Raw genomic sequence first — 50,904 nt, 5'->3', positions numbered from 1 at the left:
ACACCTCCCACTGGCTCAGGCTGCCCAAGGCCCATCCAACCTGGCCTTGAACCCCTCCAGGGATGGGGCAGCCACAGATTCCCTGGGCAGCCTGGGCCAGGGCCTCACCACCCTCAGAGTGAAGAAATTCTTCCTTATGTCCAGTCTAACTCTGCCCCTCTCCAGTTTATACCCATTGCCCCTGTCCCATCCCCACAAGCCTTTGTGAACAGCCCCTCTCCAGCTTTCCTGTAGCCCCTTCAGGCACTGGAAGGTCGCTCTAAGGTCTCCTCAGAGTCTTCTCTTCTCCAGGCTGAACAACCCCAACTCTCTCAGCCTGTCCTCCTATGGGAGGTGCTCCAGCCCTCCGATTATCTTTGTAGCCTCCTCTGGACCTTTTCCAACAGCTCCATCTCCTTCTTATGTTGAGGATTCCAGAACTGGATACAATACTCCAGATGAGGTCTCCTAAGAGAGGAATAGAGGGGCAGAATCCCCTCCCTCGCCCTGCTGGCCACACTTTTGATGCAGCCCAGGGTATGGTTGGATGCAGCATTCCAGGTGGGGTCTCACTAGAACAGAGGGGCAAAATTGCCCTCTCAAACTGCAGCCAAGATCTAATTGAGCATCTGGGCTGCAAGCACACATATTCCTTCAGTCTTATAACAACTATAGGGTTAACATCACCCATGAACGTTCATGAAGCAAAACAGAGAGGGAAAATAGGCTTGCAAGGTTGATGTCCACTGATACCAGTAGCTACTGTTACAAAAAGTGGAATATTTTTTATTTAAGCTAGACTTTCATCTAAGTAATTGTAACTTTTGAAAGTTAGACAGAATGTCCCTCTGATCACATTTTCTTTCAAGCAGTGTTTTTTCCACTATTCATTCTTTGAAGATAACATCTTGTGTTCAGTGTGATCTGTGCTGAACAGATGTGGTTTTTTTCTGTAATCACCTCTGTTTGCAGTCTTTCTCTAACATGCAAGGTCAAGCAGAGAGCTGGAGCCAACTCCAAATTAGCAAGAGTTCTGACTGCTGCAAAGTTCATAACAATATTAAAAGTAGACCTTGGAAAGTAATGGAATATATAGAAGATTTCTGGGAAAATATGCATGGGAATGCACTTTCTGGGAAAATGTGCAGAATCTATTCTGTAACCAGCTTTTGTCTCGTTGCACACAACTGATGGAAATCGCTCTCTCGTGCTGCCCAGGCCTGAGAAGGGTGCTCGCTTTCTAAACCTCCAAAATGAGTCTTCTTAGAGTTATTTGCCAGCGTTTTTGACATCACCACAACCATGGATCCAGTGAGCTGACCCTGCTGCTACCCTATACAGCTGCTCAACAAACCCACTTTCAATCCAGCAGTCTCAAGAACTCAGCAAGCAGTCCTGAGCCGAGCCACAACAATAACCCTTCTGTCTGCTGTTCAGACATCCTCTGTCTCGAGACTTTTCTAAATCAACTGCCATCCTTACTGGCCAAACTTCCAGCAACTGTGCTTGCAAAGCGCCTGTTTAGACTTCAGTCACGCCTTTTTAAAATAGCCTTTTCAATATATAATAGTCTTGTAAGCGAAGGAAGCTGCTGGAATCATCATAGCATAGACTCACCATAGACTGCTGGCCTTTCTTCCTGCCCAAACAAGATCTCTCGAATGCTCGGCTGTACTTCCCAGTGACCCTTCTCCTGCCTTCCTCTCACCTTGGCTTTTGTAAAGCCCATCCACTGCCTCCATCTGTCCCGTTGTTCCTAGCTTTAAATAAAAGCCCATTAGCCTGGAGAAGAGGAGGCTGAGGGGAGACCTTATTGCTCTCTACAACTACCTGAAAGGAGGTTGTGGAGAGGAGGGAGCTGGGCTCTTCTCCCAAGTGACAGGGGACAGGACAAGAGGGAATGGCCTGAAGCTCCGTCAGGGGAGGTTCAGGTTGGATATCAGAAAAAAATTCTTCACAGTAAGAGTCATCGGGCACTGGAACAGCTGCCCAGGGAGGTGGTCGAGTCACCTTCCCTGGAGGTGTTTAAGGAACGGGTGGATGAAGTGCTGAGGGACATGGTTTAGGGAGTGTTAGGAATGGTTGGACTCGATGATCCAATGGGTCCTTTCCAACCTTGTGATTCTGTGATTCTGTGAAGGAAAGAATTTCTTCCCTTGCCCTGTCCAAACAAGCTTCTGTGTTAAAATCAAAATATGAAATAAGTTCCTCCCAAGATCTGCAGGTTTGTATGTCTTTTTAGATTTACCCAAGTCCTGAAATAGCTTCCCCGAGTCTCAGATTCTGGTCTCTCTCTGAGACTGATTCACCCCTACTGCAAGACTAACACTGTCCTGCTGAGCTACACGCTGGAGCACATCTACAAGGACAACCTGACTTTCAGGGAACCTGATCTATCAAACACCCACCCTAGCCTCATTCTTTCTGGAATGAAAGGCGCGTGGTACGTGTTCGTGTGTGTGTTTATACAAAGGCATAAACACAAGCCAGGGACACGGCTATTCAGTGCTGTTCCCCTCTCAGTTGTCTGTACAACTGCGTTCCCAACAGAACTGAAGTGATTATGATGCAACAAGTCGTTACCATTACAAAAAGTGGAATATCTTGATTTAAGCTAGAGTTAAGTTTCATCTAAGTAATGGTGTTCTCTGGAAGTTAGACAGAAAGTCCCTCTGACTGTATTTCAGACTGTTTTTTTCCCAGACACTGTTCATTCTTTGAAGATGATAACATCTTGTGGGAAGTATAATATGTGCTGAACAGATGTCTCTTCTGGAATCACCTCAGTATGTAGCCTTTCCCTATCTCTAAGGCAAGGTCAAGCAGAGACCTGGAGGCAGTTCCAAATTAGTGAGAGACTGTTGTGAAATTCGTAACATTAAAACTAGTCCTTGGAAATTAATAGAATATGCATAAGATTTATGGGAAAATTTATTTATCTGCATGTAAGTAGGAAATTATTCTGTCCCAGCTCTTGTCTCGCTGCACGTGATCGATGGAGATCGCTCCCTTGCGTTGCCCAGGCCTGATGAAGGATGCTTGCTTTCTAAAGCTCCAAAATGAGTCTTGGGAGAGTTTATTTGCCGGCATTTTCGGTATCAATAAGAACTGAAATGGTGACACAGTTACCAACGGCATTTCTCGCTCGGAGGCCCAGATCAGAAGCAATCAAAACAAACCCGTGAAGCGGAACCGGGCAGCCCTGACTTTCTTATTCCAGTTCCGTGGCGGTTACGTGAGGTCAGAGGCGAAGACGGGCCTTGAAACGCCGGGGACGCCGCACAGAAGCCGCCCTTTCCTCCACGGTGGGGCGGGCGCGGGGGAGGCCTGGGCTGAGGCCGGGGCTCCCTCAGGGTCTCTTCTCCGGCGCCCCCTCGGGGGGCGGCGGCGGCGGCTGAAAGAGCGGCCGGTAGATGTAGACGCCGCTGGCCACGCCGAGCGCCACGGCGAGCGCCACGTGCGGCAGCCGCAGCCGCCCGGGCATGGCGGCAGGGGAGCTGTCCGGGGCTGAGGGAGGCTCGGCAGAGCACCAGCCGGAAGCGGCCGCTGCGCCGGACGCGGCCGGAAGGAAGCCCGGCGGCGGGGCCCCTCTAACGGCGGGCGCCCCCTTCCGGTCGGTCCTTCTTCCGGTCGGCGCCCCCTTCCGGTGGGCGTCCGCTATGCTGTCGCGGCGGCGGCGGGCGGCGCCTGAGGGAGCCCCCGTGGCGGGGGGCGGCGGGCAGCGGCGCGCCGGGGGCAGGCGCCGCCCCGAGGGGCGCAGGGCTTCTCCGCTGCTCGGGCCCAGTGTGGCGCTGCGGGCGCTCAACTGCCTGCTCGTGCGCACCAGCTTCGTGCCGGACGAGTACTGGCAGGCGCTGGAGGTGGCGCATTCCATGGCCTTCGGATATCCTTGGAGCGGCCCGGGGGGAGCTGGGCAGGGCCGGGTGAGGGGCTCTTCGCCCAAGTGACAGGACAAGGGGAACGGCCTCAGGCTGCGCCAGGGGAAGGTCAGACTGGACGTCAGGAAAAACTTCACCAAAAGGGGTTTCAAGCACTGGAACAGGTGCGCAGGGAGAGGAGGGAGTGACCACCCCGGGAGGGGTTTAAAAGACTGGTAGGTGAGGTACTCGAGGACATGGTTTAGTAGCAGACAGGAATGGTTGGACTCAGTGATCTCGGAGATCTTTTCCAGCGTGGTGATTCTGTGATTCCCAACATTCCCCAGGCTGGGACGGGGACCCAGCGGCTCCTGGGCACGGCTGTTCCAATCCTAGAATGGCTTCTGTTGGAAAACAGAAAGCCTCAAAGCCCATCCAGTTCCACTCCCTGCTATGGGCAGGGACACCTCGCACTGGATCAGGTTCCTCAAAGCCCCATCCAACCTGGCCTTGAACACCTCCAGCTAAGCTGTGGCTGCCCCATCCCTGGAGGTGTTCCAGGCCAGGTTGGAGGGGCCTTAGGCAGCCTGAGACAGTGGGAGGTGTCCCTGCCCATGGCAGGGGGTGGGACTGGATGATCTTTAAGGTCGCTTCCAACCCAAACTATTCTATGATCCTGTGGGGCAGCCACAATTTCCCTGGGCAGCCTGGGCCAGTGTCTCGCCACCGTCATAGTGAGAGACTGTCCTTAACATCAGCAACTATGGGTTCCTGACATGGGAGTGGGTGCAGGGTTTACGGGGCTATTCCTACCCGCTGCTCTTCGCCAGTATCTACAAAGCGCTGCAGCTGCTGGGCAAGGATGACGTGCAGCTGCTGGTGAGTATCAGCCAAAACCCTCATCCAGTACTAAAACTCGGTTTAAAAGTACAGCATTTCAATTCAGTGTGGTTTTACCATTGTCCAGGGAGAATGCAAAGCCTTGAATCTGGCAGTTGGAGAGGTACAAGCACAGAGCCCTGACGAAAGGGTCTCGAAAGGGTCTCGCGTGGGTGTAGAACTCATCGTCCACGTGATGCCTGGGACTGTGGAGGTGTGTTCTTGGCCCCCATCAGTCTCTTTCCATTTCAGACCAACAGTGTTTGCCACTACATTGTAATTGCTCAGCGGTTCAGTCTCCCAAACTGTTTCATACTATATATTTGAACTAAATTCAGGAACAACAGCCCCTTTTGACTCCTACTGCAGACAAATGGCAAGGAATTCTGCTTTCAGTTTCTGAACACTTTCAATTGAATGTTAGACTTTGTTTTGGCAGAAAGTCTTGCCAAAGGACCTATTTTTTTCAGTCATAAAAAGACATAGAGAACATTCACTATTTTCATGTCTGATCCACTAATTCAATAGTCCTCTCCCCGAATTTGGAATTCCAGGTTTGTTGCAAGTAAAATGTTCCCTCTTCTTACAGATCTGGGTCCCTAGATTTGCGCAGGCGGTGCTGGCAGCATTTGCTGATGTGAAGCTTTACTCATTAGTGCTACACCTTGAAAACGCAGAAACGGCAAAATGTGTGGTGAGTCTCAGCCTTTTAATGCATGTGAATAAGCACTATCTTGCAGTGCAAACAGCAAAAAAAAAAAAACAACTGTCACAGCTTCAACAAACAGCACTTTCATTTAAAACTACAGGATTTGTTTTAACATTTGTCCCTGTGCATCTGGTTGTTTATTTTCAGTATTTCTGTCAGCTGTGTTCCTGGTTTACGTGGTATTCCTGTACCAGAACTCTAACGAACACCATGGAAACCATCCTTACCATTTTTGCTCTTTCCTACTACCCAATAAAAGGTTCCAAGTTGGGGAGCAGGTAAGAAACTTTCTATTGACAGTACTGATATTTTTGGGTTGGAATAATCCGCTACGGCTACTGTTTAAAACGCTTTTATCTTAAAGATAAAGGCAACCAAAAACACATTGTTTGTGTAGCAGAAGCTCTTGGAAGGAACAGTATTGTCGTATTTCTTCTAAAACCTCTTTTTGAAGCTGTGATGTCACTGCTATGTAAAGTTACTCCTTTCCAGTTCCTGTACACACAGCATAACTTTATGGGACATTTTAAATGTAACTTTACAAGACTGGAATTTGTGGTAACTTGGGAGAAGATAACAAACATTTGCTTAGGTTCAGACGTACACAAATTTGTGGTCACAACTATCTTTACTAGCTCTCTATTTTAAAGCAAGTATGTACTTCTAGTTAGCAACTCCATTGCTGATAAAGCAATCGCATAGTTGTCAGCCTTCCAAGCAAAACAGTTCTCTCCACTGAGAGAACCAAAGTTTCTCTGCAGTATGAAAAACTTCTGGTCAGAGACATGACAGTATTTCAATTCTTGGAGCATTACTGTCTGCAAAAGAACTGAACCAACCTTTCGATAAACATTTTTCCTTATGTTCCTCATTCTAGTTGCAGATATTTAGCTCTGATAGCACTTGCAATTGTTATTCGTCCCACTGCCATCATCCCATGGATACCTTTGGTCTTGAGTCATTTTTTGCAAGAACAGAGGAAAGCAGACCTTATCCTACATAAGTGCATTCCAATTGGGTAAGTTCTTTCTGAATTTACACTAGGACAGTGCACAGCTGTAGCTTAAGATGGATTTTACCATCGCAAAGGCAGACAACCCAAAAAAGCTGATTTCATATAAAAAAAACCAAGGAAAAATAGATTCCTTTTGCAAAAGATTTAAAAAGGGGCATGCTTCCTTTAAATTAATGTATAACCTGCAAAAAAGCACTAGGAGAGATTTCATTGGAATGAGACATGAACAGCATTCCAGCTTCATCTGGGACTGCATCAAAGATACCAAGTGATGGCAAGTGGCCACTGTCAAACGGGCATCAGAATGATCACACACACACAGAATCACAAGGTTGGAAAGGACCCATTGGATCATCGAGTCCAACCATTCCTAACACTCCCTAAACCATGTCCCTAAGCACTTCATCCACCCGTTCCTTAAACACCTCCAGGGAAGGTGACTCGACCCCCTCCCTGGGCAGCTGTTCCAGTACCCAATGACTCTTACTGTGAAGAATTTTTTTCTGATATCCAACCTGAACCTCCCCTGACGGAGCTTCAGGCCATTCCCTCTTGTCCTGTCCTCTGTCACTTGGGAGAAGAGGCCAGCTCCCTCCTCTCTACAACCTCCTTTCAGGTAGTTGTAGAGAGTAATAAGGTCTCCCCTCACCAAAAAGGTTAGGAATCAGAGTTTTGACAGCTGTCTGAAGAAGAGCAGAATGATACGAAAGCAATTCAGGCAATATCAGTGCAACCAATTTTCCATTTTTGCAGATTGGTCACAATAGGAACCTCTTTAATAGTTGACCGTGTGTTTTTTGGTGAGGTAAGTTGTTTTAAACTTGACACATAAGAAAAAGGTTGGGTTTTATCATTTTAACATGGATGGATGTTTCAGACTTCTGTAAGGTCTGTTATTTCTCTGACTCTGTCTCACCTATGGTTTCATAAATACATCCTAAGCCATAAATCCTTAAATGCTGACTTCTCGGTTATTTGAAATGACGGACTGTTACTTAACATCAGTATGCTGAGCTCTCATGAGATAAGTAAATCACCAAACTGCAAAACACTCACGTGTTGAATTGCTAAATATAGCAAGTCCACAAGTACAAATGAATGTGCTCTATCGTTTAAGGTGAGCCATGACTGTGTAATTCAGTTTAGTAGCTGTTGGTTCTCACTTTGGATTTGTATTTAACTCCCATCTCTCCCTCAAATTTCCCAGTGGGTACTGGTTCAGCTGAACTTCTTGAAATTCAACGTGCTGCAGAATTTGGGAACGTTTTATGGATCTCATCCTTGGCATTGGTACCTCACTCAGGGACTGCCAGTCATCTTGGGGACCCATCTGCCTTTCTTCATTCATGGCAGTGTGCTGGCACCAAAAAAGTATCGCATCTTTCTAGTGGCAGTGATTTGGACAGTGCTGGTATACAGGTAATTTCTTGTCAGTGTAATTACTACCTTTCACTTGTTGTGTTCTTTTCAAAGCTCCTGTCCTCTCTAGAACAAAAAAGCAAACAAAGGTTAAGTGATAGGGAACTTCAAACCAGTCAAACACTCCAGGAAATGCAGTCATTTAGAAAATAGTTTGTAGAATTTTAGGTGATGCTACTTCTTGTATTGTTACCAAATGTAGAACTGATTAGACCCTTAAAGAATAAAATAATTCAGCATGGAATTCAGTGGAAAATTAAATAAAACCTGACATTCAATCACCTAATAGGTGTTTAAGCGACAACAGAACTAGTAAGAAAACAGTATTTACTTGATGTCTGTTGACAAAAATACCATTTAATTCCATTTTTTAATACATCCCCAGTAAGGTGAGAGGTTCTTAGGCCTCTAAAACTCAGTCCATTCACAAATCTACACGCCACTCTCAACACTTATGAGAGAACTGTATGTCTCATTATAGGTTGAGAAGCAGAAGAAAAGCTGTTTCTAAAGCATCAGAATTCTCTGTAGATTAAACGAGAGACAGGCAGAAAAGATACAGCACACTAATAAATACTAAGTAATAAATGGTATTAGACTACAGTAGTAACAGAATACAGGAAAACAGTAGCGAGGTCACAAACGCCATCTCTTCTTTCAGTCTGACTCAAAACTGATGTGGCTGTATTGGTTTAAGACTGGTTTTGTCTCCTTTAGTATTGTTACGGGAACCAAACAGGTTCTTAGACAAGCCTTGCAGTAATCACCAAAAGAGCCCCAAAAGTTGGCATGGAAAATTGTGTGAAGCTGTATTAGCAGAGGTGAATGTTACTTTGTTAGGTACAAATGCGTACTTGAAGCTTAGCTGGTCATCCACACTACTTCTTGTGTTTTATTACAGAAAGCAAACTGGTGAAGTACCTACCAAGTTCTATCTAGTACTCACAGGATCCGACCACTTAATTGCTAGAGTAGTAGCCAGGTGCTTGGTTTAAACTGACCAAAAAAATCTTAATTTGAATGCACTCCTGTTCTTAAAAAGCGACACTTTGGATTTTTACTCTAAACTGCTTCAATGCCAAAAGCTTTTTAGTACCTGCAAGTGCTTTTCTTCCAGTCCTTCATGCTCTAAATCAGTTTGTCCACAGAACTGATACAATACTACAGTAAGTTAAACGCATCTGTTTTGTTACAGCACACTGAGCCATAAAGAATTCCGGTTCATCTATCCAGTACTGCCATTCTGCATGGTTTTTTGTGGTAAGCATTGGTTTCAAATGTCTTGCAGCCCTCCCTGTATGTTATTCTTACCTAAAGAGAAACTGATAACAGCCAGTGTAGGTATTTGACAAAGGATTCTTAGAACTAGCCTAACCTTTTCTTACAGGCGGGGGGGTCGGAAGAAGCTGAGGAAAAGCGACTGAAACATGGATGGAGAATCCTTAGCATGGATGCAATTATTTCCTGCAAAAAATATGAAAATTGCATCAGTAACTCCTGACTTTTTAGCAACACCACCCTTAGAGAACTGTCTCCTTGTTCCTTGGCTCATTTGTAATATTTTTCCTACTTGGTTCTCTCAAGTATGCCCAAAAAATGCCTTTGAGTGTGCAACAAAAAAGTATCTAAAACATAAAATAATCCTTCTCTCGATTCAGGTAGTGGTTAGTAGACGCGTGTGACTTAAGGGTTTCCAGACTGGCTGCAACATGCATCCGTCTTCTGTGCCAGCTTCATCTACATTGTGGTTGTGAGAAACAGGTTGATGCAGCCATCTGCCGCCAGGAGAATTGTCTCTTCCTGTTACTAGATCCTTCAAGAAAAATTGGGGGGAGTGGGGAAGTTCAGGCACGGAGATGGGAAAAGATGGAGGAGTATGCTTTTTTCCAAGGATAGTAGATCAAAAAAAGAATACCAATAAGGGAATGCTGTAGCGTTCAGCCTGTCGCTGAAGAATGCCACAGCCAGACCAAAGCATGTGCAGTTACCATTTATTCTGGCTTTGCTTGCACCTAAGTGAATCTGAACCCATCAGTAAGTCATCACGTATCATTCATCCAAGCTACTGAATGGACTGATTTTCCCCGTAAGAAATTAAGCTCTAAAGAGGCTTTGAAACCATACTTCTAAAGTTTAAAAGACAGGTACAGGCTTAACATTTACACTGTTGAATCCAGGACTTAATAAAGGAAAAGTCTAACCTCTGAATTTCCATTCCAAGTGTAAAGACTGAAAGAACACTGTATTAAAATACCTCAAAGCAAGGTACTGTTACCAGCTGAGGAATGGTTTTCCAGCAAGTTACGGTACTTTCAAGAACACTGCGTGGAACTGTTAGCTTTAGAGAGAAGCAAATGCTTACTCAAATTTTCCTACAGGATTTTCTTTGAAACACCTGAAAGCATGGAAGAAATCTGTAGGAAGCTTCCTGCTTTTATCCAACTTAGTTCCAGCGCTGTACACAGGCTTGATTCACCAGCGGGGCTCTCTTGATGTCATGAGCCACCTACAGCAACTCTGCAATAGCTCTTACCAGTCCCAGGCTTCTGTCTTCATCCTGATGCCGTGCCACTCTACTCCATTTTACAGGTATGAGAACAGTTACGTGCACATTCATTTCTGCTTTTGTGTATGGATTTTGGTTTTTTTCCCCTAAGCTTAATAAATTGAGACAGATAAGGGCTTACAGAAAGAGTTGTGATTTTTCATCCTGTTCATACAGTATGAGTAGAGGTTGCCAAATGCTTCTACCACAGAATAAAATTCAGCCTCAAAGCTTTATTCAGTTTTTGTTAAACAGCTTCGTATGAGGATGTGCAGCAAGCTTTGCCAATTCTGGAAGTAAGTCCTGCTGCTTCATTACGCTAACTTTTGTAGCAAAACTAAAGACTAATTGTTACACTCAGAGTGCATTTATTTTACCTTTACTTCTGCTGCTAGAGAGTAAAGAAATATTTAATTACAACATATAATGACTGAGGTCAAGTATTCCAAAAAGTTTGCAATAAATCCTGGCGAGTGAACAAAACATTAAAGCGGATACAAACCTGAAACTGATATGGAAAAGTATTGTTTTAAGAAACTGATGTTAGGAGGATGGTATTTTTATTAAGATAAATCTGCTTTCTGTGAACTGCTGACATAGTCACAGCAGTTTGGAGATGAATCCACTTCTACTTTTGCTTTTTTTCAGGGAAGAAAATATGACTGGGGGGGGAACTAAATATTCCATTTTGGTTTCGACTGAGGTATCTTTAAGTGAGGAGTCATTTAAAATCTTTTCTGTTGGTCAGTTCATCCTGAAGCGTTTGTTTTCTTTCTCTCCTTAGTCATGTTCACTGTCCTCTAAAAATGAGATTCCTTCAGTGTCCCCCAGACCTAACTGGAAATAAGAGCTATATTGATGAAGCGGATGTGTTTTACTCTAATCCCCTTGGATGGCTTAATGAGGAGTTTTACGATGACACATTATTACCCAGTCACTTTATCTTCTTCAGCGTGCTAGAACAGGTACGGTAACTGCAAGGGGAAACGAACTAGTTTTGAGGTCAAGTTACAAAATAAACTAGGGGAAAGTTATAGTTAAAGATTTTGATAATCATTGTCCACAACTTATTAAAAAACACAGCTTAAATTAAATTTTAACCCTTTCGTCCATAATATCATCCAGAAACCATTCCGGTGATATATACTTGACATTCATGTATGCCCTCTCCTCTCTGCGAATTCTACATGTGATAAAGTGCCCTCTCCTCTCTGCAAATTCTACATGTGATGAAGTAATGTCTTATGGAATTCTCCAAACAAATGCACAATCTCTTCCCAGAACCGTACAGTTATAATTAAGCCCCAATCACAAGCAAAAATGCCTCTTTTCCTCTCAATTGCTTTTTGAAGTCCATGAACTCAAGCAAAGGTGTCTGGTGAATATCCGCTCTGGACATGATCAGAAAGGATCGGTACCTCTTTTTCTAGCAGTCTTTCCCAAAATAAAGGATAAAACTACTAGAGGACAGGTGAAACGATGGTTTTCAGAACAGTGTTCTGCTGCTGCCAACTTTCTGCTTTTCTGAAACTAATGTATGTTAATTTCCAGGAAATATCATCATTTCTAGCTTTAAGGGGCTATGAGAAAACAGCCACCATCTTTCACACTCACGTACCTGAAGGACGAGTTGGAAGCCACATTTACATCTACAGGAAAAAAATTGAAATGAGCCATACCTGAAGATAAGTTTCTAGACTCAAGACCTAATGAGATGAGTTTTGCATAGCAGTACTGTGCTTACAAGATCTGCAGAAAGGAGAAGCTAGAGAGACTGAAACTGGGTAAGTCAAAGGGGGGAGTCGGATTAGGGAGCCACTGGCTGTCTGGAAACACCTAAACCTCTTCCTGAAGACAACTGCGGGAGCAGTACGGCAAGGTGGGGAGATGACTTACTGTACAACACTAGAGACCAAAGTTACCATATGAATACTTGAACAATAAGGAGTCAGATGAGACTGGACCATTTTTGTAGAACTGTACAGCTACACTAGGTTTGTTTTATAAATAAAGACTTTTACCCACAATGTCTCTTTATTTTTCTTCTACAATATGCAGATACGCAAGACGTTTCAAGTGCTTACATCAAGCTGATTAGAATGCAGCACAGCAAATTCTTCACAATTCAACAGGCTCTTGACGCCCCCGCAAAGACGAGAAGCAATATAAGGTTACGAAACACTAACAAATACATTACCATAATGTAGACCTATTTTTTGAAGGATGAGATGAAGTTAGTATATCAAACATTGGAGTTAATTATTGGTACATTATGCATGAGTCAAGCTTGAACTACACTAGTGGAATGCAATTAAGCATATTTTTCATACATAAGTCATTGCATGCCTAGATTCTGCAACAACACTGCTGGCACCCAAATTATCATCATTGCTTCCAAAGAACAGTTAAAGCAACGGTACAGAAAAGTTTGACTTCTGCCTTTTAACAAAAATCTGTAAAAATCAAATTACTTAAGAGGAAAAAAACTTGCATCTTGTTGCTTTGTTGAAAAACAATTCGGCTCCAGAAAGGATGTGAATTCTTATTTTTACCATAAATTACTCAATATTTTGGATCAAAGGGTAACTGCCCCAACTCTATTTCAAGATTTGCCATGTGTCTTCCGTTAGTGCGACCATGTTTATGCCATTTACCTTCTCTTTTATTACGGTGGTGGTACTTCTGAGCTTGTTTTTCATGTCTGGAATTTTCAGTTTGTGTAAAAGAAGGCCTTTTAGGTCGACTGCAAGGAGTAAACAAAAGCTTATTACTACTGTTACGAAAGCACGTGTTTCAAAACGCTTTTAGAGACAACTACATTGTCAAGAACAGCTTTTAACATGATGAGGTTGACTGAAAAGAAAGCAAAATTAGTATTAAGCAGTCCTTTCTCTTGTAAGCATAATGAGGGCACGTGTTTTATTTGTTTAAATCATCAGTAAGATGGTATATTTAAAATAAATCCTTTCTAAGAATATAAATGCTCTGCAGCTGGTTGTCCGGAGTTGTTCTTAGAATAAAGCCAGGTAAACAGCTGTTTGAATATCCCTACTCTGATGCACAAGCGAGGATTAGATCTATTTTTCATTTACTCTATTACATTCTGCTCTACAAAAACAATGAAAACGTTACAGACCCTGGAGAAAGCAGTCTTTGGGTAAACCAGAGAGCTTTTCATGTACAATAAGGACATTTATACAGAGAGAGGGGGCCCTGACGCTGTTCTGACCTGCTGCAGTTTTTGATACTAATAGTCCTATTGTACTACAAGCCGTTAGGACCAGCAGCTCCAGCTTTCTGCTAAGCTAAGTTAAGCCTATTTTTATCTTCAGTATCGTACAAACTTCTGTATAATACTATCAGTAAATGAATCTGAAATTGTTTTTTGCAAGCTGAATAAAGTGCTCAAAAAGTATTAAAATTTGAAGTTCGTTTTAATAATAAATTAGTAAAAAGTACTTGGACTGTAATTAGAAATATAAAACCTACGTCACGTGTTTGTCAAAACTACACATTAAAAAAGCTACTTGGTAGCTGGTAGTAGGAGCATCATCCTCACAGTTCAACTTCTAATCAGAAGAAAGCACTACCTCACGTAATATAAAGTAATCCTTAAGTAGTTAAGCATTCAGACTTCCTGCTGCAATAAAACATATGAAATAAAAAAACAAAGCAAGGCCAAAACCCAAACAGGACTGAAGAATTGCACCTGGATCTAAATACTAAATATGCTTTGCACTGAATATCTGCACGGGGAAAAGTTCAATTATGGCTGAAGGACTTCTTGTGCATTACAAATTAGTTACTGTACCATATTTTTTCATACCTTATCTGAAAAAATATTAACATAAGAGACTAAATAGTCAATTTTGTAATAGCAATGATATTAAAAGCCATATAAAAGATCTGCTTGTGCTCCAGAAAGAGCAAGTTCCACTCAACGTATTATCAAGGCTGCTTGCTTCACTTTCTTTCACCAAAGTCTATGCAATAGGCCAGTCTACCCGTGTGATTCCACTGGGCCAACGAGGCAGCAAACCACACCTGCTCTGCAGGAGCCCCGGGATGCCCTTAGATAAAGGAAAGGAATGGAGGAAACAATTCATGGCAAGGACATTTGTAAGCAAGTCCAAGCAAAATTTCGTCAGGGCCAGGATCCGAACTAAAGCCTGCCATTTGAGTAGCTGTGCTCGGGGCACACAGACTAACTTGTATTATCCTACGCTACAAGAGGGGTGACATTCTCGAAAAGCCAGCAGGGAACACACATGCCACAACAGGACTTCTGGAAACCTTCTCATTCAGGGAAGGACAACAAGGAAGTCCTAGTTAAATGCTGCTTCTGAGATAGTTATTCATTTCATGAGCTGGTCAATCATGGCTGTTCAGTCTAAAGTCAATCTACTCACACAGTTTTCTCAAGAACTCAGTAGAAATATTAATTGTGCTGCGTACAGTAGATCTGCAGTGCCTCCCGAACTCACACTACACAAAGTGTGTATTTACAGTGCCACACGGCCACTTTATCTAACACAATCTAGTATTCCCACTGAGTCCTTCAGAAAGTCTTCTGGCGCATGTGTATATGGGGACATACACGTATGCGCTAGAAGACTGCCTGTTGGCGTAAGGACACTAGTTGTCCTTACAAAGACTACTTCATTGTGTTAACAAGTTCAGGAAACATGGAAACAAACCTGGGTCCATATTGGGGTGAATTATCATAATGAAAGTAGTATCTGTAGATGTATTTGTCCAAATCCTCAAAAACCTTTTCGTTATTGTGTTGGTATTCCTTCATATCTTCGAGGTAATCCTTGACATCGTTAACAAAATCAGTGAACAGCATCTGGTCATGTATAAATACCCCATTATGAAAAAACTTATTGATGAAATTATCTAGTTCTCTCCAGTGATGAAAGTTATGTACGACTTGTTGCAAATACTTTCTCATTATCCGATTAAATTCATCCACCCTGATAGGATCCGATACTCTGTTAAAGAGACTAAAGAATTCTTGATGAGCACACTCAAAAATACCAGAGCAGCCCTTCAGAACAGACTGATGTTTGCGATTACACAACGGATCGTTTGGATACTTCTGTGAATCGGTATCTTTTTCAAATGTTGTGAACTGATGTTTTCTTCCATCTTTGAACTCTTTTGGCATGTTAGGTCCCCTGTAATGCATGTGCTTCACATTATCGTAGGAGTTATGTTCTCGGTAAAATGTTCGAGCCTTCTTGTTTGCCTCATGTCTTTTATCATTTGACCTCTTCTCTTTTTCATCAAAGATGTTTTTTGTGGTATCTTTGAAGTGTCTGAACGTAGACTTTACAGAATCAGAGAATTTTTTCAGGTTTTCCTTCACTGCTTCTTTAGCCTGTTTAATCTTTTCTTTATGGTGTCTTACAAACTCTTTCGTAGAATTTTTCATAGCATCAAAAGTTTCTTTAACTGAACCAAAAAATGTTTCCTTTGATTTCTTTTTAGTCTTACTTTGCCCTTTAGCACCTCTCTTTTGTCCCTTTTCATTCATTTCTTGTCTTTCAGTTTGGTCTTTCACTTCAACATACAGCTTCTCCCATAAGTCAGAGCGTTGTTGCTCAAAGTTTAGCTTTTTTTCTAGTTCTACCAGTCTTCCTCGCAGAGTTTCTATTTCTTGATTTTCTCTTAATATATCATCATCATTAGCACTGTCAGGTGTTTGACGAGAACTTAACTGTTCCAGTTCTTTCTTCAGAGCTTCTGTAACATGACGTTCTTTGTCCAGTTCTCTCCTTAACATCTGTGCCTCTGCAAAGAGCGTTTCCTTTTGCCTTAGAAAGTTGTGGTTTCTTTGCTTTTGCTCTTCCAAATGTTCCCTCAGTTTTTGATTTTCCATTACAATAGACTCAGTGCTAGTACCTTTATCTTCTAAATTTCTGATTTGTTGTCTTAACTTCCTTAATTCTTCCTGAAGCGAGGCCAAAGCTTTTTCTTCCTTCTCTAGAGATTCTCTTAAGTGCTGATTTTCTGCAGCAAGACTTTTTTTCTGAGAATCAAAGGACTTCTTCTCCACCTCCGTAGAGGTCAAACACGTGGCAAGATCTCCCTTCAGCGACTAATACAAACAAACAGAAAACAAGCAAAAATACTCTAATTAGAATTGTTACAACTTCAGCTAGGAAGACGGAAGACCAACGTAGCCCACGAAGAGTTTATGTGTCATTTTGGATGCACTGACACGTGTTGCAAGAAGATGCAAAAATAGAGCTCATTTGTTTATCTCAGATACATACACAAACACTTTCTTGGCAACAAAGACAGTGCGAGAGGCTTCCCCCTTCCAACCAGAGGTCATCACCCCTCGCTTGTATTTGTTTAGCTAGCTGAAGGACAGTAAAACAGGCACATGAATTCTAACAACTTAAAAGGAAATTAAAGTGTGCGTGTTTGCTGTTGATTTATGTGCAGCAAACTGGTTTTACAGATAATAAACGCAAGTACATCAGCAGAAGCAAGGGCGTTCAACACTTGGGACAGAAATTCAGGAACTGATTTTGAACCAAATTTGTTGCTGAAAATGTGTCTTCATGGAACTGTATCTTAACACAAAAGAACCTCCCAGTTTCTTGGCATCCTAATACTCTAGAACTAAATATATTGAATTATGTACAAATGCTGCTATCAGCAACATAAAAGAAAACTTCCCAAGAAAGACATGCACGCACAAAGCATTCCCTGATCTTCTCTGATCTACTGGTAAAAAACAAAAAGTAGAGATTAAGTATTTAAAAAATTAATAGTCGTCAACAATTTAGAAAGCAAATTTATAAAACTCGCTGGTAAACACCTGTTACAAGTTGAACCTACGCGATTTACTTCAGCTGTCTTCCCTAATGCCAACCGGGCACTATGTCGTAGGGATAGAGACAGTCTCTGTGTCCAGAGAACTCCTAGACTACATAGATAACTACCTAGATAAAAACCAGTATGTTTAAATACATTCCGGTAACAAATTTGATCAAAATACAAAATCTTGGTCAAGAATTCAGAGGAAAAACAAATTACATTCTTGGAAAGAACTTACTAAAGAAAGAAATGTAATGTATTTGTGTGATAAATTGATTTGTTATGTAAATTACAGACGTAATGACAGCATAAGCCAATAGCTTCCAGCAAAATTCATACCTACCCCCAGTTTAGCATGCGCTTTATCTCCCTGCTCTTGTTGGCACTGGTAAAGGTCATCCTTCATATCTTTTAATTCACGCGTCTTTGTCACCAGCTGCTGACGTTTCTGGATCTGTATTGTACCTACAAAGATAAAAACCTTTCTTTTGATGGTCTGACTTACACTGGGTAGTTAAAGGAACAGACGAACCTCAGCATCATCTTCATTTGCTCTGCAAACTCAAAAGCATTCTTACCTTGCATTTTCTGCCCAGTGCTTACTGTTTAGCTGTAACAAAATTAAGATTATAAAAGCCGATTGTCACATGCTGATTTTGATTTTTTCCAACCTTAAACAATTTCTCAAACAGATCCAAAAATGCACTATTGCGCTGCCTTTTTTTGATGATAACAAACAAAGGAATCTTTGAACACTATGTACAAATAAGATACAAAACAAAAGCTCTGCAGGGAAGGACATGTGTGACAAGTTTGTCATTTTTTTAGTACCATGCAAGCCAACCGGGATACAAGGCAGAGCATTAGTCCATGCATTTCCCATCTCAGCACTGCAACTTTTACTGTTAAGTCAAGTTACACGAATACTAGCATAGTATTTAAACTTCCCTGCAGAAACTCAATTATTACATCTTGCTCACAAAGGAGCGAATATTTGCAGGCCCTATACTTGTCATTCCTACCCATGACTGAGGGCTGAACAGTAAGCAGATATCCTGTCTTTTAAGGCTAACACATACTACTTTGATGAAAAAAATACCTCTCTTATGCTAGCCAACAATTTCTTCCATGCAGTAAAACTGCTTTAGTGGTACTTCCCTACCTATACGCGTTTTGCAATTCCTGAAACTGATGTAGTCTTTATTTATTTGCTTTTAAGATTCCTTTGAATCAACTCTACAGCAGAAAACAACAGCAAGTTTTAGGTACTTCTTTCGAATCCAAGGCAGCATATGCAGAGTTCTATTTCTGTACTTAGAAGCAGAAGGATTAAATGTAAGAAATTCTATAAATACCATTACATTGAGGATTTTTTTGTGCTCTCAATTTCTATTTAATGTATGGTGGTCAAGTGTGAATCTAAAACTAGACCATGTTCTATTAAACTAAGTTGCATCTCCCAAGAGTATTGAAGGAGCTGGCAGATGTCCTTTTCAAACCCCTTTCCATCATCTTCCAGTGGTCCTGGCTGACTGGGGAAGTTCCACTAGACTGGAGGCTGGCTGATGTTGTGCTCATCTACAAGAAGGGTTGCAGGGAGGATCCGGGGAACTACAGGCCTGTCAGTCTGACCTCAGTGCTGGGGAAAATCATGGAACAGGTGATCTTGAGTGCTATCATGAAGCACATGCAAGAGAACCGGGTGATCAGGCCCAGTCAACATGGGTTCACGAAAGGCAGATCTTGCCAAACTAACCTGATCACCTTCTATGACAAAGTGACTCGACTACTGGATGGGGGAAAAGCTGTGGATGGAGTCGCCTTGGACTTCAGTAAAGCCTTTCACACAGTTTCTCACAGCATTCTGCTTCGGAAACTGTCTGCCTCTGGCCTGGACAGGCGCACACTCTCCTGGGTGGAAAACTGGTTGGATGGCCGAGCCCAGAGAGTGGTGGTCAAAGGAGTTAACTCCAGCTGGAGGCCAGTCACAAGTGGGGTTCCTCAGGGCTCAGTGCTGGGTCCAGCTCTGTTCAGTGTCTTTATCAATGACCTGGATGAAGGCATTGAGTGCACCCTCAGCAAGTTTGCAGATGGCACTAAGCTGGGTGGAAGTGTGGATCTGCTGGAGGGTAGGGAGGCTCTGCAAAGGGATCTGAACAGGCTGGACCGCTGGGCCGAGGCCAATGGCATGAGGTTCAACAAGGCCAAATGCCGAGTCCTGCACTTGGGGAACAACAACCCTATGCAGTGCTACAGACTGGGGGAAGAGCGGCTGGAGAGCTGCACGGAGGAGAAGGACCTGGGGGTGTTGGTTGACAGCCACTGAACATGAGCCAGCAGTGTGCCCAGGTGGCCAAGAACGCCAATGGCATCTTGGCTTGGATCAGAAACGGTGTGACCAGCAGGTCCAGGGAGGCGATTCTCCCTCTGTACTCAGCACTGGTGAGACCGCACCTTGAGTACTGTGCTCAGTTCTGGGCCCCTCACCACAAGAAGGATGTTGAGGCTCTGGAGCGTGTCCAGAGAAAAGCAACGCAGCTGGTGAGGGGCTGGAGAACAAGTCTGACGAGGAGCGGCTGAGAGAGCTGGGGTTGTTTAGCCTGGAGAAGAGGAGGCTGAGGGGAGACCTTATTGCTCTCTACAACTACCTGAAAGGAGGTTGTGGAGAGGAGGGAGCTGGGCTCTTCTCCCAAGGGACAGAGGACAGGACAAGGGGAAATGGCCTCAAGCTCCACCAGGGCAGGTTCAGGCTGGATATCAGAAAAAAATTCTTCACAGAAAGAGTCATTGGGCACTGGCAGAGGCTGCCCAGGGAGGGGGTCGAGTCACCTTCCCTGGAGGTGTTTAAGGAATGGGTGGATGAAGTGCTTAGGGACATGGTTTAAGGGAGTGTTAGGAATGGTTGGACTCGATGATCCCGTGGGTCCTTTCCAACCTGGTGATTCTATGATCTCAATAGTTCAATTCAGCTGAGAGAAAGCAGTGTTTTTACACTGACAATTTTAAGTTTGCAGAGTCCTGCTGAACACTTACTGGAAGCACAGATCCCTGCATAAGTGTACACTGACATAAGTATACTGACAGGAAATTTGGTTTTCATATTTATATTTTACATATATACTTTTGAGGAAGCCTGTTGATCCTTAGAAGCTGAAGGCTGCCTCTGAAAAATTATCGTTTAGCATAAAGGGTTCATATGTTAAGAGGAATCTGAATGAGAGAAACACCATTTCACCTCTATCAGTAATGATAGTTTAGATACAGCAAGGAAAAATGATACCTAGCAACACAAAAAGGGTAGCAATGACACTGAAAATGCACATAGTGAGGTACCATCCCTCAGTAATTGGTTTGTCTCCAGTTGATACTTAAAGTCACAGCATCCTTCAGATTCTTTAATCTACCCAAATCCCCAACATTACAGCAATACTCCCTTTTGCAGATTCTTGTTACAGAAAAAGATTAAATATGTGAGTGTCCCTAAGGAGCCATTCTTCTGGGAAGTGCTTGCTAACTTCAGCCTTCCTGGTTCCCTGTTTTCCTGGAAAGCTTGCCCTCTTTCAGATCTCCTTCCTAGAGCATCATAAAGGCAGCTTACTCAGTTTAATACTGATTAGGATAGAGCTGCTGATTAAACCTAATCCTAGTTGCTTTCTACATCTTAAAAAGTCTTACAGGGGTCATGGAGCTCCAGCTGACTATCCTGGTACTGACCCCCCAAAAAAGAGTGATTTCATAACAAGTAACCCTTTCCAATCCTCTTGTACAACAATTAGCCTTGCACGAAAAGGCTGCTGTGGAAAACATTCCTTCAAAGTTGAATCTCAAAAATGCAAAGTAGTCCTCTAGAGAGACATATATCTCTTTGCACGTCAGTGTGAAAAATAAAGAAAATATACCAAAACGAACAGGAAGATGTAAAGCAGGGTGTGATTTCCTTTCTAGTGGCAGAAAGATTAGTTATTGCGTAACTACGAAGAACTTGCTCTTGAAGAAGCAAAAACTAACAGCACGCAGAGCTGCCGTCTTTCCACTGAGAATGCTGTCACTACCATCATTAGCGATGACAAGTAGAGATCCAAAGGTGAATCCCTTAATAAAGATATGAACCTGAGTACATCACAAAGTGTATTTCTTGTCCATATGATCTCAAAGTTCTTTAGAAGGACAGTTGATGAGAAGGTTAGCTGGTCGATGAGAAGCTTGACATGAGCTAGCAATGTGCGCTCGCAGCCCAGAAGGCCAACCGCGTCCTGGGCTGCACCAAAAGCAGCGTGGCCAGCAGGGGAGGCAGGGGATTCTGCCCCTCTGTTCCTCTCTTGTGAGACCTCATCTGGAGTATTGTGTCCAGTTCTGGAATCCTCAACATAAGAAGGAGATGGAGCTGTTGGAAAAGGTCCAGAGGAGGCTACAAAGATGATCGGAGGGCTGGAACACCTCCCATAGGAGGACAGGCTGAGAGAGTTGGGGTTGTTCAGCCTGGAGAAGAGAAGACTCCGAGGAGACCTCAGAGCAACCTTCCAGTGCCTGAAGGGGCTACAAGAAAGCTGAGGAGGGGCTGTTCACAAAGGCTTGTGGGGATGGGACGAGGGGGAATGGGGATAAACTGGAGAGGAGCAGAGTTAGACTGGACATAAAGAGGAATTTCTTCACCATGACAGTGGGGAGGCCGTGGCCCAGGCTGCCCAGGGAAGCTGTGGCTGCCCCATCCCTGGAGGTGTTCAAGGCCAGGTTGGATGGGTCTTGGGCAACCTGAGCCAGTGGGAGGTGTCCCTGCCCATGGCAGGGGGGTTGGAACTGGATGATCTTTAAGGTCCCTTCCAACCCAAACTGTTCTATGAGTCTGAGGATAGTATTCATCATTAAACCCAATTTAAACACAGTTGAATGATTAACTTGAATGAAACCTCAAGTTACCCCCACAAAGCACTATCAAGGACTGCTCTAGTCAATCACTTTTTACACCAAATACTAGCTGCAGCTACTAACTAAAAAGTATTTTACATCACTATTTAGTCATTCCAACAATCCTGCATACACTAGTAATTGTTAAGATGTGAATTTTTTTTTAATATAAGTATATATCCGTGTATGGATGCGTGTACACCTCCACACACACAATTTAAAAAGTAAATCTGAATGCAAGCACAGCATCCACAGCACTCATGGCTCTTACCTTCAGGTTTACCTAAGAACAAAATAACAAAATTAAAAAAAAAAAAACAAGATAATCAGGGTTGAGTGAAAATTATTAAAAACCTCAAAATAAACATAAAAATTTTGATCCCGAACGACTATCAAAATCAAATCCAATTACAATCACATTCCCAATCTCAAACTGAGTCACAAGCCTTCTTATGAAGGCATGTTTTCATACAAAATTAAAAGCACTCAAGAAAATATATTTTTAAAAATAAATGCCCTCTATGATTTTTATCACAGCCCACAGATCTTAGAAGATCAGGACTGTGCTCTGTAGATGTAGACCTGGAATGAGTTCTGCTGTTTTGTTAAATATAGTAACAATCTGTGTAATGCTTAACTTTACGCAATGCACTGGACACAGAAAAGCTGCTGCTACCCCGGATATTCTACACCACTCCAGAAAGAACAACTCCAGCATATTTTCTCCACTAGAGAAATAAAAATACCAGTGCTATGTACTCCTGTAAAAACTATGCCTTGCTCCTACATTTACCAGATGAGTAAGTATGGGCCAAGAGCCTACAATAGCTCTCAGAATGCTGTTAGGAATGGGAAGCAGCTCCCACAGACTAATTACAAAAAAAGAGATTTTAAAAATTAAGGGTACGCACTGCATTACCAGAACTGCAAGAAATTTCTATCTGGAAGGGTAACTATAAGTTAATTTATTTTTATTTAGTTTAGTTCTGAAGTAAGGTATAATAGATGTGACTGCACCACTGAGGGCCTCCTGGGATTATCCATACAGTTGCTTTTTCTCATTTCAGATTGTCAGCAGAGAAAAAGGAAAATAAAAACAACAAAGTCACAATAAAATGTCATTTGCTATGCAAGATGTTGATTCTACGTATTTTGTTTTCTATCAACTCACCATAGAAGTGCCCAAAGCCCATGCTGATTGCGATCACCAGCGCTAGGATAATGCATCTGTTAAGGCCACTACTGAACTGGCGTTTGTGCTGCTCATCTCCAGGAGGTTCGGACTCTGGTTCAGCAGGTGATTCTCCTTCAGCCTCGGAGCTAGAGATCAGCCTCTTCTTAGCCCGACGTTTCCGTACTGTGGGACTGGACTGACTGCTAGTTTCATCACTACTTGATTCATCATTGCTAGCCTGAGATGAAAACACTGGAAACCAACACAGAACAGCTTTTAAAATGCATGAATTACTGCTTTAAAAGTCAGTTTTAAAAACTCCATCATATTTATGCAAAGTATATTTGGCATTTATCTTAAGAGAAAATTAATAAAGCAAAATAAAAATTCTCAATGTGATAGTTTATGCTGGAAGTTGTGCAAAGAATGCCTGATCTCCAAAGATAAAAATTCATTTTTTAAAAGGAAAAGACAGAGAATCAAGAAATCATTAATAAAATGCTGTATGGCACTTCTCCATAGTTTATCATTCACTCATTAGAAAGCGATTCTTTCAGACAATCCTGCTCTCTAAGGCATCTGATGAAGCAGAAAGGTTAAGAATTCAGCTCTTCTTCTCTTACAGATATTAAGACTAAACTATTTAATAATAAAAAAGCAGCGCAAAGGCTTGCTAATACAAAGCCTCCTAAAAGACAGACGTAATTTTATTCTATTCTCTCAAAAGCTTCATTCTGTGGTCTACATGCAGCTCCAAACAACATTCCATTAAAGTTCCATTAGTGTAGGTATTATAAATATTCAAAGCTCTGCATTGCAAATTTATTTAAATTTGTGATTCCTCTAATATCTGCCATATACTGCCTATTAACATCTTTATCCATCTTTCAAAAAAACACCATTTCCAACCACTACTGCGCAGGAAAAGAACCACTCGGGTGTTTGTCCCTCCCTAACACTCAGAACTCCAAACATTTACTATCTGACCGATGCTTTGGAAGATTGAATCAGCCGAGATTTAAGAACAAAATTCTAACCATAAAAAATACCTTTTATAGCATTTTTGTAAAATGTTATTTATGATACCACTTGTACAGTTGTTCCTATGGCTCAAAAGCCATTTATTCTAACTGGGAAATGAACAACAGCGCTGCAATTGCTTGTTGCTGTTAGAGGTACAAATACTCACTTTGTGTACTGTAAATAAATTTACATAATCCAGTATGTAAGTAAAGATTATTAAATCCTCCTCCTTTGAAACCATTGTTTCCAAGTGCAAGGCAAATGTCAAAAGGAAGCAGTAGCAGGGTGAAAAAGCAGTTTTCAAATCCCTGTGTTCGTGTACCTAACTGACAGGCCTGAAAGATTCAACCAGATCAATGAAGTCTCCAGCGCACAACAAAGTGTTCCTGCTCAGACACTATATTTGATGCCCTCAATTCCACAATGCTCATGTCCCTTCTAGAAATACGGTTGTTGATTCTCATATCAGAGATCATCACTCAAATGTAAAAGTATAAATACGGAGTTACTGTCCTTGAACATTTCACAACTGAAAATCATTTGTTTGAGCAAAGTCATGCACACGTCACTGAACAGACAAGAATGCCAAGCAGTGCTAGTCATTATCTACAAAATGCACTGCCTATTAAGATTCTTCACTTAAAATAAATTTTAACTTCATAGAAGCGATTGCCTTGTCCCCAGAAAAAATTAGCAATTAGTATCTGGAATACACATCTAATTGCCGACTCCATGGACAAGCAACGTGTCACCTAATGAAAGGTAACTTCCTCTCTTACTAGAAAAATCCATTTTAATTAGCCAAACCAGACTGACCAAGCAGGCAGGGCAATAAAGACAAATCACTTAAACATCTACTTGACATGCAGATTCTTAAAAGAATTTATATAGTTAGGCAGAAAAGGACACTACTTTAGAATCATTTATTTAAGCAGATGCATAGCTCCCCAATCCTGGACAATAAAGACCAGCATTCAGAAATTAGAGAGGTAGTTTTACCACAATGCATAGGTCAGACATTATAAAGGATTACACAGGATATACTTAATAAGACAGGTGTTATTATTGTTTATTTGGGTTTTTCTAGGTTATTTTTTTCAGCAACTGAAGAAGTTTACACATACGGAATATAAATGTGGCTAAAGAACAAGCTGCTTCTAGTCAAATGGGGAATTCTTTGATGCACACTGGAAGGCAAAGATTAGTAAATGAAAAAAAACATAAACCCAGATAACCAGAAAGCCAAGAGAAAAAGCTGTAAGTGCCATTCATAAGCACTCAATGGCAAGCTGTCAACAGCACAACACTTTCAAGCAAGAATGACCTTACAGCAGCTGTAAGAGTTCAGTAAGAAGCTGTACTCTAACATTCATAGGATGAAAAGGAGTATAAATGAAACAGAGCGATCACAACAGCAGTCCAAAATTCTAGCTTCTGCTATGATTTTGAAAGCAGACAAAGTAACAACGTCACTTAAGAATGCGACTTTGACGTTTCTGTACACACAACTCAAGCTTAGATGCAGTGTGCTTCAGTATAAAAGCGTTTCTGCCAGTGAACTTCATCCATGAAGCAACATTAAAACATTTTTGTTTGCATGGCGAAAAGAGCCTAAACATGGACCGGTCCGCAAGTAAAAGTGGCAGAAAATCCTTGTAGGATGGTTTAGTATCTACATTAGGAAAATCTGAAGTTCTTCCTTTTCCAACACAACAGAAAATTCACAAGAAGAGGATGGTAAATATTTCTATCGTCAAAAAGTGGCACAAAAATTTCAACAGCTAAAACTTTGGCATTAATAAATGCAAAAGTACTCCCGACATTTCTCTAATACTCAGTGAACAGAGTGCACAGCACTGAAGACCATGCTGAGATCAGCTTAAGTTAGAAGGAAGAAATTCTTTTTGCCAGTCACACGTTGATTTGGAATCCGCCAAGAGTCATTCATTTAAACAGTCAAGCGTGCGTCTTACAATGCTTTGCGATGAGCTTATAGACACCCATTCCAAATTTATATCCAAGTTCAACATTTTTCAAAAAAGCAAATAAAACACAGGCAGCTTAGCCAAATTCTTTAGTGAGGACTGGCTTTCAGCAGCTGTTTGGGATATCACTGCTATAAGACCAAGTCAGATTGCTACTGATAATTCTAAGAACACTCCATGCAAGCCAGAAGCAATCAGCTTTACACAAGCTGATCAAATTTAATCACACCACCTTGGAAAGGAAGACTGCGAGACACATGCTCTTTCACCTCATTTCCCCATCCCCTTACACAATCAGGAATCTTCCTCAGCTTCTCCAGCCACCTGACTTTTGTGTACAAAAACAGGGGGGGAAATAAAAAAAAAAAACACATTTTTAGAACTCAACCCAAAAAGAAAAAAAGAAAAATCAAGTAGATTTTGAATTTAAAATTAGGCTAAGTCATCAAGAAGGCTTAAAGAAGGCAACAGCTTTGTTATGAATCACCACTGGTCATAATTAGATGCTAAGCTGTCATTTTCTGATTCCAGTGGATACTATACAGACACATGAACATTTAACAACGCTTTAGTCTACTGCTAAGATAAAACAGTGCTTTAAGAAAAATTCTGCTCTTACAATAAACTTTAAAAGGTAAAAATCACTACACAGACGTGTTGTAGAGAATAGAAAGAACAGAACAGCTTACAAAAAGGCAATCAAAGAGAATGAAAAAGGAAGACTGGAGAGCTAGAGCAGAGCAACACAACAGCAAGGGGCTTTTTGTTTTGGTTTGTTGGGCTTTTATTTGTTTTCAATTGGCCAAATAGTCATATTCTTCCACGTGAATATCACACATGGCATATTTCTGCCAAGTACTGGGAGTATCTTTAAAAATATATGTATTCTGTGTAGTACAAAGGTAAGCAACAAGTTTTTGTAGTCATGAAAAAAACCAATTCTCTCCCAGTTGCTGGTTATTTACACCAAACCTGTAAAAGCCAAAGAAAATGACAACAGAAAACCTACAATTATTCTATGAACTAAAAGTAATCTTAATTCTCAAAAATATGCCAGAAATTTATTTTCAATGTGGAATAGTAAATACTTAATGGGAGAGAACACTTTCAAATCAAAGGATTGCAGATATACATTTGGACAAAGTTTTAGAGTTTGGGCAACTAAAGTTGTCCTAAAGACTACAAATACTTGGATGTGTACTCAAGACCAATTTTTTTTCCTTCTCCACACAATGAAAGTTGCCCAAGCAAAGACTTGGCATTTTGCACAGAACTGCTTGGTAATTTGTTGCTCTTACCAGTTTCTAGATGGGAAAATGCATATTGGCTGCTAGAGGAAGAACCCATGTTAAAATCCTCTGAACTTTGTGCTTCTTCACCATCAGCTGGAGCTTCCTCCTGACTTTGAGTTTCTTCTGGTTTTGGAGCTTCAAGTGTAATAATGTCAGAATCGTCACTAACAGTTCCAATGCAGGACCCATCATCAGGTATTTTTTCCTTCCTTCCCTATGGAAATGGACAGATTAAAAATGATTCAGATACATATATAAAAAGTAATTTTAAAACCTTAAAATTCTTAATGCTTAAAAAAAAGGGAAGTATAAATCAGTATCATTATTTTAATGCCTTCAAAACATTGCTTGGCATTGTCAGATGGCGCTTAGAGCAGCTTCTGAATAACACAATGCAATTTACCTCTGGAACTGTCTGGGTTTCCTCAAAAGCAGAGAGAGTATTATCTACCACTGGTATCTCTCCATCACTGTTGCACTGAGCTATATAAAAACAAAGACGAAAAAAAAAACACATGAGATTAAAACTAGTAACAACAAATTATGCCATATAATAAAATACTATAATTGTGACAGATCTCTAGTAGCTATTCATAGCAGGGAAGGTTTTCTAAAAATACACTAAATCCCATTCTTAATATTGCTTTAACAAACAACAGAATCCAATTTTTCCTTATATAATACAGTGTTTAGGAGGATATTTGAATTCAAACACTCATACTGATCATAATGCAAGTAACCTATAAGTGAAAAGCAGAGTTAGATAAAATCCAACACTATACAGTAAACTGATACCACAGTACATTTGTATGTTGCAATAATTATTTTCCAGACAGTCATTGCAGGTTGAGTTCAAGCCCTGCTTCTACAAGGAGAGGTTATGAATTTGGAAACATGGACAAGCTCAGATTTAGTCAACTGAACACTGAACCTGTCACATCTGTGTTGTCACACCAATATAAACAAATTGAGTAATAAAGTTAGTAATTAAAGTAAGTGGAAGGATTTTCATTATGTTAATATGCACCAGACGTGGACTTCCAAATCAAAAAATGCTAAAACAGTGCCACAATGTTATTTTTTAGGCTTCAAAGCATTGGTGGTTCCTTCCAAATCGCTCTTATTTGATCTACGACACTATTAAGGAGTATTTCTTTTATCAACAGCACTTCTATAAACATACTGTTCTATAACAGGTCCAAATTTGACAAAATGAAAGACTTTGTACTGATTTCCTCTAGTTAGAAAAAACTCTACTTTTATAAATTTGATAAAGTTGACGATGCCTCTGTCAAAGGTCTCTTGCTTCATCAGTGTTACAGAAAATATTCAAAGTATACAAACTATTAAAAATACTAACTTTGAGCCAATACTACAACAGATACAACACTTGCCTATCTCATGGAACTGCTCCTTTTTTAATATCTTACCTTGCAAATCAATTGGTTGCTCCTCTTCTTGCAAAGAAACGTATTCTTCTGAAACAAACTCCTGGTTATCGTTCGTGCTTCCATTTTCTGAAGTCACTGTCTCTATGTCAGAACCCTGGAGTTGAAGAGTTTTAAACGAACATGACAGTTATTGGGGTTTCCATCAGTGAAGCAGACAGAAAACGTTACAAAGAAAACAGACCATTAATAATAAAAACAGAAGAGAAGAATAATAACCTTTAAAACCGAAGATTTTCAGCAAAGAAAAGTCAGAGAAATACCAACCAATTAACTAACAGGAAGCAACTGTTATTCCTTTAATAGAATTTAGAGAAACAGAGGAGGTTGTCAAATGAGTTTTAGCTATGTGATCTAATTCTTGCACACAGGTCCATGTATTATATGGAAATAAACACACATTATCCAAAATGATACTTCAAGAGTATCAATACGAACTCTAATAGGCCTTCTACCAGGAAAAAATATGTATAACTCTACTCTATCTCAATTCCTGTCAGTAAATTTGAATCGCTGTTTTAATAGTACATCTCCAACACCAATAAAACACATATTTATACAATCTTTAAATTGGATTTCTCTCTTTAATCCAGAAAGGAGCCTTAGCTATTAGTCAGCTGCCAGTCAGCAACAACCTTAGAGCAAGAGAGGAACAGAAGATAAACAACATTGGAGACTGCAGGGCATTAAAAGCAAGCACCATGGTTGACAACTCTGAATATTTAACATTCATATTGTCATTTTTGTTCAGAAGAACTGATGGAACACAAGTCAAGTTATTAGAAAACTATAAAGACACAAACCATAACTGAAAACTACTAAGTCACTCTGATCCATAAATAACTTGAGCTGTTTTTGTAAACAGAGACAGTTATTTTTGCAACAGTAGGTGTGAAATTACAGCAGCAGTAGCACTTCCAGATCAGTTTCCCTAGATGCCTCATTTCAGGACTCAAGGCAATCACACACGCTTTTGTTTTTAACAGGAGACACTACTTCAGGAAGGCTGGATAGGAGAGTTGCATAAAGTATGTTCTACCTTCGCACTACAAAGTTATGTTCTTTTTAAAATGCTTTGAAAATTAACTGCCTCAGGAATTTGACAAATACTTTGTGTTTTTTCTTTTGACCATAAAAGTACCACAATCTTTATTTCAAATGTTTTGCAGAAATTCATCACTCAATTACAAGTAACATTAAAATCTGACTGAAATCACAGGAAAGAAAATATAGAATGATTTGGGAGTTTTGGCTTAGTTGGACTTTATATAGATAGGCACTTAGTTTTATTAGGTGACAGTTGTTCTCTGGTGTAATAGAACCAGTGCTTTAATTTCTTAGGTTGTGAAGAAGCAAAACAGAAGTTTAGATTGCTCAGGTTCCCCAACAAGGCAAACATCAGGAATAAAGACTAAAACAGGTTAACATTTTAGCTAAAATCCCAAGAGACTGGGCTAGCTGAGCACAAGGCAATCCATCCTTTTCTAAACATGCACAGCGTGGTGTGGACGCCTGAGCCCTCTCCAATTCAGTTCATCAGTTGTTAAAGCTCCACCACCCTTCCGTTCCATCAACAGCAAAGAGGGCGACAAAGGATATTGTTTCCTCACTGCACTCCGCTCCCTACACTCCTACACAAAATTAGCAAGTCCCTTCTTAAGAGCAGTCCAATGGTACCCACCATCACATCTCTGTTCAAAGTAGATACTGAACTCAGCCTACACGGCTGTCAGCTCTCTGCAGTCACAATCTGGCCAACTGCCACTCTTGCTCCACTTAACTCAGCCTTTGTGAATGGCAAAACAAATACAAAACTGATTCTGCCGTGTTATCATCAATACGTGTCACAATAAAAGTGAGAATGTAACATTACAGTATTCCAAATTTGTCTAATCCTTATCTCTACCCCTTTCTTAAATATCCAAATCATTTCATTGTCATGAAGTATACAGCCCACGTGTCATCCCTTCCCTGGATAACAAGTGTGTGAAAGAGTATCAAGTCATCCCCCTCATTCTACTTTCTCCATGCTTAGATTCAAAGCTGTCTTGTGAGAACACCAATAATGGGAGCTCTTAAAACAACAGTGTTTTCCCAACCTGAACAGAATAATTTTGTTTCTTCTAATCCGAGGAGAATAACTGGGAACAAAACAATCTCTACACCAGAGAAATCTGTTCTGCCTCAACTACACAAATCCCTGCCTTCCTACAATCTTATGTCAATTTATTTAGACTGCATAATTCTTTTTCACTTACAGTGTAAAATAACCATCCCAAGTATGACAAAAAAGCCTGCAGTTCACAGCTGAGTAACCCAACTGTTCAGCCAACTTCTCAACCCTTTCACTTTTATTCGTGGCCTGTAAAGTCCAGCAGGCTGTGCACTGTACCTGCTCGGTCTTGAGGACTACAGTGAGTCAATTTTTCTGTTTCTCTTTTGATGACAGGATTCCTAACCTGACATCCAACCAAAAATGAGAGAAAGAAGTTTTAATCTTCTCTTAAATACTACCTTGCAATCAACAGAAATGAAACCAAGGCCCAACATTTATAAGCCACAAATCATATTTCTTGCTGTTGAAACTGAACTGAGCTTTCAAAACCTGAATACAATCACCAGCTTGGCTTCCCTTCTCAGCTGCCTGGATTTTCATTATCACCTGATCACTAGCCATGACCTCTTCTCATTATTTCCTACTCTGCTCTTATGAATGAAATAGCTCAAGTATTGTTCCTTCGAAACGTTTTGGGGCAGGCAAGAAGAAGATACAGACAACCAATACGTAAGCCTTAACCCATTTGCTCTGAGGATTCTGGCTCAATAACCTGTTCAGTTTACAAGCCAATGCTAAATACTTAAACAAAAAACACCCCCATATTACAGCCACACAGCAGACAAGATCTGAAGAGACAGAAAAATCCTCAGGACTAAAGGAGGAAAGTATATTGGAGGTCCACGCTAGCAGGCAGGGCCTCTCAGGGAATCATTCCCTTCTGCATGAGTTTTTCCTGCTCATCATTCCCAATTTTTTTTCCCAGGGTGGGGCAGGTGTTTTTGGAAGAAAAAAAAGAAACACATTAGCAACAACAGATAAGTCACACAGAACATCAATGTTTCCAGGAAAGACGGAGCATCTCACTAAAACGCCAGCAATTCTTGAACGTAAAACCTTTATAGGAAAATATTATTCTTTTAAATCACAAAATTTCTAGCAGCTAGAGTAAAGGATAAACATTTTTGAACAGTAGTTTTATGTTTTCTTATTTCTAAGTCTCTCATATTCTCTGTCGGTACGCAAGATCCACGCAAAACAAACACTACAAAGTTGAAATAACATTTTACTGCATATGTATAGTCTTAAACTGACAGAACTTTATTAATTTGAGACTGGGTACCTCATGATTGATGACAGTCCAGCCGCAAGATGAATCGCTGTCACTGGAATTTTCAGACATTTTCAAAGCACCCTGCAAGTACAAGTAGATTCTTTTAACATGCAAGATATGTAATTTCACTCCTTTCTTGAAAAAAATAAAGAAAGAAAACAGAAGAATCCAAATCATGATGTTACAGAACACTGCACTATCTTGCAAAGAATTATTCTGGATTTAAAAGAAAATGATAAAAGTTTAGAAAGAAAATATATTCCTTTGTACATATATCCTATTATCTTTTTTATATCTGGAGCAAATATGTCCTTGCTAGGTTCATACCTATTTTAGCCAGTCATAAAGCTCTTAGACCGGCTGAAGACACATAGACAAAGCCAGCCAATAAATCAATAATCAAATTTAAACAATGATGCTACAGAAAAAATGTAAGACATATTTCACTAGGTGAAGTCATTTCCGAATTGTTTCATGACACTACATGAACTACAGTTCATTCAAGGAAGCACTGTGGGCTTTTTTGAGAAGACCAAAATTAGGATCTTCTGGAACTAATGCTCTTCAACTACTGGGCAAAACAAGGTTTCAGATTTGTTTCATTCCTTTCAAGTACTTTCAAATATATTTCTTCAGAATAAAATTCTTGAGTTAGTACCTGGAGAGTGCAAAAACAGAATGAAAAAAACTGCAGTACAAATTTGACTCGTTGCAATAGTAGTGGATGACTTTGGTAGTTATTTTCAGAAGAGTGCTGTCCGGTTGCAGCTGCCTGTTTATTTTTTCTCCTTCACCAAGAATACAGAGTATTCATTAGTGTTACACATTCAGATTAGTTTTTAAAAGCTCTTAACTACAAGAAAGACTTCTAGAAGTAATTTAATGTGTTTCTTGTTCCTTAAAATAATATGAAATTGTTAAACAAAATTTGTGATAATCTTGGAGGGAAAAATAAATCCCCAAAATAGAACCTTTTCCAATCAACTGTGTTACATTATGCATCCAATGAAATAAAACAGCAAAAGAAATCATGGTTCAGCAGCCAGTTCTGAAAACGTCAGACACCTGCTTTATTTCCCACACCTGGTTACTTCCACTAAGAACACAGAGAAAAGCACCTCCTTGTTTAAATTTACCTACTTCCTCCTTTATTATCAATCCTGTCTTTCCTCCCAGTTTGTCAACACAGAAAATATACACAAACTTTGAGTTAGAAAACCTGAATGTACCAGTATGGCTATGATTTTGCACAACAAAATAGGAAGCTTCCAATTCTCTTTTGGTTTCTTACAAAATACAGTCTCTTATCTCAGCATTATGGTTGTTACCATATGTTTTTCTAACATAACACTTCTTCCTCATCAACTTCCACTAATATATCTGGGGTTCCTCTGTACAAAAGGCAACGGTGACAATCACAATCTATAAAGCAAAAATGTTTGCTAACAAACTTGACTATCAAACTTACAAAGAAACTGGATTTCAATTTATTAAAAAGCCCTACTTTGAATATGGTTATTTCCCTTTTTCTTCCTTTCTTTGTGCTTCTCTTGGAGTCCCACCTAGGGAGCACCAGAGCTGGGAGTGAGGGAGGGGGCTATTTTGTTTAAAACCATACTGTATTCAGTGATGATTTTTTTTAAGTCATTATTTTTTAAAAATCAAACTTCTTCAATCATCAAAATAACAAATGCCCAAGTGGCAAAGATTGTGGCACTCAGTTCTCACAAGACAATAGCATCTACTTGCTATCATCACTTTGAATCCGAACAGGCATTCAGCAGCAGGATCCCTTCCAGAGGAACGTAACTACCAGCACCAGAACTTGCTACCTATCAGAAACGTCGCTGGCTATGGAGCAAAAACAGTACTGGTGATATAAAATTATCTTTTAATAATTCTCTTCAGCATAAGAACATTCCCGTTTTGTTATCCTACAGTCCCGTGGACAGAGCAATCAAAAGAACACCAAATTTCTTGTGACTGAAAAACCAAGCCGTTTGCATAACCACAAAAAACACAGTTTGGGGCAAATACATTCCAGGCAGCCCCCCAGCCCTTGTCTGATCCCCACTGTGGAAGAGACACAGGCTGTGGTTTCGTAACAGGGCAATTCCAGTTTTAGCACATCTCACTGCTAGATGAAAAACAATGAGGTCACAACGCAAGTTCTTCAACAGACAAAATAATATATAAAAATCTGTTGACACAAGCTCACTTGCAGACTTCGAGAGGGCAGGTTTTAACAGCAGACGCTGCTGGACTTCGCAACATCTGTTCCTCTGGCTCTCTCAAGCGTTGCATCACGGGCCCTGGCTAACTCCACACAAATGCCACCGTGTTCTCTCTCTCCATCCAGTCACAGACTCGCACGTAATTGAGCGCTCCATAAAACCAGTTCTACTGAACACACAGCCACAGCCTCATTCCCTTCCCAAACAAAAGCTTCAGGATCTAACTATGTGGGTACTGGCATAACCAAAAACATTATTAAAAAAAAAAAAAAGAGAGAGAGGAACAAGCAGACAAATGATCATCAGTTTCTGTTACTTGCTGGCCTTGATAAATGGTCTTCAGTTAGAAGTTACTTATCTTGCAATCAGTCAGAGTATTATACTAATGCTGCATATTTAACTGCATACAGGTGATAATCTTCAAAACAGAAGTTTTTGCTATCAAGAAAAAGAATGGAATAAAGAAAGAATAATTACAAAATCACTGAGGGATACATATAGAACTGTTAAATTTATCCAAATGATGACAGATAGATAGCATAATCTCAGACCAAAGGGCGTCTACAGGGAATGTCTACTACACATTCCACCACATGCATTCAATAAGCATACATGAGTAAATAGTTATTAAAACTAAAGCATCCTGTAATTCATTAGTTCTAGGAGAGCAAAACAGCTAAAAGACTTCAATAAAAAATATCTGGATAGAGTGTTCCTAAACTTCAATCAACATCTTATTTCCATGAAAGATTAATAAAACATACAGTCATAACTAAATCTGAGCTCAAATCCAGTCCCTGAAGGACACTGAAATACAGAAGACCAGTCTGAGCCCAATGCCTCAACTGACCTACTCACAAAATCTTCAGCAGCTTCTGTTCTCCACAACCAAATGACAGAGACCCACCAAGAACCAGTACTCTTTTCCACCTGCCCAGAGGTGCTGGATACAGTCAGCACTGGCTTCCTGAATGCAAGCAATAAATAAAATAAAATAAAATAAAATAAAATAAAATAAAATAAAATAAAATAAAATAAAATAAAATAAAATAAAATAATAAATAGTAGTCTTGGGCAGGAATTAGACAGACACGAAGCCTGCAAATTCCTAATGAATCAAGATGATGCTAATGAGTTCTATCTAATAACAGCAGGGAGGATGTAGCAGCATATTCCACATCTCCTATATGTGAGGTCCAGCTGGAAGGAAAGAGAGAAAAAAAGAAAAAGGTTCACACACACCCCCCTTGCCACAACTACTTCACTGGTTTGGCTCCTCACTAAAAACCTTTATTACCACTATTTTTCAAGAGAAAGTTACAGTTCAAGTTCTTCTCTACTCCAGCTTAAACCGCAAAGCTTATTTTAGGTCCACAAATGTCCCACGCTCTTAGTGACATCACCTTTTAAATTTCTATCTAGACAAAATAAATATCCATTATAGTCAGCATTCAACCTCTGGGCATTCAGTGAGGGGAATCACTAGAACCACTTCTCCAGCCTTGTATTGTTGATAACGTAATACCAAGTTATCCCACGTAGCTGTATAAAAATAAATAATACGCCACATCCCATCCATTTGAGCCTCACAAAAAACAACGATGCCAGCTTAACCAAACTCCCGAACTCTTCCTCCCTCAAAGAGGATTCCGTAGACCAAAAAGAACCTCAGCAAGTGTTTTGACAAAGACGAATAGCAAGGCACAGACATGACCTGGTGTTGTTTAGTTTGCTGCCCTGTGATTCTAGATAAAAACTCACGGTTCTCTCCCACAGCAGCGTCTTTGTTGCTCAGCAGAGACACAGAGATACAAACAGAGGAGTATACAAACAAGGATAATCAACAAACACTGACGACAAAACTGGGCTGCATCAAAAGCAGCGCGGCCAGCAGGGCGAGGGAGGGGATTCTGCTCCCCTATTCCAGATGAGGTCTCACAAGAGGAATACTGTCTCCAGTTCTGAAATCCTCAACATAAGAAGAAGGAGCTGTTGGAACGGATCCAGAGGAGGCTCCAAAGATGACCCGAGGGCTGGAGCACCTCCCATACGAGAACAGGCTGAGAGAGTTGGTGTTGTTCAGCCTGGAGAAGAGAAGGCTCTGAGGAGACCTCAGAGCGACCTTCCAGTGTCTGAAGGGGCTACAGGAAAGCTGAGGAGGGACTGTTCACAAAGGCTTGTGGGGATAGGGCTGGGGGGAATGGGGATAAACTGGAGAGGGGCAGAGTTAGACTGGACATAAGGAATTTCTTCCCCATGAGGGTGGTGAGGCCGTGGCCCAGGTTGCCCAGGGAAGCTGTGGCTGCCCCATCCCTGGAGGTGTTCAAGGCCAGGTTGGATGGGCCTTGGGCAGCCTGAGCCAGTGGGAGGTGTCCCTGCCCATGGCAGGGGGTGGAACTGGATGGGCTTTCAGGTCCCTTCCAACCCAAACCATTCCATGATCCATCATTCCTACCCAGGGCTGCATTCCCCCCCGGACCCCCCTCACCTGCCCAGAGGGTCCCCCGCCTCCCTCCCCCCCTCCTACCCGCGCCCGGCGCCGCCGCCGCCCGTGACGCCGACACAAACACCGCGGGCTGCGCATGCGCACAGGCTGCTCCGCGCAGCGCCCGGCGGGCCGCGCGGCCGCCATGACAACGCGGGGGGAGGGGGGGAAGGCACCAGGCAACGGGGGACGCGAGGGGACGGGGGAGCGATCGCATTGAGGGGAGGGGAAACGGACACACGGCATCCCAACAGGTGTGTGGGCATAGAGAGGAGTGTCTGGTCCTTATAGTCCCGGCAGTGCCTGAAGCGGCTGCAGGAAAGCTGGGGAGGGGCTGTTTACAAAGGCTTGTGGGGATGGGACGAGGGGCAATGGGGATAAACTGGAGAGGGGCAGAGTTAGACTGGAGATGAGGAGGAATTTCTTCACGCTGAGGGTGGTGAGGCCCTGGCCCAGGCTGCCCAGGGAAGCTGTGGAGGGGTTCAAGGACAGGTTGATGGGGCTTTAAGCAACCTGGTCTGGTGGGAGGTGTCCCTGCCCATGGCAGGGGTGGATCTGGATGATCTTTAATGTCCCTTCCAAACCAAACTATCCTATGATTCTGTGATAGGTGGAAAAACTCTGTAACTGAACTAATTTGGTGTTCCCCAACCGCACAGGCTTGGATCCAGACACTTGCGGCGGTGCTGCTTTGGAGAAGCTGTCCTTTCCGAGAGCCGTCGTGGCAGGGGTAAGGCGGCTCCCACACCCATCACACACCCAGACCCCATCTCATGGATGGGCATGGTGCCCAGCACACCCCAGAGAGCAGAGATTTAGGCCCCAGCAGCACTCCTAACACTGGTGCAAAAAATACATGGGAGACAACAGCCGCATTCATAAACAAAGTAAAGTGCAAAATTCTGAGTTTTCCTTGAATTTTATGTACGCTAGCAACTTAAAAGTTTTCTTCATCTCTCACATGATTGAGAAACAAAGAAAAACATCTCATTGCACTGCTGCTCAAGAGTAGGTTTTGAAGGGCTCGCTCAACAAAACTAAGGGAGGTACCTTATTCAGCACAGTTTTACCGCATGCTCATCACCACCACATCAGAGGACTTTCTGTGAACATACTAAGTACCTGTCATGTGGTAAGTCGCTCACTAGAGAGAAAATAAAATTAAGTACATACATGTGAACATGAGCAAGGAAATACAGTCATTTGGAGGTTTGTTTTGGGCTCTATTTTAGAATACATACTTCTCTGTATTAGGAAAGAAAAAGTCAAAACCAAAAGAAACCCTCGAAAACCTCACTATATTTTTACTCGCATGCATATTTTACTTACCCATACTAATTATTTCTGCCAGACATACTAAGATACTACCTATGCTGAGGTTTATCACTAATGCAGAAATTCCATGCAAATTCCAATTTTTACTATACTCATAGTCAACGTGAGTCCATTTATCACCATCCACTGGTGATATTTACTAAATATGGTCAAAAGTCAGCAGTGTTGTTCCTCACTCTCCCCGTGCATGTATTTCAATACACGTCTTAAGCAACATTTGCTCAGACCACAAACATTTAACAAATCTGAAATGCTTTGCCCTGATACTTTCAAGACTAAATTAAAATCCATCTCCTTACCAGGGAAAGAAGTTGACAAGAAACTGCTGTCAGGCCCGAATATGGAGCAAAACCAATGTCCTCGTGTGCCTCTCTGCACAAGTCCAGGCAATCCGGTGTTTTCCTGTATGCTGGACCCCAAAACACTCATGACCAATGGTTCTTCGACAAAGCCTCAGCTTTTGCTGTTTAAAACAACTTCAAGTGAATATGGTGCCATACCACCTGTCACACAGATGGTACCTCGTGCTTATCATCCAGTGGATCTAACCTTTTCAAAACACTTAATGACTTGTGGGTCATTTCAAAATGGTTATTTAAACACTGCCCTCGATAGAAGTAGAGTATATGACTACCCCAATTTACAGCATACTCTGTAAAAATGCATCTCCTTGTCATAGATTTAGACTAGACACTTAGCTTTAAGTAAACAAATCTGACTTATCTCAGTCATTCAGGGAATACTATCAATATCTGATTTATGTTGGTTTTGCTGGGTTGAATAAGCTCTATCAAAAAGAATGTAGCCCACTTGATGATACGCGTCTCTCATTCAGACCTAAACCCATAAAAATAAAACTTTTGAAACTGCTACCATAAATGTGGAGTTCTAATTTTATACAAAGAGTTAAGTGCAAGAGACATTGACCTGAAGGTTTATTTGTTTTAATTAATGTATCTTCTGGTCTTAAAACTTAGTCAAGCTCTGCATTCCTACATCTCAGGACACTAATACCAACATAATGTATATGGCCTTCCAGAACCTGAAGGGGGCCTACGTGAAAGCTGAGGAGGAACTGTTTATAAAGGTTTGTGGTGATAGGGCGAGGGGTAATGGCTATAAACTGGAGAGGGGCGGATTTAGATTAGACATTACGAGGAATTTCTTCATGATCAGAGTGGTGAACAGGCTGCCCAGTGGAAGCTGTGGCTGCCCCATCCCTGGAGGTGTTCAAGGTTGGATGGGCCTTAGGCAGCCTGAGCCAGTGGGAGGTGTCCCTGCCCATGGCAGGGGGGTTGGAATTGGATGGGCTTTAAGGTCCCTTCCAACCCAAACTCTTCTATGATTCTATGATTCTGACTTCAATATGATGTACGCAGCAGCAGCTCAGGTATTGAAGTCAGAAGTTTAACCATCCATTTGCTCTCAATATAATCAGATGAAACAAGCAGATACTGTTCATGCCACCGAGCACATCTGTTTCCCTAAGCTTTAAAGAAGGCACTGTTTGTATTTCATAGCAGTAGAAAATGGTGCCTGTCTACATCAAAAATAGCCATGAGTTGCTGTAAGAAGTCACTACAACACAAGTAGCCTGTACAGATGGTACAGATTGTTCTAATGGGCTGTGGAACCAAAACAGAAAATGAGGAAGGAAATTGCAACCAGTGTCTGCTGCTTTGCATTTTCTTTTTCCTATTGCCAGTGCCTCTCCTCCTTAGCCCCCACTTCCACTCAGAAAATAGGCATACTTTGGCACCTATACCGTAACGTTCAAATGAGGCACGAGAGCTACTTCCAACTGCTATAAATAAAGTATTGTCACTGCTTCCCGTTGCAATGTGGCAGGTATCTGCAGGCAGTAAGGAACAGCAGCTACCCTAGACACCTTTGACTCACCTCGGCACTCCTCTCAAGGCTCTTAAGTAAGGAAATTTAAAGCAACACCTGCCACCTTCTTCCTGCTCCAAGAGTATAAAAGTTTCAGAGAATAACATAGGAAGTGTGGATCTGCTGGAGGGTAGGGAGGCTCTGCAAAGGGATCTGAACAGGCTGAACCGCTGGGCCGAGGCCAATGGCATGAGGTTCAACAAGGCCAAATGCCGGGTCCTGCACTTGGGGCACAACAACCCTATGCAGTGCTACAGACTGGGGGAAGAGTGGCTGGAGAGCTGCACGGAGGAGAAGGACCTGGGGGTGTTGGTTGACAGCAACTGAACATGAGCCAGCAGTGTGCCCAGGTGGCCAAGAACGCCAATGGCATCTTGGCTTGGATCAGAAATGGGGTCACCAGCAGGTCCAGGGAGGCGATTCTCCCTCTGTACTCGGCACTGGTGAGACCACACCTTGAGTACTGTGTTCAGTTCTGGGCCCCTCACCACAAGAAGGATGTTGAGGATCTGGAGTGTGTCCAGAGAAGAGCAATGAAGCTGGTGAGAGGGCTGGAGAACAAGTCTGACGAGGAGCGGCTGAGAGGGGTTGTTTAGCCTGGAGAAGAGGAGGCTGAGGGGAGACCTTATTGCTCTCTACAACCACCTGAAAGGAGGTTGTGGAGAGGAGGGAGCTGGGCTCTTCTCCCAAGTCACAGAGGACAGGACAAGGGGGAATGGCCTGAAGCTCCGCCAGGGGAGGTTCAGGCTGGATATCAGAAAAAAATTCTTCACGGAAAGAGTCATCCGGCACTGGCAGAGGCTGCCCAGGGAGGGGGTCGAGTCACCTTCCCTGGAGGTGTTTAAGGAACGGGTTGATGAAGTGCTTAGGGACATGGTTTAAGGGAGTGTTAGGAATGGTTGGACTTAATGATCCCGTGGGTCCTTTCCAACCTGGTGATTCTGTGATTCTATGATCTACATAATTAATATTCTCTTCTAAAGACAGAAATCAGTCATAAATGGTATTTGGGAAACAGACTGATGTGGAAAATTCAGAAGTCCACTAAAAACTGCTCCTGAGGGATGGTGACAATTGGGACAGATTACGTGACAGAACAGAACCACTTCAAGTCGGGTGTTTGAGGCTGTCACAGTGATACAAATGCTAACGTATCTACATAAACAATACAATTCTACATTACACTCTGCCGCTTTCCAAAACAACAGGTGCAGGACTTCAAAGCATAGTGTAATGCTTCATGTCATTTTACACCACTTATAAGCTCACCAGGATTGTCCCTTTTTTGTGAATCTTTAATCAAGCCAGTATTGCAGAGATACTGCCCTATGTCAACAGACTACAAATTAAAACCCCAGCTCATTAAAAATATATATCATCATATATGTAACAATGTTTATGACTTAGAATATGCTTTACAGCTACACTGTAAAATTACTAATTGTAGTAGGATGGAAGAAGTAAGTCATATGCATTGATTGGACAATTTATCACAGGATAAATTTACCACTACTCTACAATACCACATTACAGGTTTTTAATTGTTCCAATTACTTTCTTTGTTCAGCCCAAACAAATGTTTCAAAACAGCCTGAAAATTTTAATGTACATTATTCAATGCTAAAAAGAATGTTCTGCATGACATAAAATGTAACTGTGTGCTTTCAGGTGGAGGCTTTCCAAATTGGATGCCTGAATTAGAGTATCTAAATTCCCTATCTTAGTTTCAGACATGCCAAAACCTAGGAACAACAAGAACAGAGGAAAGCATATAACCATAACCATGTAACACTTAACTTTCAGCTTTGATAGTGAACAGAAAGATAAGAAGTTAACAGGTGCTGACTAAATGGAGCTACTGAGGGCGTTGGAAAACCCATTGTCTAGATTCAGTAGAAATTTCCAGACAAATATTTATTTTAGTTATGAGTAACTTCAAATCCAGTACCAAAAGCGTGTTTTAATATTACACAGAAAGCAAAAATGATGACTTTGTATCAAAATTATATAAAATCTATCTAATCAGAGTTGTTATAACACTTTACTTTCTAAAAACAGTAATTCATATATCCAGTCTTTTACCAATTCTGTAGGTGTTCAGAGTGAAACAGCAAAATGTCCAGTTAACAACATATTGACAAGAACTGAGATGCCTTCTGATACCCTCAGAAGGCATTCCTCTCAAAACTTTCCGTGTGTGTATGTGTGTGTTAAGAATCTTGCGTTGTTCCTTGAATTAGGTGTCGGATCTTCACAGCATCTTCTTCTATAGTTTTATTTTTAGGATCAATCTTGAGTGCTGCTTCATAATCCTGAAGACCTAATACAGATACATTAATAAGAATGTCCATCAGTAAGTCAAGAGCATCAGATATTTTCACACAAATGGTACATACCTCATGAATCATTTTCCTCATCAATATGACTTCCATACATTATTTTACAACGATGCATCACTAAGCACAAGCAAATATTTTAGAAATATTTCCGGTTATTTTAAGTTAATTCGTTCTATAGTTGGAAATACTATAAAAATATTGCTTCAGGAAAAAATAAAATAAAATATAAAATAAAATAAAATAAAATAAAATAAAATAAAATAAAATAAAATAAAATAAAATAAAATAAAATAAAATAAAATATTGCTTCAGGAACAGCAAAACTAGGGCAAACTAGTTTCATAGCAGTTTGTATCCTACATTTGAATGCATCCCAATGCAAATACCTCATCTCTGACCTCTCATTCATTCCTCACTTTTGTCTTCCACTGCCACCCAGCTGTTACGGTCAATAGTTGGCCATTATGCACAGAAAAACTGATTACCCAATAGACCAAACAAGGGATACACAACTTGGATACAAAGCCTTTTCCTCATAGGGAAACTAACTTGTAGTCCTTAAATTAGGAGTACAATCAATTTCTCAAAACCTGTAAAAATGTTTCAAGTGGAATTGAAATTAGGCAGTAAATTTAAAAAATAGTTATTAAGGAATGCGGCATAAAGGTTCAACACATAGAGACATAGATTGTACAGTCCTCCTTTAACATCTCTGCTGGAAAAAGAAAGGTGTGAGCAGTTTCATTGAGCTAAACAGAATTACTTGCATGTCACTATAAATCCACCTGCGCATTTTCCCAAAATCAAGGTCTCACCTTCCATATATAATTCCAGCTGACAAAATGCTGTTCCACGTCTCACATATGCTTTTACTCGAGCATTCTCATTATCAGGAACAGGTGGTGTCAGCAGTTCTAGTGCCTTTACAAATGAAAATACCCAAAATTAAGAGGTAGATTTTCCATACTTTGGGCTTTTTTTCCTTGTTTACACACACTTCTCTCACCTAATTACTATTAATAGACTGTAACAAATTAACTGTTCAAATAGAAATAGAAATAACTATTCAAATTTAATATATGAATCTAGTGATTAAGATTTGTGTCTGTCACTTCTCAGTTTGCTAAACACAGTTTCATTGCCATGGCTGAAAAGTGTCAAATACTGTATTAGTTATTATAGTCAAAGAACGTATTCTGTTTTCATGCGTAATATTACATTACATACCATGCTGCAAAAAAAACCCCAAACAATACAAAAAGCAGCCCTAGAAAAGCAGATAAACTGTAGCAGTAGGGAAAAAAACCCAAGCTTCAACCCTCAGATGCTTATTAGTTCAAAATGTAATAATTCTGGGACAACTTACTCCAATTTAGTTACGTGCCATTTGCGATCACTCCTCTCTCACTGCACCAATAATTTCTGCTAAAACACTGAGGTGATACAGCCCTTCTTTAAAACTGTCTGGTTTCTTGGTTTTTTGTGGTTTTTTTTTTTTAAGGTATCCTCATCACCACCACCTTTTTTTTTTTCCCACAAAATTAAGAACACCAGAACATATACCAAAGGCATATTTTCATTTTTCTCTGCTCCAAATTGTCTTTTTCAAGTGTATATACAGGTAAAATATTGCAGCGATAAAGAAACATGTCCTGAGCCAACAGGTGTGTAGAAGCATGGTTTGAGCTTATTTTGCTGTTGTTTTCTTTTACATTTCTGAAAGTTCATTAATCAATCACAATAAAATCGTAAGATTTGACCTTGGTTTCATTATATCAATTTTGAATATAAAAATTTTGAATCACGCTAGTATTTATAAATGCGCTTGAAACAGAAACGGCACAGTAAGAAATCACAATCGCAACTAAGATGACAGTCCAAGAACCAACAGATTTATACCTTAGAGGAATCTTCAATAGCTTTATGTAGATTTCTCAGTTTAAGATGGCAAGCAGCACGGTTCAGATACAGCAGGGGAAGCTTATTGTTTAGCCGCACAGCGAGGTTATACACATTTACAGCTCCAAGATAGTCTCCTGTTACAAACATTTTACTAAGTACAAAACAAAAAGTAAAACATGCACTTTATACAAAGCAATACATCACAAAATAAACACCTACTTGTTGTTAACAATTCATTTGCAAAAATTGGTGGGTTGAGCAGCTTCTCCTTGGAAATGGCCATTTACAGCCTTTCCTGAGTACAAGGTAGCTGAAGCTCAGTCAAACTGGATGCTGACAATATAGCATAAAGACATAAAATTAGTCACTGCTTAAAAGCAATGGAGAACAGTAAGAGGGGGACACATCTACGCAGACATGGGACTAACTAATTTTGAAAGCTATGAATATGATTATGATTGCCTAATCAAACCTTCCTGTATAACACAGTTATATAAACATACTGATATATTTTAACAAATTCCTAAAGTTTGTTTTAGACAGATGTTTAACCTGTCAATAAAAGGTACAAATGAAAGGAAATTCACCTAGGTTGAATATTGCACTGACTTAACTGTCCTCATAGAAGAATATGCATTATGCGTTCACAAAGATGTTGTTCATCAAGAGCCTCAGCAATTGCATCTCATGACTTTATCAGATTCAAACCCCATAAACTGTCAGTAAATTCTTTACTACCCAGCCATTCACCATCTGTATCTAGGATAAAAAAAATACCAAAACTAAACAGACACACTATAGAACTAATATTTCATTTGAAATACATCTTCTAAAGGAATCATACTTACTTTCCTTTGTCCTTTAACCAGTCTGGATTCTTCTCCTCTTCTTTTAAATCTTCCAGCTCAGACAAATCAGCACTTATTGTTCTTCGAGCTTCTGCTTGTTTACGTAGCCACTGTAAACGCACAACATGCAAATATTTCTGAAGGGAAATTAAAATCCAAAAACGGATTTTGCTTTCATCTATTCACTCACTCCCATCAAAAGAATTCTATTTGCCACATATTTTGGACAGAGAGAAATATTTAATAATGTCAAGTATGAAAAACTTCCAAGTTTCCCCAACTATTTTATTACTATGTGAGAAATAAAGTTACTGCACCACTAATACATTTTTGTTTGCTTGTTTCTTTTGAACTTCCAAAACGACCCTTTGTGTTCATTCAAAAGAGCTCAAAAGAGGTAACCGTGAGCTTCTTTTGAAGAAAGCAGAACTTAAATCTTAAGTATAAAACGTAAATCTTAAATATAAGAGTAAAGACCATTTAAATTTTTTACTTCAAGGAATTCAATTAATATTGCTGCTCTTTCTCCTCACCCCCCAGAAAAGGAACATGCTATTTACTTATTTGCACAACCACACAATTAGTGACAATAGTTTGTATGAAACAGTGTTTCTTTGAATCTTAATTTAAATAAGACTGCCTTCCTTGGAAGATAAGAATATTGCACAGGTAACATTTCTTGGCACAGGTAACGTTTTTGTCAGCCCACTGAATAAACGGTAAATAATTCACTACTTGGAAGAAAGAAGCATCATTCTAAAGCAGAAATCAATCCTTACCTCCTCCTCTTCTGCAACACGAGATTCTCGTAGAGCTGTAGGAAATACTCGTGAAGTAAAGTTGATTTTAATTGTAGCAGCAGCTCGAGGAGCTGGTAGCTGTTCTTCCTTTAAATTTTCTGAAAACATACTATAGGAGCCATGACCTACGAAGAGAATTGGAGTACTGGAAATGAAGAATGAAGCAAAAGGGATTTTTCTGGGTTTTTTTGTCCAGTGTACAACTGACTTAGAAATTCTGCATATTAGAACTAAACCTCTAATAGCTTGAGAAAGCCTAAGACTTGTTCTTTTGAAGGGAAGGTTCAAAAAATGCTTGTTCCTGCTGTATGATGCCATCTATTTACTGGCTACATGATCTGTCACAAGGGAACTGACCCTCCTCTTTCCCCACTGTCTCTGTCACTTATACGGTTCCCTGACATGGCAACTACAAGTGCTAAAATTAACCTTAACAAAACAACCAAAAATGAAATATTTTATGTTGATTTAGTTCCTTAAATTGGCTCTGTGAGGCCAAGACATGGGACAGAGAGAGTGAAAGGAGATCACCTATTTCTATGAAAGCCAGCAGTTAGGTGACTCAGGGTAATGTGAACTTCACCCTCAGAAAAGCTGCATTACCCTGTCAGAAAGGCTTTGTGTTTTACCTTTCTAAAGCTTAGAACAAAACCTGCCGTTGTATTTCCAAAGACTTAAATCAGACCCAAGAACTCACGTGCTTTAGCTCAATAAATTGCCTGAACCTAAAAACACTAAAATAACTGCAAGCTAGAAGAATTAATCCAGTATGGTAGAAACAAAGACAAATGATAATTTAGAAACATCTAGGAATAAAGTTATACCCGCACTTTAAAGCATGATAAAATACACTTCAATAATACAACCTCTGGTTGTTTTGAGCCTGGTTTTGGAAGTTTCTTCAGTAGGAATCCTAGTTTTGTTCATTTTTTCCTTTTTCTTCTCCTTTAATTGTTCTACTTCCTGATGCAGTTCCACTTCTTTTTGTGCCCGCTTTTGTTTCTCAGCATCTTGTTGTTTTTTCCATAATTCCAAGTCCCTAGTGACTTTCTGCCGCTCTTTCTCTTTCAGATCTTCAATTCTTTTTCTTTCTGCTTCTTCTAGCTGTTTGAATGACAAACCTATCAGCTACTTAACACCTGGTAATAGTAAGATAACCATGTAAAAGTTACCGTTATTTCCCCAGTTTCATATCCCATTAACATCATCGTGAAGGAGAGTTATGAAAGATGCTTAAAAATGACTGGGAGAGTAGAAATTTTGGATTAGCTTTTAAAAATCATCTCTCAACTATTTTACTACCACAACTAAGGTGTGATCCAGAAACAGAGTAAGTTTTACTTGTAAACAATGAAAATCCCAGCCATATTCCAATGCAGATCTCTGAAACGTACAGAAATGCAAAATATATGGCTTTATTTTACTACAAGATTTCTTATTTCTCCTCTTCTCTGCAAGATTATTAAATAGACAGATTGGGTACAATGTTGCTACCAAGAAAGGCACTAGCTATGGCTCATTTTAGTCTAAATTGCATATGCAATCATAACATTTCTTTGTATACTTAAAAAAACCCCTTTAAACAGAAATGAAGTGACCAGACTTTTGTATATATAAAAATTTTGAAGAACATATCTTAAAATACGCATATAATGCGGAACAACAAAGATATACACAAAAGGCAATGAACAGCAAGTCGGATAGAAAATATAACAACGAATAAATGATTTTTTTTTCAAATCAGTATTTTTTTACTGTCCTAAATGACTCGCACAGATGCAAGGGTCATGGAAAATTACAGTTTACCTACATTACCACAGTCTCCTTTCCACTAAAGGAAATCTGAGCTCCTCACCAAAAATTTTCATTAGAATTAGTAACTATAATAGGAAATATCAACTTCTAAGTATTTTTCTGCATCTTTTCACATCTAGTAATAGGTATTTTTTAGCTACAAAGAAATAACAAGGTTCTCCACCACTGTAATAAAACTTAATGCTTTTCATCTTTTTCACAGTACATTTAACCAAGCAGCTCCCAAATTAGTCATTAATTGTTTACATGTGTATGTCTGGTATAGTTCCTTCTAAACTCACCTTCATCGTGGCCTCCAAAGCATATTTTTTGTGTTCCTGTTTCGTAACTTTTTTTGCTTCCGTCTCTTCTTTTGCCTTTTCATGGGCTCTTAGAACAGCATTCTCTCTTAGGCATTGCAGTTTCTCCTTGTTAGCTTAAAAAAAAACCAAGCGAAAGCTATCTTAGTAATTCAGACCTGAAATTCCACTGTTACACACCATAAACCCAGGATTTTTTTGCTACTCCAACTGGGAAAATCCAATCTGGTCCAAATTCCACAGAGCAGTCTCTAACAAGCCTATAATTAAAAAAAAATAAAACCTGAGGTTTGCTTACATACAAAATTTAAATTTTACAAGAAAACTTATGTTAGGTTTGCACACACTAAAATCTGTAGATGTTATTTGTTTTCATATGCTTTCTGGTTTTAACATTGAACAAAGTTTAACTTAGCAGCTACCTAGCAGCAGAAGTTTCACATTGCTTATTATAGTTTGTAAAGTTTTGCCAGAGCTTGGGTTTTTTACAGACAACTTATTATAGTTTTCGTAGTCAAGAACTTACCATTTGCTAAAGTTAGGGAATCCCACATGGCCGCTTCTTTTTTATACAGCGTGAAGAAGATGACTTCATTTCCAATCTTTGCTGTGCTATTTGTGTCATCAATAGGAGCATATAAAATGGCTTCAAATAAAAAGGGAGGGATGCTTACCTATAAAAATATAATTAATATGTACTAATATTTACAATTTTTAATGAAATCTCACGTATTCAAAATACTCAGCACAAGCACACAGTAAACTTCAGGAAACACTGTTGACAAAAGTGGACTGCATTCAAAGCAGCGTGGCCAGCAGGGAGGGGGTTCTGCCCCTCTGTTCCTCTCTTGTGAGACCTCATCTGCAGTATTGTGTCCAGTTCTGGAATCCTCAACATAAGAAGGAGATGGAGCTGTTGGAACAGATCCAGAGGAGGCTACGAAGATGATCGGAGGGCTGGAGCACCTCCCATAGGAGGACAGGCTGAGAGAGTTGGGGTTGTTCAGCCTGGAGAAGAGAAGACTCCAAGGAGACCTCAGAGCGACCTTCCAGTGCCTGAAGGGGCTACAAGAAAGCTGGAGAGGGGCTGTTCACAAAGGCTTGTGGGGATGGGACGAGGGGCAATGGGGATAAACTGGAGAGGGGCAGAGTTAGACTAGACATAAAGAGGAATTTCTTCACCATGAGGGTGGTGAGGCCCTGGCCCAGGCTGCCCAGGGAAGCTGTGGCTGCCCCATCCCTGGAGGACTTCCAGGCCAGGTTGGATGGACCTTGGGCAGCCTGAGCCAGTGGGATGTCCCTGCCCATGGCAGGGGAGTTGGAACAGGATGATCTTTAAGGTCCCTTCCAACCCAAACTATTATATGGCTCTATTATTCTAATTTATTACTATCCATTAGGGAGGTTATATATATATTTTTAGACCATATTAAAAAAAATTGAAAAATTCGGTTCTTCAGCACTGAAACAGAAGCCACGGAGCTCAAATTTAGAGTTATAATTCACACTACAAGCAGCTGTGTATAATTCAGGCCATTGATAAGAGAAATGGCAGCTGGCACAAAGCGAGCAGCACGGAGAAGCCATCACCTCTCCGGGGTACCTGACAGCCCGCAGCGAGGCTCTGAGTCACTTATCACCGATTATAATCGCGGCAGCGCCGCCCGCGCCTCTGGAGGCGGCCACCCCGCGCAGCCGCCGCACCTTCAAGTACTGTTCGGTGCAGAAGATGCTGCCGGGGGTGACCCTCAGGCCGCGCACGGGCAGCGAGAGGTACACGGCCGAGGGGCTCTGCCGCCAGCTGTACTCCCGCAGCCACACCGGCATGGCCGCCGCCGTTGCTATGCACGCCGCTGTTGCTAGAGGCACGGAGCTTCCGGTCCCTCTCCAGGGACGCTTCCGGTGCTTCCCCAAAGGAGCTTCCGGTCTCGCCCTCCCCCGTGCCGGAAGTCTCCAATGGCGCGGGCACGGCCCATATCATAGTCATAGACTCACCGGGTTGAGAAAGACCTCTTGGATCATCGAGTCCAACCATTCCCCTCTGCCACTAAACCGTGTCCCTGAGATCCTCATCTCCCCGTCTTTTAAACCTCTCCAGGGATGGTGACTCCCCCCGGGCAGCCTCTGCCAGGGCCCGATGACCCTTTTGGTGAAGAAGTTTTTCCTGCTGTCCAGTCTGACCCTCACCTGGCACAGCTTGAGGCCATTCCCCCTTGTCCTGTCCCCTGTCACTTGAGAGAAGAGCCCAGCTCCCTCCTCTCTGCAACTTCCTCTCAGGCAGTGTAAAGAAAAATAAGATCTCCCTTCAGCCTCCTCCAGGCTAAACAACCCCAGCTCTCTCAGCTGCTCCTCATCAGACTTGTTCTCCAGCCCCTTCAGCAGCTTCGTTGCTCTTCTCTGGACACACTCCAGAGCCTCAACATCCTTCTCATTGCGAGGGGCCCAGAACTGAACCCAGGATTCGAGGTGCAGCCTCATCAGTGCCGAGTCCAGGAGCAGAATCA

General features: G+C 41.0%; 4 protein-coding genes across 18 annotated transcripts; 2 read left to right on the top strand and 2 right to left on the bottom strand.

Annotated features, from left to right (window-relative positions):
• Nucleotides 1-3,328: 3,328 nt before the first annotated feature.
• Nucleotides 3,329-12,596, top strand: PIGB (phosphatidylinositol glycan anchor biosynthesis class B). The gene is made up of 12 exons (XM_009563716.2): nucleotides 3,329-3,862; nucleotides 4,598-4,715; nucleotides 5,305-5,409; nucleotides 5,572-5,702; nucleotides 6,302-6,442; nucleotides 7,193-7,244; nucleotides 7,647-7,858; nucleotides 9,054-9,118; nucleotides 10,237-10,447; nucleotides 11,188-11,368; nucleotides 11,955-12,187; nucleotides 12,462-12,596. The coding sequence occupies exons 1-11, from the start codon at nucleotides 3,462-3,464 to the stop codon at nucleotides 12,084-12,086; spliced, it is 1,749 nt and encodes a 582-aa protein (XP_009562011.2). The 5' UTR covers nucleotides 3,329-3,461; the 3' UTR covers nucleotides 12,087-12,187; nucleotides 12,462-12,596.
• CCPG1 (cell cycle progression 1) lies at nucleotides 7,787-37,278 on the bottom strand. Of its 15 annotated transcripts, none has more exons than XM_054077790.1 (13): nucleotides 37,215-37,278; nucleotides 32,463-32,534; nucleotides 29,047-29,161; nucleotides 28,020-28,099; nucleotides 27,623-27,830; nucleotides 26,557-26,652; nucleotides 23,314-23,568; nucleotides 22,414-22,425; nucleotides 17,581-17,702; nucleotides 15,101-16,506; nucleotides 13,058-13,146; nucleotides 9,234-9,322; nucleotides 7,787-7,924 (listed from the first exon to the last, which is right to left on the bottom strand). In XM_054077790.1, the coding sequence occupies exons 1-12, from the start codon at nucleotides 37,269-37,271 to the stop codon at nucleotides 9,240-9,242; spliced, it is 2,595 nt and encodes an 864-aa protein (XP_053933765.1). In that variant the 5' UTR covers nucleotides 37,272-37,278; the 3' UTR covers nucleotides 7,787-7,924; nucleotides 9,234-9,239. The 15 variants fall into 15 exon arrangements, with proteins under 15 accessions (XP_053933765.1, XP_053933770.1, XP_053933761.1 ...); XM_054077795.1 differs by lacking the exons at nucleotides 9,234-9,322; nucleotides 37,215-37,278 and adding exons at nucleotides 35,538-35,654; nucleotides 36,543-36,789; XM_054077791.1 differs by lacking the exon at nucleotides 7,787-7,924 and adding an exon at nucleotides 8,196-8,665.
• Nucleotides 37,279-39,369, top strand: PIERCE2 (piercer of microtubule wall 2). Its single transcript, XM_054077804.1, has 3 exons — nucleotides 37,279-37,426; nucleotides 37,832-37,902; nucleotides 38,810-39,369. The coding sequence occupies exon 3, from the start codon at nucleotides 38,848-38,850 to the stop codon at nucleotides 39,163-39,165; it is 318 nt and encodes a 105-aa protein (XP_053933779.1). The 5' UTR covers nucleotides 37,279-37,426; nucleotides 37,832-37,902; nucleotides 38,810-38,847; the 3' UTR covers nucleotides 39,166-39,369.
• Nucleotides 39,370-39,518: 149 nt separating this feature from the next.
• DNAAF4 (dynein axonemal assembly factor 4) lies at nucleotides 39,519-50,677 on the bottom strand. The gene is made up of 9 exons (XM_009563703.2): nucleotides 50,105-50,677; nucleotides 48,927-49,074; nucleotides 48,383-48,516; nucleotides 47,153-47,390; nucleotides 46,266-46,411; nucleotides 45,487-45,596; nucleotides 44,636-44,789; nucleotides 43,552-43,657; nucleotides 39,519-42,717 (listed from the first exon to the last, which is right to left on the bottom strand). The coding sequence occupies exons 1-9, from the start codon at nucleotides 50,225-50,227 to the stop codon at nucleotides 42,608-42,610; spliced, it is 1,269 nt and encodes a 422-aa protein (XP_009561998.2). The 5' UTR covers nucleotides 50,228-50,677; the 3' UTR covers nucleotides 39,519-42,607.
• Between the last annotated feature and the right edge of the window lie 227 nt (nucleotides 50,678-50,904).

The sequence above is a fragment of the Cuculus canorus genome, chromosome 12, assembly GCF_017976375.1.
Source record: "Cuculus canorus isolate bCucCan1 chromosome 12, bCucCan1.pri, whole genome shotgun sequence".
Classification (NCBI taxonomy): Eukaryota; Metazoa; Chordata; class Aves; order Cuculiformes; family Cuculidae; genus Cuculus; species Cuculus canorus.
The sequence above is the reverse complement of the archived record's forward strand: the minus strand, read 5'-3'. Positions and strand labels throughout refer to the sequence as shown.

What these genes read in the sequence shown, in the direction of transcription:
- PIGB (XM_009563716.2), top strand. Translation starts at nt 3,462, where the DNA reads ATGGCGGCAGGGGAGCTGTCCGGGGCTGAGGGAGGCTCGGCAGAGCAC. An exon ending in GCGCATTCCATGGCCTTCGG is followed by an intron (nt 3,863 to 4,597) that starts ATATCCTTGGAG and finishes TAACATCAGCAA; the next exon opens with CTATGGGTTCCTGACATGGG. An exon ending in CAGAAACGGCAAAATGTGTG is followed by an intron (nt 5,410 to 5,571) that starts GTGAGTCTCAGC and finishes GTTTATTTTCAG; the next exon opens with TATTTCTGTCAGCTGTGTTC.
- CCPG1 (XM_054077786.1), bottom strand. Translation starts at nt 37,271, where the DNA reads ATGCGCAGCCCGCGGTGTTTGTGTCGGCGTCACGGGCGGCGGCGGCGC. An exon ending in GCAACCAATTGATTTGCAAG is followed by an intron (nt 28,100 to 29,046) that starts GTAAGATATTAA and finishes GTTTTTATATAG; the next exon opens with CTCAGTGCAACAGTGATGGA. An exon ending in TCACCCCAATATGGACCCAG is followed by an intron (nt 13,147 to 15,100) that starts GTTTGTTTCCAT and finishes TACTCCTTGCAG; the next exon opens with TCGACCTAAAAGGCCTTCTT.
- PIERCE2 (XM_054077804.1), top strand. Translation starts at nt 38,848, where the DNA reads ATGGAGCAAAACCAATGTCCTCGTGTGCCTCTCTGCACAAGTCCAGGC.
- DNAAF4 (XM_009563703.2), bottom strand. Translation starts at nt 50,227, where the DNA reads ATGCCGGTGTGGCTGCGGGAGTACAGCTGGCGGCAGAGCCCCTCGGCC. An exon ending in TTCCCTAACTTTAGCAAATG is followed by an intron (nt 48,517 to 48,926) that starts GTAAGTTCTTGA and finishes TTTTTTTTTAAG; the next exon opens with CTAACAAGGAGAAACTGCAA. An exon ending in GTGTTGCAGAAGAGGAGGAG is followed by an intron (nt 45,597 to 46,265) that starts GTAAGGATTGAT and finishes GTGCGTTTACAG; the next exon opens with TGGCTACGTAAACAAGCAGA.